Below are 72,089 nucleotides of genomic sequence, written 5' to 3'. Positions count from 1 at the left end.
TGGAACCGCGCGACTGCTACGGTCGCAGGTTCGAATCCTGCCTCGGGTATGCATGTGTGTGATGTCCTTAGGTTAGTTAGGTTTAAGTAGTTCTAAGGGACTGATGACCTCAGAAGTTAAGTCCCATAGTGCTCAGAGCCATTGGAACCATTTTCATGTCGGGATCACGAGATTAAGGTAAGTGAGATTAGTGCATGTACATAGGTTCACAGATTCTCGTTTTCCTACTGCTCAGTACGAGAATGGAATAGGACAGAAACTCGCCTCGCCTAACATTCGTAAGAAAGTACTTTCCACCACTCACTGTACAGTGGATTGTACAAGTTGTGCCTTGAATGTGTAATTCGTGGCATGTCTTGTTTCCTGCCCCTCCCAGACTGCCACATTGACGAGAGATAGATGATCCATGTGTGGTACGGTAAACGGAAGGGGAAAGTGAGACGGCGCACGGCATTCGAGCTAGCACTTGGATAGGGTCGGCGACGTTTGCGGCGCTGCTGACGCCGCTGTGAGTCTCAATGGAACACCAGTGGACGGGACCAGACAGTCTTGGATTGACCAGCGGCCGAGCCGGACGGACCTCGGACTGCGAGCGGCAGCGAGTGGAGGACTGGATTCCCCGTGGCGGTAAGAGCCGGTCGCGGGAACTTGTCTGGCGACAGCAACGGCTGTTCTGCATCTACATCTACATTTATACTCCGCAAGCCACCCAACAGTGTGTGGCGGAGGGCACTTTACGTGCCACTGTCATTACCTCCCTTTTCTGTTCCAGTCGCGTATGGTTCGCGGGAAGAACGACTGTCGGAATACCTCCGTGCGCCCTCGAATCTCTCTAATTTTACATTCGTGATCTCCTCGGGAGGTATAAGTACGGGGAAGCAATATATTCGATACCTCATCCAGAAACGCACCCTCTCGAAACCTGGATAGCACGCTACACCGCGATGCAGAGCGCCTCTCTTGCAGAGTCTGCCCCTTGAGTTTGCTAAACATCTCCGTAACACTATCACGGTGACCAAATAACCCTGTGACAAAACGCGCCGCCCTTCTTTGGATCTTCTCTATCTCCTCCGTCAACCCGATCTGGCACGGATCCCACACTGATGAGCAATACTCAAGTATAGGTCGAAAGAGTGTTTTGTAAGCCACCTACTTTGTTGATGGACAACATTTTCTAAGGACTCTCCCAATGAATCTCAATCTGGTACCCGCCTTACCAACAATTATTTTTATATGATCATTCCACTTCAGATCGTTCCGTATGCATACTCTCAGGTATTTTACAGAAGTAACTGCTACCAGTGTTTGTTCCGCTATCATATAATCATACAATAAGGATCCTTCTTTCTATGTATTCGCAATACATTACATTTGTCTATGTTAAGGGTCAGTTGCCACTCCCTGCACCAACTGCCTATCCGCTGCAGATCTTCCTGCATTTCGCTACAATTTTCTAATGCTCCAACTTCTTTGTATACTACAGCATCATTCGCGAAAAGCCGCATGGAACTTCCGACACTATCTACTAGGTCATTTATATATATATTGTGAAAAGCAATGGTCCCATAACACTCCCCTGTGGCACGCCAGAGGTTACTTAAACGTCTGTAGACGTCTCTCCATTGATAACAACATGCTGTGTTCTGTTTGCTAAAAACTCTTCAATCCAGCCACATAGCTGATCTGATATTCCGTAAGCTCTTACATTGTTTATAAAACGACAGTGCGGAACTGTATCGAACGCATTCCAGAAGCCAAGGAAAATGGCATCTACCTGGGAGCCTGTATCTAATATTTTCTGGGTCTCTGAACAAATAAAGCGAGTTGGGTCTCACACGATCGCTGTTTCCGGAATCCATGTTGATTCCTACAGAGGATTCTGGGTTTCCAGAAATGACATGATACGCCAGCAAAAAACGTGTTCTAAAATTCTACAACAGATCGACGTCAGAGGTATAGGCCTACAGTTTTGCGCATCTGCTCGACGACCCTTCTTGAAGACTGGGACTACCTGTGCTCTTTTCCAATCATTTGGAACCTTCCGTTCCTCTAGAGACTTGGGGTACACGGCTGTTAGAAGGGGTCAAGTTCTTTCACTTACTCTGTGTAGAATCGAATTGGTATCCCGTCAGGTCCAGTGGACTTTCCTCTGCTGAGTGATTCCAGTTGCTTTTCTATTCCTTGGACACTTATTTCGATGTCAGCCATTTTTTTCGTTTGTGCGAGTATTTAGAGAAGGAACTTCAGTGCGGTCTTCCTCTGTGAAACAGCTTTGGAAAAGGTGTTTAGTATTTCAGCTTTACGCGTGTGATCCTCTGTTTCAATGCCATCATCATCCCGGAGTGTCTGGATATGCTGTTTCGAGCCACTTACTGATTTAACTTAAGGCCAGAATGTTGTTTATTACTGTGTGTGGGGTATCTGTTCTTTTGGACTCGGCCTTGATAGAATTTGATGCAGTGTGTGTTGCAAGCAAGGCCGTCCGTGTAGTCTGGTGGTTGCCTGTGCGGCAGTGGACAGTCAAGGACAGGGAGTCTTCTCCAAGCTGGTACGCCAAGAAATTGTCTCCGGGACATGACTAACAGCACGGGGAGTAGCCACTGTGCGGACGGAACAGCCCAGCAGGACAGTCGGTATCTTTATCTGGACGAAGTGACGGTGATTCCAGTGGAGACTAGCTTCCAGATTACAAGAGGAGCATTGACTGGGTATTTCAGTGGCTGACAATAGTATTTTGGTCGGTCGAGCGATGCAATCCAGTGCACAGTAAAGAGTGCAAGCTAACATTGAGTGTATTGGATGATCGGTAATATTACACATGGAATGTCCATGGGCAAAGTGTAGCTTGTTATTGTTGTTGTGTGGTGGTGTTTTTACGCGTATGCGTGTCTCTAAAGACGACAGCCAAGTTCCTTTTACTATTATATGTGTGCTGTCTGGTCTTTCAGACATGTCAGGAAGAACGGGCACCACACTGTCATCATTCCACAGCTGTATATACGCGTGATGAAAAGAAATAATGGCGTCAGTCGCATGAGGGCACTGGAACAACTCAGTGGCGACTGGTGAAAATTTGTGCTGGACCAGGACTCGAATCCGAATTTCCTGCTGCGGTGGCGCGGTTCTTTCCGTCCCTTTACGACGAACCTGCACCTACCTGTGAACATTGTCTGAGCAGAACATCAGTAGGAAAGCCGAGTGAAACCTACTGTACTTCGACGTGAACCAGGCTGTAATTAAAGTCACTAAATCTACGTTTCGGGAGAAATTTTTCACACTAAATGAAAGGTTGGAAATTTTGTCCTAAATTAATGTATTCTGAAACTTAGGTGAACAAGTATCACTGCCAAGCCTGTGCTAGTCTTAACACAGTCACTCATAATCCCTTTCACTGGCGTTAGCAAGTCTATGGTGTTGCATTTCCCGAAAACGTAATAGCTACAAAAATACTGATTGTTTTTGATTGATAATGCTCGCCAAATATTAAGTCTGTCGGTACCAAATGCAGTCACAGTTTTTAGCCACCGACCTGCTCAATACGCCACGCGGAATATATGTCTTCCCTCGTCACAAAATTCACTTAAAAATTCCGAAATTTCTACACGCCCACCGCAATAATTATGCCGTCACTTCACCACACTTTTGATGTATGAAGCACTGCTAGATCCGGCAACTTACCGTTTCCATCGGAGCTACTACTACACACGTCCGAACTGTTTCATGGCTAGGCTCCCACTCTTCCCTTTAATACTCTAAGTCTTCTCTACCAGCAGAGAAAAGCGCGCGAAGAACATTGCTTTACCATTGGTCAGTTTACTCAACAGCCAATAGCAAAACAACATTCTCCCGCGTCAGTCCGCGCTTTTCATCCATAACCAATCGCAAAATAGTAAACCTCACGACTACACTTTTTACTGACTTAATTATCTAATATTCTGAAGTTTTGTTTATGCATAAACTTATTTACTATTGTTATTTATAGCTGAATTAACTTTCCCTTTACCATAAACTTACTTTACAAATCTATTCTCCACTTTGTCCGTATCCATACTTCTACGTAATGTTCCCACACTAAATCCTACTACATAACTCGTTAAACAATTATCTTCATATTAACCTTAAACCACACGCATCATTCATACTGCTAAAACACATTTATAACAATTTATATACACAAAAAGAAATAATAACACTTTATGAAAATACTAGAACAGTTTATGCAAAAATTTCTATTACTTTAGTGCACTCTGGTGGGCACAATCGAAACTAAAATCACAGTCCCCCTAGCCAGAATTGTCCTCTATCGGCTGATACATAAACTACGCGCGCGTCCAGTCTCGCGTCGCCATCTGTCACTATCCAGCTCTGAGACACATCTCCCACTTAATCGCCTCCAAGGCATGATCGTTATACGGCGCTACGCCTAACTGCATTTAGCGAGCAGTACCTTAACAGCTTCTGCTATCCTAACACACTTCCCGCCCCACACAAATTCTCAAACTGTCACACATTACTCTCATAGCACCGCTTGACCATTTCCCTCCTTGCTTGCAACATCTCGCATGATTCCCGCAAGAGGTCAGACCTAGAGTGCATCAACACTGAAGAAATCGTGAAATGCTGTTAAGGCATAGATTTTATTACTGTATGTGGGGTGTCTATTCTTGCGGACTCGGCGTTGATAGCATTTCATGATATGTTCAAAGTAGATACACACTAGCTTTGAGCTTTCTCGGACAATGAGGAAAATCTGTGACAAGTTGGGAATTTGGGTTGGAGAGGAAGTGTGTTCGGATAGTCGAAGTAGTTAAGGCGACAGCTCGCATAGAGTAAGAAATTTTCACTTGTCGCCATTGAATTATATGAGTGATCATGCACCTGACGTCAGTAATTCTCTTTCGTCATGCATATTGATTTTGTTGTTTATATGTAGTGAATTTGACCGATTTTGTTCATGCCATTTTACTGACAATTGTTACCTTATTTTATCCTGTGAGAGTGCTCTTTTTTGTACGTCGTATTGTACAGGAAACTGTACTACAATTTTACGTCATTAGTACCGTAGATGGCTGTTAGTAGCTTGCCTTAGTGGCTGGTTAGTGACGGGAGTGGTCGTAGACCTGTATTTAGTTCAGTGCTACTGTGAGTATCTTAATCAAAAGAGAAAGTTGTCTTTTGTTCGGCGGTCCTGCTGTTAATTGTGGAAGTTAAATTTGTTATTTTCCTGCCTGTGACGAGAAGCCACGTATTCTAAACTATTGTTAGCCGATTCTATCTGCTCGGGCGATGTCAACCCGAATTTTGTTTTCATTGTGCTAAAGGTATTTTATGTTGTCAATCTCTCGTTGAGTCCAAAAACCGTTTGGGGCTGTAAAGTTTGCTGTCATTTGTTGCCAAGAAGAATATTTTACGTTTAATAAATTCTTCGTAAAACCGTGTCCGAAACTGCACAACCCCCAGCTCAAACCTCACTCCACCCAAATCGTACCCTCCAAAGGGTTAAACTGGTATTGAAAAGCGACAGTCACCAAGTTAACGTCGGTTCTGCACCAACACATCGTATCTGAGCGCGTCGCCTCTTGGCGCCCCTGTCGCCGGGGCTTCATATAAATGACGGCCGCGCTTTCGGCGGAACTGCGGCCGTCTCTACGGATAGCTGGAAAAAGTAGTGGCCAGACAAGAGGAGAAAAAGCAGAAAAATACGATATTCGCCGATCCTTTCACTGCTGAGAAAGAGATAAATGTCTTAATTTATGGGTGGAATTAATATTTCTTCTAACGGTTCTCTTCCAGCACGCAGGAAAAGTATAATGGGGAAGGGGGAAGAGGAAGGAAGTTATCAGTTTGATGTATGGGCGAGGCGTTCGATAAGAGGTGTCGTGCGACCGCGGGCGGCGGGGGCCGACCACCTGAGGGGGGGAGCTTGGTTCGGTGGATATTCTGAGGGAGAGTGGGAGACGGGGTGGTGTGTCCATCGTGCTGAAAGGGAGCCGGTGGGCTGATGGTGGTGTTCCCGAAGCTAGGTTGGACTGGTCGTAGCCAGCCAAGCGTAAAACTGTTGTCTGCAACTTATTATGGTCATGGTACTTTGTCGGAAATCAAAAACACGTATCGAGTGTAACTTATATTTAGACCAGTGATTATTAAGTGCTGAGCCTTGACTTATGTTTGTTGTAAATCTACAGTTACATTTACGCCACGTAACCCTCTATATGGTGCGTGGTGGAGGTTACATCTTACCGAAAGGGGTATATAATCAACATAGGGAGGCTATCTAAGCGCTACGACGCTCCGGGTAGAAGCAACAATCGACACTGCCGCCATATTTCGTAACGTCAGGTGCACCGAACATATAAATTGGGTGAATAGAACAGATGCTGGAAAATCATATGTTTCTTGTGATCGAAACATTCTTGTTCATTCTGAATCACGCCCAGCATATGTTCAGCGTACAAGTAAAGGAATTATGAAATTTTAATAAGAAAGAAGAACTTTCTTTGACGATTGCTGCGCGTAGACCGATATTTTTTAATGGGCTAGATCCGTTAATGTTTTTTTTTCTCAGTTTTCACAGGAATCTCATTGCTGTATTCTATTAAAACTGTTGTTGAAACATTACTTCAGTTGGAGCTTTCGTCACTTGTACAAAAATAAATCAGTGGAAGACGGAAGAAAACAAATTGCCCAAACCTACATGAAGTAAATATTCCTTAAGGGACAATAAATAGGCCTATATCGTAATTCGGCCGAAAAGTATTTTCATGACAAATAACTGCAGACAAAACTTGTGTAGTGTAGCAGTTAACAGAACATGTAAATTTCTTTATACTACAAACACAATTTTATTTCATTAATATTTAGTCCTATTAGCTTCACAACAGACGCATTAGACTATCGGCAGGGATTTCTTTTTCGACTCATTCCACAACGCATTATAATATGATATAGATTGATTTTGTCCATAATGAAATAGTTCTTGAAAGTCTGTGACTGTAATAACAATGATTTTTCTTACTATTCAGTAACATTTGCTTTTATACAGGCTGTAGCAGGCCGACGCCAGATTTGTTGTATGTTGCAGGATGTTTACTATTGCTACTATTTACACAAATGTAAGAATATTGCACCAAGAAAATTGAGACCAGGGTTGCTGGCAGGTGCTCTTTTCCGAGAAACAAAAATCCTATTGCGATATGATAAAAAAATTACAGTCATTTTTTCCATTATAGCTGGTGAAAGCCATAAAGAAAGGTAACTCATAAAAAAATTTAGCCTACATATCTCGCATTATCCTCAAAAGTAACGATAAATAAGGTTTCGAATCACGTCTTAAATGTTTATTTATCTCTCCTATCGTTGATTCCTCAATAAAAACCAATTATCTGTGTAAATATACCTCTCTGATAAATACTTACGACTGCAGTTCTAGCGTGAAATACGCGAATCACCATTTGTGTCGGAGGTATAATAAACATATGTGAAAATTACTAACAAATTCACCAGTATCTGCAGGGAAAGATATTTCGGTATTTATAAATATGCGCATGTTTACATTACAGTAAAGTCACAAAAATAATACAGCAGATCGCACATTGCGAACATCGCGGCTGAAATGCCACAGTAAACGAGAAATGCACTTCATAATGATAATTATATCCTGAACCGCTCCGCGCGGACAGTAAAGAAAAATGGTGCCTGTTAATAACAAATGTTATTGTACAACAAACAAAACTATATGGCCCCGTTCTGCAGATGACAAGCATCACCCAAAATGACACTGAAAAATATGGTGGATAAGTTTCTTGTTGGTTTCAAATGCAGCGACGCCTTTGACAGCCTGGATCTCAGGAGGAATGGTCAGTCGTCAGGGTGATGCCAGGAACGATCTATCGAAGCAAAAAGGTTTGGTAAACATGGAAGCTCGAATGAATATCTTAAGAGCTACGAGTACTTGTTCAGTGGAAGAGATGTGTTTCACAATAGCTAAGATGAAATTCCTTCACCATAGAAGAAGAAGTAAATATTCCAGAATTAGAATCGAGAACTACCGCAAACTGGAGTAACTTAGACTTAGAAATCCTCGGTGCAGCGAAGCAGCTTAAACCACTTAATAAAGGCAAGACTTCCGGTCCAGGCAGCATGCCAATTAAGTTTCTTACAGAGTACGCCGATAGTAAGACCACTACTTACCAATCCGCCCTCTCTACGAAAAATCCTTACTAAAAGACTGGAAAGTTGCACAGTTCAGACCAATACTCGAGAAAGGAAATAGGAATCAGCAGAATTGCAGACCCATATCATTAACGTCGATTTCCAGTAGGATTATGGAACGTATACTGTGTTCGAATGTCATGAATTACCTATAAGGTAAAGGTCTATTGACACATGGCATACATTCACAAAATATCGTTCTTGTGAAACACAGTTCTGTCCTAACCCGTATGGAGTAATGAATGCTACTGTCAGGGAGTCACAAATTGATTCCATATTTCTAGATTTCCAGGAGACTTTTGACACCGTAACTCACAAGAGATCTCTAAACAAACTGCGTGCCGATGGAGTATCGCTTCAGTTGTGTGACTGACTTCATCATTTTCTGTCACAGAGGTGACAGTATGTAGTAATCAACGGAAACATCATCGAGTAAAGCAGAAAAGATATCCGGCGTTCCAAAAGGAAGTGTTATACACCCTCTGCTATTTCTAATCTATATAAACGATTTAGGAGGCAATCTGAGCAGCCTTCTTAGATCGTTTTCAGACTATGCTGTTATTTACTTTCGAGTAAAGACATCAGAAAATCGAAACCAATTGTGAAATACTTGGAAACGATACCTGTATGACGCGAAACGTGGGAATTGTCTCTATACAAGGAAAAGTATGAGGTCATCCAAACGAGTAGGAAAAGAAATCCGTCAAATTTCGGTTAGACGATAAAACGCACACTTTTAAGGGTTGTCAATTCGTCTAAAGGCCTAGGAATTACAATGACCAACAACTTAAAATGGAACTATCACGTAGATAATGATGCGGGAAAGGCAAAACAAAGAGTGCGTTTTATTGCTAAACAGAAGATGCAACATGCTTACTAAAGAGAATGCCTACACTGCGTTATTCGTCCTCTGCTAGACTGGACTCGCATTCGGGAGGACGACGGTTCAATCGCGTCTCCGGCCATCCTGATTTAGGTTTTCCGTGATTTCCCTAAATCGCTTCAGGCAAATGCCGGGATGGTTCCTTTGACAGGGCACGGCCGATTTCCTTCCCCATCCTTCGCTCACCCGAGCTTGCGCTCCGTCTCTAATGACCTCGTTGTCGACGGGACGTTAAACACTAATCTCCTCCTCCTCCTCCTCCTCCTCCTCCTCTGCTAGAGTACTGACATCTGGTATGGGATCCTTACCTGATGGAACTGACGGAGGTCATCGAAAATGTCGGAAGAACATCAGCTCGTTTTGTATTTTGGCAAAATGGGGGAGACAGTGTCACGGGTAGTGCAAGCGAGGTGGGGTGGTAATCATTAAACCAATGGGATTTTGCGTTGTGGCGAGATCTTTTCACAAAACTTCAATCGCCAACTTTTTCCTTTTACTGCAAAAATAAAGACAAATGACTGTTGTAAAACAATAAGAGAAATCAGAGCTCGTACAGAACAATTTGAGTGTTCATTTATGCACGCGCTGTTAAGAGAGTGGTACGGTAGAGTAGTGGCTTGAAGATTGTTCGAAAAACACTCTACTAGGCACTTAGATGTGAATTGCAGAGTAGTGTAGATGTAGATTCAGATGAACAAGTGCTCATAGCTGTTAAGATATGCATATTAGAACCCAGTTTTCTCACAGCTTCTTCTTCTGCGAATGCTAGTTCCTCTCATATCCCTGAATATTGACCATTCCTCCGACGACACCCTCTACATTTCGTTAATCGTACCACAATCGTGATATTGTTGCTGCTTTTCGCAGCATCAGCACTTTTTTGCACAATTTTTTCATCGCCAGCATCTTCTGCAGAATTTTCTTTTACTTTCCTCACTTTGAACTCAGACCCTATTTTGTCGTTCAACATACGTATTCATAATACGCCCCTGCATTTTGAAAGTTAAAGAATATTAAGTTATTTTACTGCCCACAATCGGGCTGTTACGGTGAACAGTTGTTTTGAAAATTTGCTACGTTTACGCCTTTTTAGGTAGATTGTTGTAAAGCGTCACTTATCCGAAAATTGCTATCCAAGTGACATCTTTCATCCTGATAACATCCTGAGAATAATTCGCACCGTGCATCGAGGCACTCCTAAGAACTTCCATGCTGTTGAGGTTATGCATATTTTCTAGCTGCTACAGGATATATGCCCTCTTTGGCTGCAGTAATCCTAAAAGCGTATGTGCTAAATCTCCTGGTCGTCTCTTTACATAATTTAAGTTCCCAGAAAGAGAAAAAAGATATTCGGAAACGTTCTTATGCTTCTAGCGATTTATTTCCTTTGGTACACTTGGTGTTTACACATCATGTATTCACTGTCATTCAAAAAACACTGCACTGATTTAAAAGGAAAAATATACTCAAGAAAAAATAGTATACGTAAACGGACTGGTTAACATGGGGTGCGCTAGCTTAAGTTCTTAGACCATCAACAATTAGGACTCTCCTTTTGCAGCTGGAAAATATGCGGTACCAGTATGGGAGGCGTCTAGCCACTCCAAACAAGTAGACATCGCATTAAATGAGACTGTCAGGACTGTCACCGGGTGCCTGAGGTCTACACCCGTCCACAAAATCTATCCATTCGCGGCCATTACAGCACTACCATCAAATATAAGACGCAAATCGGCCAGTGAAACAGACAGGAAACAGCAGCAAACCAAGTCATAGCACTTAATATAGTTCCACCTCATCTCAAGTCAAGGAGGAACTTTATCCAACACACAGGACCGCTAGAAGGCCGACCTGACACCTGCTGCCTGTCTGTGTGTTTGGACATTTTGCAAAACATAAAGGCCGGCTGGAATGGCCGAACGGTTCTAGGCGCTGCAATGGGGAACAGCGCGACCGCTACGGTCGCAGGTTCGAATCCTGCCTCGGGTATGGATGTGTGTGATGTCCTTAGGTTAGTTACGTTTAAGTAGGTCTAAGTTCTAGGGGACTGATGACCTCAGAAGTTAAGTCCCATAGACCTCAGAGCCATTTGAACCAAAACACAAACCTCAACCTCAAAGCGGAAACGATTCAATGGTAGCAAATACAGTGCAGTGAGAGCAGAGCATTGAATAGACTGAGGAGTCGCAAACTGAAAAGTAAACGTGGTCAAGTGGGGCTACTCTGACGAAGACCAGTGTGATGATGATGATGATAATGATGATGTTTGGTGTGCGGGGCGCTCAACTGCGCGGTCATCAGCGCCCGTACAAAGTCCCAATTTTTTCACAGTCCAATTATGCCACTGTCACGAATGATGATGATGATGATGAAATGATGAGGGCAGAGAAAATCCCCAACCTGGCAGGGAACCCGGGACCCCGTGATCCAGAGGCAGCACCGCTAGCCTCTAGACCACGACCTACGGACAAGGCCAGTGTGAATGTCGAGAAACATTGACTATTAAGCATCTGCTCATATGCCCATGGATGGAGTTTTTTTGCACAGCAAAAGATCTATTTCTCTGCAACGACAAAGCCATTGAAGCGGCAAATTTTTGAAAGAACAGAGTTCAGAATTTCTCTTCCGGACACAGCAAGTAAAGTAAGTATCTATGCGTTCACCAGATGTGGAAAAGTGCCTCAGTACTTCCTCAAGAAATATTTTGACACTTGACATATAGCGTGAAAAAAAAACTAGCACTGTTGACACACCATCGTGAATGACAAAACAAAGAAAAAATATGCAAGAGAAACCTGATGGAAACCTAATAAAAGCTTTGAGTAAGTCGATACCAAAAAAAAAAATCAAATGAAACAAAATCTCCATTATTTACGTGAAGAAATACAGAAAAATTTGTGTCAAGAGAGACTAGTTCAGTCTGTCGCTTCTAACAATGACAGCCACGCTCGTAGCAGGTCTCGAGACCACCCCAGCAGCAGAAGCAGTTCGAGGTTCAGTACGTTAAACACGGAGGGGAGGTTAACTTGTGCGTCTTGCATCTTATGAAGCTCTTCTGGGCGATTAATTCCTTTTTTTTTTTATCAAGGTGCCGAAATGTAAAATGAACGCTGAGTGAATTCATTACATTGCTAACCATTTTAATACAGACAGTATTCAGGGCAACGGATCTATTGAAAGATGCAGCATTTATAACGTTTCAGTCACAACTTACGAAAAGCACCAGCGAAATTGTGTTTAGGAGCGTGGTGTGAAGCGCAGAGCACTCCAAGCACTACGAACTGATAACAGAACTGCTTACCCAAATACCCTGGAATTCTGGACGTGGCAGCGATAATGGTAACCATTTAGAAACAAAACACCCACCTCTTGTATCTGTTGATGTAGAACGCTTATTTTCTATTTGAAAATATTTGCTCAGTTATCGAAATAACATGGCATGTTGAATGTTAGTTGTTTCAACAGTTTCACGAACGCGTGACAGTAATAACTCGGCGTGTTCGGCGATGTATTTCATTCGATTTTCCAGTGCTGGAATGAATTCTTTTGAGAGGCTCGTATACAAATTCATCCCCTTCTAAATTCCAGAATTGCGGATTAGTAACTACTTAGCACCTTAATCGTCTAAAATTCGTACCATTCTTGCACCTTTTTGTCATATTTTTGCCCCTAACGATTCTTCGTCTGCTTTAACGTTACACTCGTGGCGTGTAGGTTTCATGTCTGAGAACAAATGTATGTCTGGTTTGGACTCTATTCGCAACAAATAATATGCAACGAGAGGGATTTGACCGAAAACACAGTTACATAAATAGTCAAATAAACTACTACCGGATCACCACTAGTCTGAACGCCTCAATCAAAGTACACCATGCGATAAAACGTATCCGGACACCTGGCTGAAAATGACTTACAAGTTCGTGCCGCCCTCTATCGGTAATGCTGGAGTTCAATACGGTGATGGCCCGCCCTTAGCCTTGATCGCAGCTTCCACTTTCGCAGGCATACGTTCAGTCAGGTGCTGGAAGGTTTCTTGAGGAATGGCAGCCCATTCTTCACGGAGTGGCGCACTGAGGAGAGGTATCGATGCCAGTCGGTGAGGCCTGGCACAAAGTCGGCGTTCCAAAACATTCCCAATGTGTCCTGTAGGATCCAGGACAGGACTCTATGCAGGCCAGTCCTTTAAAGCGATGTTATTGTTGTGTAACCACTCCGCCACAGGCTGTGCTTATTAACAGGTGCTCGATCGTGTTGAAAGATGCAATCGCCATCCCCGACCTGCTCTTCAACAGTGGGAAGCAAAAAGTTGCTTAAAACATCAATGTAGCCCTGTGTTGTGATAGTCTCACGCAAAAAAAGGGGTGCAAGCCCCCTCCATGAAAAACACGACCACATCATAACACTACCGCCTCCGAATTTTACTGATGGTACTACACAGCTGGCAGATGACGTTCACTGGGCATTCGCCATACCCTCACCCAGCCATCGAATCGCCACATTGTGTACCGTGATTCACCACTACGGAAAACATTTTTCCACTGTTCAGTCGTCGAATGTTTACGCTACTTACACCAAGCAAGCATCGTTGACATTTACCGGCGTGATGTGTGGCTTATGAGCAGCCGCTCGACCATGAAATCCAGGTTTTCTCACCTCCCGCCTAACTGTCATAGTACATTCAGAGGATCCTGATGTAGTTTGGAATTCCTGTGTGATCGTCTGGATAGATGTCTGCCTATTACACATTAAGACCCTCTTCTGCTGTCGGCGGTTCAGTCAACAGACAAGGGTCCGCAGCTCGTGGTCGTGCGGTAGCGTTCTCGCTTCCCACGCCCGGGTACCCGGGTTCGATTCCCGGCGGGGTCAGGGATTTTCTCTGCCTCGTGATGACTGGGTGTTGTGTGTTGTCCTTAGGTTAGTTAGGTTTAAGTAGTTCTAAGTTCTAGGGGACTGATGACCATAGATGTTAAGTCCCATAGTGCTCAGAGCCATTCGAACAGACAAGGTCGGCCGGTACGCTTTTGTGCTGTGCGTGTCCCCTCACGTCGCCGCTTCACTATCACATCGGAAACAGGGGAGTGTGGAAATTTCGCGTGCAGACGTATGACACAAGTGACACCCAATCACCTGACCACGTTCGAAGTCCGTGAGTTCCACGGAGCGCCCCACTCTGCTCTCTCACGATGTCTGATGACTACTGAGGTCGCTGATATGGAGTACCTGGCAGTAGGTGGCAGCACAATGCACCTAATATGAAAAACGTACGTTTCGGTGGTATCCGGATACTTTTGATCACATAGCGTAGGTGATAAGTTAATCTGTCTAATTGTAATGTTTTTTCCTCTTATTAATCTGCAAATATTAACCTAGTAGAGCAGTAGTCCTAGCTTTAGGAAGTTTAATAATTTGCTGAGAACACTGTACCTCTCTCTATTACAGAACTTGTACATTGAATAAGCAGTGAAAAAAAAACAAAGAAAATTTTAAAAGGCAACTAAAGCTCAGGGAGAAGGAAAAAAAACTTTAAAGTCTGCCAAAGATATTGTAATTTTGTCAGAGACGACAAAGAACTTGGAGGATCAGTTGAACAGAATAGACAGTATTTAGTGTCAAGTACGACGTGGTCGAATGAATTTCTTGTTGAAACCCAACGGTGCGTCTGCATCTGCAGAGGACATTTTCAGGTGCAGTCCTAGGCAAAATCCCGTTTCCGAGTGCTTCCTCACAGGAGCGTGACGTCACCTATTTTGAAAACTCGAACATAGTTCGACACTCGGCTGCAGTCGTCAGCCAATATTACCTTCCCATGTTGGAAGACTGGTACACACGTTTTTCAACACTAGAGGCCAGATTACATTCGGTTTCACAACCTTCTCCTGCCGATTCAAATTACTGGTGTGAATAGTAATCTCTGTGGGCGCTCTGTATTGCCTTTCATAGCACACGCTTGTCTTAGAAAATCCAATCCGGTGCTCTCCTGGCTACAAATCATCTTCTGAAACAACTAATCTGTCCTATCTGTAATGAAATAAATCCTCAGGTTAACCTCCACAACACAAAGATATCATCCACATAATGGAACAATATATTAGGTTTTTTGTTGGCAGCTCCCAATGCCTGTTCTCCGAATTTTTCCATGAAGAAATTTGCTATCGCCAGGCCTAAGGAACTTCCCATAGCCACACCATTCATCGGTTGGTAAAGCTCATCGATACTTTTGAAGTACATGCTTGTGAGGCGATATTTGAGGCGATTTAGCTTTTCCAGTTCCTCATTAAGCAAGACCATGGTAAACAGCAATGTTTCATCAAAACTAGGATTTCCTGCATCTGAACCACCATGCCATTTAATCTACTGATACTGTGGGCTGAATTCTTGAGTAGCCCACATGTGGTCGTAACAGTGTTGTCAAGAACGTGGCAATCGAATAGGTGGGTGAACCAATGGCGCTTACTACAGGTCTCAGCGGAACATTTTCTTTATGAATTTTCAGCAACCCATGCAATCTCCCTGGTAGATCAAATGACATGAACAGACATTTCTCAGTATTCTGTCGAATGGGTAGTACCTTGAAGAGAGGTTATAAGGTGGATATCAAGAACAATAAAATGAGGGTGATTGAATGTACTTGAATTAAATCATGTAATGCTGAGGGAAATTGGTCAGGAAACAAGACATTACAAACAGTAAAAGACTTTTGTTACTGGAGCAACAAAACAACTGGCAACAGCCAAAGCAGAGAGGGTACTACTGTGTGTCGGCGTCCAACTTCAAGGTACCTGGTCAGAATCCTGAAAGTACAAAAAATTTCGACCACCGGTATATAGCCAGTAAGTTTCTGACCGCTATTTTCCACCAATGTCTTGAATTAAATTCCGTATCTCCCTACAGTGTAGCGCTGTTAATGGTGATCCATCCGTCAGGTGGGGAGTAGGCTATGTGTCGGCGCCATGTTTCACTCTCGCCCTTCTGTCATCGTCATACAACACACATATGAAACACATTACACATACTCGCATAACAGTCATCTGCATTCAGCAATTAGAGACAACTCTGAAACATTGTTTGAAGTGGGACAATGGTGTACGGAGCAAGGATAACCTTTTCTCCACTTTTATTACATTATAATGGACGACAAGTTAACATTTTTCATTTTCAGAATTTCCCGACTGCCAGCTTTGATGTCAAAAATGATGCAAATGTCTCTGAGCACTATGGGACTTATCATCTGAGGGCATCAGTCCCCTAGAACTAAGAACTACTTAAACCTAACTAACCTAAGGGCATCACACACAAACATGCCCGAGGCAGGATTCGAGCCTGCGACCGTAGCGGTCGCGCGGTTCCAGACTGAAGCGCCTAGAACCGCTCGGCCACAGTGGCCGGCTGCTTTCATTTCCTACCAGTGTATGTTCTGCCCATCAAACAGAGAATTATTCTGGCCTTCTAGCAGAGGTGGTGGTAAATACCTCTGGGACCAAACGGCTGAGGCCATCGGTCCCTAGGCTTACACACTACTTAATCTGACTTAAACTAACTTACGCTAAGAACAACACACACACCCATGCCCGAGGGAGGACTCAAACCTCCGACAGGGGCAACCGCATGAACCGTAGCAAGGCGCCCCTGACCGCGGGGCTATCCCGCGCGGCTCTGGCACAGGCCCCCTTCGTCTTCCGAGCTTCTCCCGGCTTAACACCTCGGTAGTATGTCATCCTTTACCTAAATTAAGATGGTAGATGGTAGTTAGATCGTCGTCGGACATCATGAAGATGTAGCCATAGAACGACAACCTTTCCTTTCTAATTTATATTGTTATTGGTTCTATCTTTCTGTACAGCTCCTCATTTGAGCTTAAACATAAATGTCCATTAATCCATCCGTTACATAAAATTTTCCTTTGTATGCTGTGTCCTCTTTTGACTAATATATCGACTAATCCCCGTCCAGTCATAGTGGAAGTCTCCGAACCATATAATTCTTCTGGTATGACAGCGGTACCATAGTGTCATAACTCGTCTGCAATCGTCAGCGACTTCTCATTATAGAAGTATTTCGTCAGGTGAAACACACTATGCAGTTTGCAGATCCTAAGACTGATAGCTACCTGTCCTAGGCCTCTCTTTTGGATTTGTTCACGTAAAAACTAAACTCCACCCGAACAGGCGTTTAAGGCCCAACGGTACTGACCGATCGCCGTGTCATCCTCAACCCACCGGTGTCACCGGATGCGGATATGGAGTGGTCAGTACACCGCTCTCCTCACCGTTGTCAGTTTTCGTGACCTGAGCCGCCACTTCCCCGTCAAGTAGTTCCTCGACTGGCCCCACAAGGGTGGTTCAAATGGCTCTGAGCACTATAGAACAGGTCATCAGTCCCCTAGAACTTAGAACTACTTAAACCTAACGAACCTAAGGACATCACACACATCCATGCCCGAGTCAGAATTCGAACCTGCGACCGTAGCGGTCGAGCGGTTCCAGACTGAAGCGCCTAGAACCGCACGGCCACGCCTCACAAGGGCTGTATGAACCCCGCTTGCCAACAGCGCTCGGCAGATCTGGACGGTCACCCATCCAAGTGCCAGAACATCAGTGGTTTGACGGGATCCAGTCTTACCACTGCGGCAAAGCCGTTGTCTATTCGTCCATCTAGATATCTAAATTTCTTCATACGAAGTACGTGAATAATTGTGTCAAAAATAACGTTTACCTGTTTGTAGCGCAGCAGGTGAAACGGGGGCTTTTACGTAAGTGCTGAGTCAGGCTCAGTAGTCATATAAAACAATGTCATAACACTCTAACTACACTTATTTTGTTCATAATTTGTCAGCTAAGTGCAATGCTGACAACACAGATAATTATCTATCGAGATTTTGAATAATGGACTGTCATTCTGTCTTTAAAATTAGGTCCTTTGCACAGTTTAATCTACTGATAATGAAATATATTGCCAATAATTGATTAACTATGTTTTGAATGATAATAATTTATTAATTGGTGGATTGTCAGGTGGAATAAGCTTTATAGTTTCATGAAATATCCTTGAATTAACTTCAGCTGAATATGCATTGAAATAAATCTTAATGATCAAATTTATTACTTCAGTCTATTATTAAGTTACTACGGTTGGCGTAAGCTTATTAAGTGCAACAATTAACTACGATAACCAGTGTGAAATTTACTCTTCACCATCTATACAAATAATTTGATAACACACTCGGTTGAAGAAGGTAAGGATCGGAAGGAACCTACTTGGTGTTATTGTCGGGTGAAATGTAACTGCAACACTTCGATTATAAAGTTCTTGTTATTAACTATTTAACTTCAGAGAAAAGCACAGTCACTGGCAAGCCTTCTACAATTTTATCCTACGAAAATTACGTAGATCTTACTTCCCTCGTTGTCGGTGGATCGACGGAAGCCCACGGCAGCGACACAACGTGGCATCGGGCTTTAACTGTTGCGACTTGGGCCCACAGTGCGCTTCACATTTAAGTCCTCGTTTCTTCAGCACTATGCCCATTAATCCATAATGACTTGCCCCGCCATGCTTCCAGATATACCGACCATTACTTTCCCGTCGTACTTAGATCCACACACTAGCCGTTAGATGTAACACAGCTAGGACTAGCAGCACTCGACTGTACTTCTTACTCCGTGCACGGTGTTACTGCTACTACTGCCCGCTGGCGCGCTCCCGCGCCCAGAGACGCGACTAAACAATCTCTCTGACTTCAACGTTAACTAGATATGCCCTGACTTGCTAATGTTAAATATTACATAATTTAAACATAGTATTTACAATACATATTTACATTACACAATACATCGTATACAAACAGTTTCGTGTGTTACGTAAGCGAAAAAATTCATAGCAAGGACTGCGTTGTAGCGTCACAGAGGGAGCTGTAGAGGGCAAACACTGTAAAGACAGGCAGATATTTGAATACATGCAGAAAATTGAGGACGTAGGTTGCAAGTGATGAAGAGGTTGACACGGCAGAGGAATTCGTGGCGCTCAGCATCAAACCAGTCAGTAGACTCGTAACTCAACAATAAATAAATAAATATATAAACATAGAAAAAAAATGCATGGCAACGAAGGATGAATGTTAGACGTTCAGAGTTATTTTGTGGACGACGAGCTGCGCTACGAACTATGTAGAGATTGAAGTGACGACGTATTACGCCTCGTGCTTTGCGCTCGGAGCAATACATGATTCAGCACATCCTTTGCCGTGTATTGCAGGTTACATCATTCCGGACGCTTGCGGTGATAAACACGGATGTGTCAGTTGTCTCGCCTTTGTCCCACCACAGGCAGACTCGCCGACTGTGTCCCGCCGCTGCGACCACCGACAGCAGTCGATGTCTGCAACCTCACGCCGACCCAGCCGGCAGCGAGTGTCAGCGAAGGCTGCCATTCGTCTGCGGCGGGGCGCCAGTAGACAGGAAGGAGGAACGCCCGAAACAAGTGAGCTCTGTCGAAATGTGACGGCTGCTGGCGGAAGCGGGAAAGGGCTGGCGGGGTGGGCTGCTGACGGACGAGGAAGCGGGGGTGGAAGGGGTGACTGCCGAGCGCAACCCCGCCGTCGATAACACGTGTCCGCCACTCCGCCCAGCACTTCCGGTCTCGCCAGACACAGTCGTCTCTCTCTGCGTGTGTTTGTCTGTAAGTTCTGTTTCCGAAGGGGCTCACTTGGGGCACGTGTACGTTGTTAGAGACGCGTCATTGTTACTTACACAGGGTATCCCAAAACTTTAATGCTGGAATTATGCAGACGGTACATTATTCTAAGCCGAGTTTTTTTAGGTGAGGAACCAACTGTATCGGTCTCGGGCTGTACTTTTGACGCTACAACGCAGTCCTTGCTATGAATTTTTTCGCTTACTTAACACATGAAACTGTTTGTATACGATGTGTTGTCTAGTGTAAATATGTATTGTAAATACTATGTTTAAATTATGTAATATTTAACATTAGCACGTCAGGGCATATTTAGTTAACGTTGAAGTCAGATTGTTTTGTCGCGCCTCTGGGCGCGGGAGCGCGCCAGCGGGTAGTAGCAGTAACGCCGTGCACGGAGTAAGAAGTACAGTCGAGTGCTGCTACCCCTAGCTGTGTTACATCTAACGGCTAGTGTGTGGATCTCAGTACGACGGGAAAGTAATTATCGGTATATCTGGAAGCATGGCCGGGCAAGTTATTATGGATTAATGGGCATACTGCTGAAGAAACGAGGACTTAAATGTGAAGCGCACCGTGGGCCCAAGTCGCAACAGTAAAAGCCCGATGCCACATTGTGTCGCTGCCGTGGACTTCCGTCGATCCACCGACAACGAGGGAAGTAAGATCTACGTAATTTTCGTAGGACAAAATTGTAGATGACTTGCCAGTGACTGTGCTTTTATTTGAAGTTGAACAATTGATAACAAGCACTTTATAATCGAAGTGTTGCAGTTACATTCCACCCGACAATAACACCAAGTAGGTTCCTTCCAATCCTTACCTTACTGAACCGAGTGTGTCACGCCATTATCAACAGAAAATACGTTAATTATCAAATTATTTGCATAGACGGTGAAGAGTAAATTTCACACTGTTTATCGTAGTTAATTGTTGCACTTAATAAGCTTACGCCAACCGTAGTAACTTAATAATAGACTGAAGTAATAAATTTGATTATTAAGATTTGTTTCAATGCATACTCAGCTGAAGGTAATTCAAGGATATTTCATGATACTATAAAGCTTATTCCATCTGACAATCCCCCAATTAGTGAATTATTATCATTCACAACATAGTTAATCTATTATTGGCAATATATTTCATTATCAGTCCATTATTCAAAATCTCGATAGATAATTATCTGTGTTGTCAGCATTGCACTTAGCTGACAAATTATGAACAAAATAAGTGTAGTTAGATTGTAATGACATTGTTTTATATGACTACTGAGCCTGACACAGCACTTACGTAAAAGTCCCCGTTCCGCCTGTTGCGCTACAAACAGGTAAACTTTATTATTGACACAATTATTCATGTACTTAACAGCACTGTCGCTCATCAGTTGAGCTGGCGACCGATTTTTGAATTGCTTTTACAACTTAATCATTTCTTTGGGCAAACTTTCCACTGGCAAAATTTATTTCCAAATTATTTCCATTATTTCATTTACCGATCGTTATTGAATGAAATTACTCATTCAATAACGATCAAGTTATAACGTCTCCTGTTTCCCGCGGAATAATCATTATTTGCTTTGGATTCGGATGCCTTATCCCGACGCGGGTCAAAATTCATAATTCACGGTCATTGTCAACTTGTAATTTTGCAAATCCCGGGAAGCAGGTGGGTGTTATACCTCTAGTACCATGGATGTCATTCTCTGATGTCTTAACGCATGTCCTACCATCCTGTCCCTTCTTCTGGTCAGTGTGTTCCATATATTCCTTTCCTCTCCGATTCTGAACAGAACTCCCTCATTCGTTATCTCATCAGCCCACCTAATTTTCGACATCCGTCTGTAACAGCACATCACAAATGCTTAGATTCTCTTCTGTTACGGTTTTCCCCAGTTCACGTTAGACTACCATACAATGCTGGGCTCCAAACGTACATTCACAGGAAGTTCTTCCTCAGAATAAGACCTTTGTTTGATACTAGTAGACTTCTCATGGCCAGGACTGCCCTGTATGCCAGTGCAGGTCAGCTTTTGATGTCTTCCTTGCCCCGTTCGCCACTGGTTATTTTGCTGCCTAGGTAGCACAATTCCTTAACTTCATCCACTTCATGACCAGACTGTTAATTCATTCAGCAGATCTTGCAATTCTTCTTCACTTTCACTCAGGATAGCGATGACTTTTATTTCTGTCAATGCCTCTTAGATGTACAGGTTGAAGAGTAGGGGCGAAAGACTACAACCCTGTGTTACATCCTTCTTAATCCGAGCTGTTCGTTCTTGATCGTCCACTCTTATCATTCCCTATCGGCTTTTGTACATATTGTATATTACACGTCTTTCCCTACAGCTTAGCCCAAAATTTTGCTCAAAATTTCGAACACCTTGCAGCATTTTACGTTGTCGAGCGCTTTTTGCAGTTCGACAAACACACAACGTGTCATTCTTTCTCTTCAGTCTTGCGTCCATTACCAATTGCAACGTCAGAATTGTCTCTCTGGTGCCTTTACCTTTCCTAAAGCCAAACTGACCGTCATCTAACACACCCTCAGTGTTTTTTTTTTTTTTTTCGTTCTTCTCTATACTATTCTTGTCAGCGACTTGCATGGATGAGCTGTTAAGTTGATTGTGCGATAATTCTCACGCTTATCAGCTCTTGCAGTCTTCCGAATTGTGTGGATGATATGTTCCCGAAAGTCAAATGGTACGTCGCCAGACTGAGACATTCTCGCACCAACGTGAACAGTCATTTTGTTGTCATTACTGCCAATGATTCTAGAAATTCTGATGGCATGTTATCTATTCCTCCTGCCTTATTTGATCTCAAGTCCTCCAAAACACTCGTAAATTCTGATTCTAATTCTGGATACCCTCTCTCTTCTAAATCGACTCCTGTTTCTTTTTCTATCACATCAGACAAATCTTTCCCCTTACAGAGGCCTTCAGTGTACTCTTTCCAACTATCCACTCTCTCCTCTGTATTTAACAGTGGAATTCCCATAGAAGTCTTAATGCTACAAACCTTCCTCTTAATTTCATCGAAGTTTGTTTTGACTTTGTTATATGGCGAGTGAGTCCTTCCGACAATCATTTCTTTATCGATTTCTTCACATGTTTCATTTAATCAATTGCTCTTAGCTTCCCTGTACTTCCTGTTTATTTCATTCCTCAGCGACTTGAATTTCTGTAAGAAAATGAAACACATACAGCCGTCCTTATGATTCCATTTATTGTATGGCTACCAGTTTCGGTTTTTAAATGCACCATTTCAGGCCTTAGATGATGCCGAGAGAGTTATCACCACCAATATTTCTGTATTCATGAATTCTCCTGAACATTTTTGTACTATCTTCTTTTACCGATCAACAGAACTGTTTTTTTCTGTTATCCGTGGTTTCTTCGCAGTTACCTTCTTTGTACCCGTTTTTTTCTTTTTCCAACTTCTGTGATTGCCTTCTGCTGAGATATCCATTCCTCTACAACTGTACTGTACTGTCTACTGGGCTTTTCCTTATTGCTGTACCTACAACCTTAGAGAACTTCAAGCGTATCTCGTCATTCCTCAGTACTTCCGTATCTGATGCAAATACCAGTCGATAACAGCGCGTCCAAAGGAAGGCAAGAGTATAGGATGTTTGTTGCTACTCTCACTAGTCGGAAGACTGATTTAGTGTTCTGCACGCTAGTGTATTCTCTGCAACCATCTTTATGTTGTAACACGCCTCTTTATATAATGCGCATGCAATGACCTTCTTACAGTAACTCAGACATTACTGCTTCCTGCCATACTTCCCGCGAAGTGCAGGCGAGAAGGACAGAGATAATATACATGAAGTCCAAAGATTTCAGCCGTTTGCACAGATATTCATCAGAATGTTAAAACAGCCATACATAAATTCACAAGCAAATATTACAAAAGTTCGTGTAAACATTTATGCAGATTACTTAATAAAATTGGTGTATTTGTGTCTTTGTTAATTCAACTGCACAGATGTTAAATTTGTGTTGCATAAAATTGACACAGCGAGTAAATATCGTTTCCTTATAAAATATACATATTATTGACAAATGAAGTGAACGAAAGCCTCCGGTATCGGATATTTGATATCGTGTATTAGGCTTCATCAAACCGCAATCTCTGAATAACAGCTGCAGCCTACATCCATTTGAATCTGCTTACTGTGTTCATGCCTAGGTCCCACTTCCCTCTTCCCCAACACACACACACACACACACACACGCACACACACACACACGCACACACACACACACACACATCTCCATTACCAAATTGTCTGTTCCTTGACGTCTCACGATATGTCCCATGAACCGATGAAATCTTTTACTCAATTTACCGAAAATTTATTTTCTCCCCACTTATACTCGGTACATCTTCATAACTTATCCGATATATCGATATAATTTTCAATATTGCCCTACAGCACCATATTTCAAAAGCTTGTATTTTCTTTCTTTCCGAACAGTTTGTTGTCCACATTTCACTTCCGTTCGCATTTACACAGCAGACAAATATCCTTAGACACTACTGCCTAAAATTTACATTTATATTCAAGATAACAATATGTTCTCTTTCAGAATCCTTTTTCGTCCTACTGCCACTCATCATTTTATATCCTCTCACCGTCAGTCATATTTATTATTTTGCTCCCCTTATTTAAGAAGAATGATCCACTTGTTTGTGGTAACTACAGAGGAATTGCCTTACTAGACGTCACCTACAAAATCTTACCGAGCTGCCTATTAAACAGGCTGATTCCAATAACATAAGAACTGATTGGGGACTACCAATGCGGTTTCCGTAGAAACAGATCCACATTAGATCACCTATTCACCGTAAGACAAGTAGCTGAGAAAGAGTGTGAATTCAATGTAAATGTCCACATATTATTCGTAGATTGTAAAAAGGCTTATGATAGCATACACCGACAGACACTCCTAAATAAAATGAAGGAATTTAAAATACCATCAAAATTAATAAGATTAATTAAAATGTGTATAGACGAAACTTTATGTCGCATAAAGGCACCGGTAGCAGACACTGAAGATTTTAAGGTGTACACTGGACTGAGACAAGGGGATGCCATTTCACCTGTTTTATTTAGCCTTGTCCTAGTGAAGATCGATAGAGAATTTTCTAAAACCAGTCCACAAGGGCTCCAGCTACAGGATGTGAAAATTACAAGACATGCCTATGCAGATGATGTAGCACTAATAAGTAATTCCAAAACAGAATTAATCACAATGATGCAAAATTACTAAAAAATTGCTGAGAAAACAGGATTACATGTTAATGAAGAAAAGACAGAATACCCGCCCATAAGTAAGAAAACAAGAAAAGATGCACCTTTGACTGTAGGTGGATTCAATTTCAAGACTGTTGACCACTTCAAGTACCTCGGAAGTCTTTTTAGTAATAACAACAAAACGGATGTAGAAACAGATGCCCGTTTAGCAACAGCAAACAAGAGACTTTATAGTTTCATCAAAGTTCTAAGAAGAAGATCACTTAGCAGTAACTTCAAACTCCGCTTATATCAATCGACCATTATATCTGTGATGTTATATGGGTGTGAAACATTAATATTTAGAAAGAAAGATGAAGAAAAACTGTTAATATGCGACGAAAATAACATTGAATGGAGAATAAGAAGAAATGAAGAATTAAGAGGGCTACGAACATCGTCGAAGTGCTTAAGAGGAGAAGGTTGAATTGGGTGCCCCATATAGCAAGAATGACAGAGAGTAGACTACCTAGAATGGCATTCAGCAGAACAATAGATGGAACGAGAGGAAGAGGAAGACCCAGAATAGGATGGCGGGATAACACTCAGGAAGACACAACTAGGATGAACAGGAACAGCAACTGGACAAACTGCGCATTGGGCAGGCAGAAGTGGAAGGGGCTCATAGAGCAGGCGTATGGTCGACAAGGCTCTTGCCACATATTAAGTAAAAAAGCTCCCCAAATAGCAACACTCATCTACTACAGTTAGCGTTTCATTTCCTAATCTAAGACCCTCATTTTACTTTAGTTGATATTCATCATACCGCTCAGATTGTCTTCCGCGTCTTTTGCAACCTCTGAAAGAATCACACTCTCACTGACAAACTTCAAAATTTTTATTTCCTCTCCTTGAAAGTTAATTCACTTTACATATGATGTCACTAAATCTGCCCAGATGTAAATAACCATGCATGAGAAGCGCGTATTAGACGGAGGGGGTCCGACAGCTGATCCGTTCCAGTCATTCCTCCAGGAAGGAGGTACACGGCTGCTGTTGTCTGTAGTTCAACCATGCCTAGACGGTCAATACCGCAGTCAGATCGCGTCCGCATTGTTACTCTGTGCCAGGAAGGGCTCTCAACAAGGAAAGTGCCAAGGTGTCTCAGAGGGAACCAAAGCGATGTTGTTCGGACATGGGCGACATACGGAGAGGCAGGAAGTGTCGATGACATGCCTCGTTCAGGCCGCCCAAGAACTGCAGTGGATGACCGCTACCTACGGATTACGGCTCGGAGGAACCTTGATAGCCGGCCGGTGTGGCCGTGCGGTTAAAGGCGCTTCAGTCTGGAACCGCGTGACCGCTACGGTCGCAGGTTCGAATCCTGCCTCGGGCATGGATGTGTGTGATGTCCTTAGGTTACTTCTAGGGGACTTATGACCACAGATGTTGAGTCCCATAGTGCTCAGAGCCATTTGAACCATTTGAACCATTTGAACCTTGATAGCAACGCCACCATGTTGAATAATGATTTTCGTGCGGTCACAGGACATCGTGGTACGACGCAATAGGCTGCATGATGCGCGACTTGACTCCCGACGACCTTGGCAAGGTCCATCTTTGCAACCACGACACCATGCAGCCCGGTACAGATGGGCCCAACAACATGTCGAATGGACTGCTTGGGATTGGTATCACGTTCTCTTTACCGATGAGGGTCGCATATGCTTTCAACCAGACAATCGACGGAGATGTGTTTGAAGGAAACCCGATTAGGCTGAACGCATTAGACACACTGTCCAGCGAGTGCAGCAAGGTGGAGGTTCCCTGCCGTTTTGGGGTGGCATTATGTGGGACCGACGTACGCCGCTGGTGGTCATGGAAGGCGCCGTAACGGCTGTACGATACGTGAATGCCATCCTCCGACCGATAGCGCAACCATATCGGCAGCATACTGACGAGGCATTCGTCTTCATGGACGACAATTCGCGCCCCATCGTGCACATCTTGTGAATGACTTCCTTCACGAAAACGACGTCGCTCGACTAGAGTGGCCAGCATTTTCTCCAGACACGAACCCTATCGAACATGCCTGAGATGGACTGAAAAGGGCTGTTTATGGACGACGTGACCCACCAACCACTCTGAGGGATCTACGCCGAATCGCCGTTGAGGAGTGGGACAATCTGGACCAACAGAGCATCAATGCAAGAGGACGTGCTACAGGGTATTACAGGTATCGGTGTATACAGAAATCTGGACAACCACTTCTAAAGGTCAAGTTGTATGGTAGTACAACATGCAATATGTAGTTTTCGTGAGCAATAAAAAGGGCTGGAATGATGTTTATGTTGATCTCTATCCCAATCTTCCGCACAGGTTCCGAAACTCTCGGAACCCAGGTGATGCAAAATTTTTTTTGACGTCTGTATTTATTTGCTGTTTTTACAGAATTGATTGGTAGTTAGAGGCTCGTATTGTTAGCAGATCAACAGGCTGTAATAACACTTACGAAGTGCGTTTTTTGTACAGACATACGCCTTTTAAACGGAAGATTAGGAAACTTAAAGTAGGGAAAATCAGAATGTCAATGGTGTCAATTAAAGGATTCTAGAGCGAATCGTTTGAGAGGTATCGTATTTTGATAAGTTCCCACACCGACACTCGCGCAATACCTGTGGTAGCACACGCTAAAGAAACAAAAGTGCATACACTAGTTACGTGGATTCTGACCAGTAACGAGACAACTGATCATCGCAGGTTGTATTGAAAATGACCACCGGCAGTCTGGTATGGAACGACTGCTTAACATATGCTAGCATTTTAGCTGAGATGTCTGAGTAGCAGGCAGCAGTAATATGTGGTTGCATATCATTGGGTGTAGTTGATATGGCCTTGGACAACATCTTTCAGCTTTCCCCACAGGAAGATGTCTACGGGCTGCCCAAGGTACGGGTCCTCTGCATCCAATCTAACGACTTGAAAACAATTCGTGAAGGCATTTTGTGGTGCTTCGTTCACTATGGACTGTACAATCATCATCTTGGTATCACAGGTTTCTACTAGTCGTAGAGAAACTTCTAGTATCCGTGGAAGAGGGTCTGTTAGAAGGCTGCGATATTCGTGTTCGTGTGTGTTCACGATACTTGATATATCTTTAGTATCCTGTCTTAACGTCCATGCACAGAAGTTAACACTATTATCATAGTCGTTTCCACGCAGCTCTTGATGGAGGGAGATGTGATAGGGAGGAAAGTATGTCGATGGAGAGTGAGTCACGCCTCTTACCCGTGCACTTACATGGGAGCTAACCTGCGGATCAACTGCAATAATAGCAAGACCATTAATTTCCCCCTTCTCTGTTACGTTGTCTAGGTATAACACTACCACTTTCACGTGACTGTTTGAAGAGGTTGATGAATAATAGCCGAGACGGTTGGGGTCACATACACCGTGCAAGAATGAACTGCGTTCTTCCTGTAGTCTCCATACACCATGAGCACGTCGGCTTTTTCTGCGTTGGTAAATCCCATCGTCCACTCGAGACCCACTACTTGGACTGTCACACACTAACTGGCCAACAGGTCGCAATGCATTCAAGTTACACATAAGCACACTGTAAGTAAACATAACATCTTACCTAACAATTACGCAGGTTGAATGACAAGTGTCGCTGTGGAAGGTTTTCAAAACACAATACTTCGTAAATCAATCGCACTGGAATCCAGCAGCAGACACCAATGACATTCTAATTTATCCTGCTCTTAGTTTGTTAATATCAATAGGCATTGTTACATTTAAAAAGGTGTATTTTTGCACGAAAAATATCCTTTGTAATTGTTATTACTCTTTGTTTATTGGCTAATGAACCGCTGAATACCAATCCATTCTGAGAAAGCTGTACATCAGTAGCACTTTCCGTTTCCGCAATGCATACGCTGCAAGTTTAGATAATTCACCTTGTATATGGGGTCCTTTTCTGTCGTTTTTAAGAATACGTGGTATTGTAATCCCACGTGGCCCGATAGAGGACATAGATGTCCCTTGTTTCTGAACTTCCATGGTTACTTCTTGAATAATAACTTGCATTAATTTCAAAGTAGGTCACTTTTTTCCCTTCCGTAAATATTTCTAAATTTTTCAACATAGATATTCAGTTTACATGTGCATATTTATCCTTTGTTCACATTCGTAGTTGACGTGAGCACACCTCATTGACAACAATCCATCTTCCGAAAAATTAATACAACGAGTAATTGCTTGATTCATGCGTCTTACTATCAGGTGACAGGCAGTGCAAGGTGCGGTCTACATCTGCATGCCATGCGTTTTCTCTATATGCGAATGCAGACCAACGGTTACAGGTTTTGTTTTGTCATAATTTTGAGTTACTTTAATACATATCAGAGGCCCACTTGGCTTATTCTTCTGAGATAGGAAAGCTTACTTACTACCACATATTTCATTACAAAAGTCAGATACCGTTGCTTTCTGTTCGCGGGTCAAAAATTTGTAAAATAACTGGAATATTTTCGGGGGATTTGTAACGGAGTCGTACTAGTTAAACACTCATATTAAAATGTAAGAGGTAGTAGGCGAGCTTTCAAAATCGATATGTATCTTCGGATGATTCTACATCCTTATGAGAGCACTCATTTGCAAAACAAGACATTAATGCGTTCCGTTCGTAATAAATCAGAATTGCTGCCGTTTTAGTCTCTCAGTTAGGAAAGAGCGGTCATAAGGACGTAGCCGTCGTTAGGTAATGCGCTGCTCATCGACAAGTGGCAGGCGGACGATCGGAGTTTCCTGTTACGCAAGAGGCGATCCCACGCCGCGGGATCAGACCTTGGCCGCTCCGGAGAGACATCCGCCACGCACGGGCGGTCGACTGTTGTGCGTGCCCTTGTCTACATATATACGTACACACACACACGCTCGCAGACACACATACGTAAGCACACACACATAGACTCAGTCACGACTGCGCCATTACCATGAATAGAGTCCAGTGTCAAAGACGAAAGCAATCGGCTCTGTGGGATACGGCTCCGCGATATATGTTCCATAACGCGACTTCTTTAATACAAAAAGCTATGACAGGTTGTCTTCGAACGCGGCTGGAAGCTCATTTGAAGACGGAGCCGGGGGCAGGAAAAAGTGGAAGAGAAACGCACTGGTTCGGCCAGGGGGGCCAAGGGAATGGGGAAGAAACAGTACGAAAAAGAATATCGTAAAGAATTGTAGACGATCCCCGCTTCAGGAATCAATTCCGGCGAAGGACGAACGGAATTCCAGAGCTGCCGGTAAAAGGTGAAAAGGTGGGGAGAGAACAGATGTCTGGAAAGGCTCGTGGTGGGGGGGGGGGGGGGGGGGGGAGAATAGCGCTCCCGCCTGCTAGCGCGTCTGATTCATAGACGCGCGAGCTGCGCGGTCTACACCCAAGCAATTAAATGTGGAAACAAATGTGAGTTTATTGTTCCGTTTCTCTTTCAGCCGTCCCATTCCCGAAGCGTCTCTCCGGCGTCTGGGCCCAAAGAACGCTCCCAGTGTTTTCGAATACTGGGCGATCTTAACGAAGCCGTTCAAATATATCGGCGACCGGTCCACAGGAAAGGCAGTGGCAGCGGAGGCGGCTTCCCGGGCGCTGCGGACCGAGGTGGAGTGGGAGAGGGGGGGGGGGGGGGGGGGGGAGAAAAATTACGCCGAAGCTCAGCCAATAACTGCGCGCAGTAATAGCGGTGTCGCCTGTCCGAACTGTAAACCATCCCGATATACACGTTACGATAGTAATTACTTCCAGAAAAGCCCGCCGTAGCTCAGCTCAAAGATCTTTGCACCTCGACCTTTTCTCTCCCGAAGCTTTTATTTCGAAAGAGCGGAGCGGGCTGCAGACTACCGGCAAAGGCTTTGGAATGGTGTTGGGGGGGGAGGGGGGGGGGGGGAAGCCGCTCTGGGACAAGAGGCGGCGGCTACGGGTGCCCACACAGCCACAAGCGCCGAGCGCTCGGCTTAAATCAAAGACGCTACCGAGACAAACAGGATGCGCCGAGTGGATCGGCTGGATGCTCGTTCGGATGCTCCCGTGGGATCGCGGCAGCACGCGGAATGCTGGCCGAACCAGATGAATATAAAATAAAATATTCGGTCCGGCAAAAATAGAGAGAGAGAGAGAGAGAGAGAGAGAGAGAGAGAGACGCTCATTAACACAGTGGTCGAGTGCAGTAAAGAAGGCGTATGCTGCTGTCTGCCGGCGTCTTCCACTTCATTGGCTCCGTAAGCGAAATGAATTCCGCGCGCAGAAGACAGGAAAAAAAGAAGGAAGAGCAGAGGAGGGGAAGACAGAAACGCGCTTGGGACCGTACGACGAACCACCAAAGAGCTGATTAACATTTATTTAGTCTGCTGTAAAGAACTCGCAGAAATAAAGATTTCGCGCAGGTGGTCTAGCAGGTCCGTGCTTCGACGTAATGCGAGAGATTGCAGACGCTGCGGGAAGAGAACACACCCGTCCCGGATTCCCATTAGCGTTTCTTTTTTTCACCTTCTCTTCCGCTCGCTTTTCTCAGGGGTCTTGTCAGCTGCTAATTACTTTTAATTATTCAATCAATTTCCACGTAGGTCGCCGGCAAGACGGGTTGGGGGTGGGTTGGGGGGAGGATGGAGGGAGGAGACGGTGCCCACTCGACGCTAATGAAGAGACGACCCTCGGACGGAAGATGGCTGCGTAATAATTACCATTTGTGTAACAAATGCTCCCGAAGTGAAAACTCGAACTGAAATACGACGGAATAAAAGTGACTGCTACAGCAGGCCGTGCTCACTTGCGGTAGCGCGGAGGAGCATTTCCCTGAGCGGAAAAATAAATGAACAAACTGCATTTCGCTAATGCCGGCCCGCTAGCTGCGATGGGAATGGGCGGAACCCACCCGCGGCCATTAAAAGCCGTCTACGGCGGCGCCGGCGGTGCAACGCGAACGAACGGAGGCCGATGTTCCTCTTCTTCTTCTCCCACCACCCTCCTTCGGCGACGCCGTTATAATCGAAAATCTCCCGGGACAATGCCTCGGCTGGCCCAGTTCCGTCCCGACATTACGGCGTCTTTAATGACTCGGCCGGGTTACGACTGAAATGAGACATCGACGGGAAGAAGACGTTAGCGGCGGCGAAACGGGCTCGCGGAACGGAAATCCAATGAACGGAGCGGCGCACACCTTGACAGAACGGTCCTCCCAGGACAGATGGCAACCAGAAACCTCCTCCTCCATCTCCTCCCCCTCCTCCTCCTCCTCCTCCTGCTCGTCTTTTAGCTCCACACTCTTCCCACCACGTCGGGCACACACACCCGGACGAATACTCCACGCATTTTTACTACGAGTATCGTTCCGATGGTAATTTCTTCCGTTTACTTTGTAACTTTTGTTTTGTTTTATTTTTTGAACTGAATCTGGACTAAATTGTACTGCTATTCTTTATAATCGTGTACCTGTGTATTGTAATTCTTTACAATGCAAGTGGTGTAGTTACAGAAACGCTATCTGACAAATGAGTCGGCAAAACTGAAATCGTATAATTGTGTTTTACTTAGCTTCAACCAAATTAATGAGGAAGCCAAAACTGTTAAGTACACTGAAGCGGCAAAGAAACTGGTACAGGCATGCGTATTTAAATACAGAGGTATGTAAACATGCGGAATACCGCGCTGCGATTTGCAACACCTATTTAAGACAACAAGTGTCTGGCGCTGTTGTTAGATCGGTTACTGCTGATACTCTTGGCAGCTTATCAAGATTTAACTGGGTCTGAACGTGGTGATACAGTCGACGCACTAGCGATGGAACACAGCATCTCCGAGGTAGCGATGAACTGAAGAGGATCCATTTACGTGACGGAAGTGCAACCCTTCCGCCGATTGCTGCAGATTTCGATGCTGGGCTATCAACAACTGGCAGCGTGCGAATCATTCAACGGAACGTGATCGATATGGGCTTTTGAAGCCGAAGGCCCACACGTGTACCCTTGCTGGCTGCACGACACAAACCTTTCGGCCTCGCCTGGGTCCGTCAACAACGAAATCGGTCTGTTGATGACTGGAAACATATTGCCTGGTCGGACGAGTCTCGTTTCAAATTGTATCGAGCGGATGGATGTATACGGGTATGGAGACAACCTCATGACTTCATAGATCCTGCGTGTCAGTAGGGGACTGTTCAAGCTGCTGTAAGCTTTGTAATGGTGTGAGTGATGATGATGATGATGATGATGATGATTTTATTTATTTATTTATGATATCCAAGACATCACCATTTTACAAAAAAAAAAATTATATTACAATGCAAGAGAAGCAGTTATAATACAATAATACATGGTTATAAGGTAAATTAACTACAATAATATACACTCCTGGAAATTGAAATAAGAACACCGTGAATTCATTGTCCCAGGAAGGGGAAACTTTATTGACACATTCCTGGGGTCAGATACATCACATGATCACACTGACAGAACCACAGGCACATAGACACAGGCAACAGAGCATGCACAATGTCGGCACTAGTACAGTGTATATCCACCTTTCGCAGCAATGCAGGCTGCTATTCTCCCATGGAGACGATCGTAGAGATGCTGGATGTAGTCCTGTGGAACGGCTTGCCATGCCATTTCCACCTGGCGCCTCAGTTGGACCAGCGTTCGTGCTGGACGTGCAGACCGCGTGAGACGACGCTTCATCCAGTCCCAAACATGCTCAATGGGGGACAGATCCGGAGATCTTGCTGGCCAGGGTAGTTGACTTACACCTACTAGAGCACGTTGGGTGGCACGGGATACATGCGGACGTGCATTGTCCTGTTGGAACAGCAACTTCCCTTGCCGGTCTAGGAATGGTAGAACGATGGGTTCGATGACGGTTTGGATGTACCGTGGCAGAAGCGACTCTCATCGCTGAAGACGACACGTCTCCATTTGTCCCTCCATTCACGCCTGTCGCGACACCACTGGAGGCGGGCTGCACGATGTTGGGGCGTGAGCGGAAGATGGCCTAACGGTGTGCGGGACCGTAGCCCAGCTTCATGGAGACGGTTGCGAATGGTCCTCGCCGATACCCCAGGAGCAACAGTGTCCCTAATTTGCTGGGAAGTGGCGGTGCGGTCCCCTACGGCACTGCGTAAGATCCTATGGTCTTGGCGTGCATCCGTGCGTCGCTGCGGTCCGGTCCCAGGTCGACGGGCACGTGCACCTTCCGCCGACCACTGGCGACAACATCGATGTACTGTGGAGACCTCACGCCCCACGTGTTGAGCAATTCGGCGGTACGTCCACCCGGCCTCCCGCATGCCCACTATACGCCCTCGCTCAAAGTCCGTCAACTGCACATACGGTTCACGTCCACGCTGTCGCGGCATGCTACCAGTGTTAAAGACTGCGAGGGAGCTCCGTATGCCACGGCAAACTGGCTGACACTGACGGCGGCGGTGCACAAATGCTGCGCAGCTAGTGCCATTCGACGGCCAACACTGCGGTTCCTGGTGTGTCCGCTGTGCCGTGCGTGTGATCATTGCTTGTACAGCCCTCTCGCAGTGTCCGGAGCAAGTATGGTGGGTCTGACACACTGGTGTCAATGTGTTCTTTTTTCCATTTCCAGGAGTGTAGAAAAGTATGTAACATATAATGATAAACGCTAAGGATGCGAAACAGAGCGATTTTCATATCCCACGTGAAGCCCAATACACTGCAGCTTGAATAGACTTGTCATTTGCTTGAAATAGGTCTTGAGTCGAACACGGGTTGTTTAGTTTCCTGCAGACCAGTAGGTGTTGTGGGTCTTGCTGTTCTCCACACTCGCAGGGCTCGTCTGCACTGATGTAGCCCCATTTTTCCAAGTTTGCTCTGCATCTTGATACGCCTGTTCGTAGTCTATTCAGGGCTTTCCAGGTCGTATATGGGAGTTCAGAGCCAGCTGTGGGTTCTTCCCTGGGGCTATTCCCTGGTCTTCCTGGGTCCACTTTGTACCACAGCTCTTCTCGTCGTGCTCTAGGCGATAAAAGAGTTGCCTCAGTTGTTCGTAGGAAACTCTTCCTTGATTTAAGTCGGCGAGGTTGAAGATTGTATCCGAACATTGGATGCCTGGGATCTGTCTCCTGTTTATGTTTCTCGATTTCTGCGGCAGTCCTTCTTCTGATGTCTGGCGGGGCTATGCCCATGAGGTGGTACAGCTGCTTTGTGGGAGTTGGGCGGAGGCATCCTGTCACGATGCGTCCAGTCTCATTCAGTGCTATATTTACTTGTTCAGCGTGGGTGGAATTTTGGCAAACGGGTGCCGACTACTCCGCAGTGGAGAGACATAAAGCTAAAGCTGACGTGCGGAGAACTGTAGGTTGCGCTCCCCATCTGCTATTTGTTAGCTTGCGGATGATGTTGTTCCTGGCACTCACTTTCATCTTTGTGGCCAAACAGTGTTCCTTGTAGGTGAGAGCACGGTCAAGTTTAATCCCAAGATATTTTGGTGTGTCGCAGTGAGATAGATGTTGTCCCTTCCAGCTTATGTTGAGTTTCCTCCTTGTTTCCTTATTACGTAGGCGAGAAGCACAGACCTGGGTTTTTGCTGGGTTTGGCTTGAGGTGGTTATTATCATAATAGTCACCCAGCTTTTCGATCGCTAAAGTTAATTTACTTTCTACCTCTTCAAAGGTTTTTCCCTGGGTGGCAACGACTGTATCGTCTGCATAGATGAAGGAGCGAGCGTCCATGCTGATCGGTTGGTCATTGGTATAAATATTATACAGCAATGGGGCGAGGACGCTACCTTGAGGTAGGCCGTTTTTCTGGGTCCGCCATCGGCTCTTCTTCGACTGCAGCGTGACAAAATACCGTCTATTCTGCAACAGGCACTGGATGAATTGCGCTAGTCGGTAGTGTTTTGTGGTGTTATATATTTTTGATATTAACTTACTGTGGTTTATGGTGTCGTAAGCTGCTGTAAGGTCGATAAAGGCTGCACCTGTAATTTGTTTCCGCTCGTATCCATCTTCTATGTACTGTGTAAGGTTGAGGATTTGTCCACAGCATGACCTTCCTGGGCGGAATCCTGCTTGCTCTTTAATTATATTCTTGTCTACATGTTCTGAGATGCGGTTAAGGATCATTCTTTCTAAGACTTTATAGAGCTGGCAAAGCAGGGAGATAGGCCGAAAATTTTTAGGGTTTGTGGGGTTTTTTCCAGGTTTTGGTATAGCTACTATATTTGCCTTCCGCCAAGTCTTGGGGATTTTCATTTCAAGAACACATTTGTTCATCATATCTAGTAACCACCGTCTGGTAACAGGTCCGAACATTTCTATTTGTTCTGGGCGTAGATCATCTAGGCCAGCGGCTTTATTAATTTTCATTATGGAGATGGAATCTTCTAATTCTGATGATGATGATGATGATGATGGTGTTTAGTTTGCGGGGCGCTCAACAGCGCGGTCACTAGCGACCGTACAAAGTCCCAATTTTTACACAATCCAATTTTTTTCACAGTCCAATCTACCCACTGTCACGAATGATGATGATGATGAAATGATGAGGACAACACAAGCACCCAGTCCCCGGGCAAAGAAAATAACCAACCCGGCTGGGAATCGAACCCGGAACCCCGTGATAAAGAGGCAGCAACGCTAGTCACGTAATGGTGTGGGGCGCGTGCAGTTGGAGTGATATGGGACTCCTCAAACGTCTAGATAAGACTCTGACTGGTGACACGTACGTAAGCATCATGTCTGATCACCTGTATCCATTCCTGTCCTTAGTGCATTACGACGGACTTGGGAAATTCCAGCAGGACAATGCGACATCCCACAAGTCCAGAGTTGCTACAGAGTGGCTGCAGGAACACTCTTCTGAGTTTAAAAACTTCCGCTGGCCAGCACACTCCCCAGACATGAACATTATTGAGCATATTTGGGATGCTTTGCAACGTGCTGTTCAGAAGAGATCTTTTTCCTCGTACTCTTACGAATTTGTGGGAAGCCGTGCAGGATTCAAAGTGTCAATTCCCTCCAGCACTACTTCAGGCAGTAGTCGGGTCCATGCCATAGTCGAGTCCATGCCACGTCGTGTTGCGGCACATCTGTGTGCTCGCGAGGGGCCGTACACGATATGACGGCCGCGGTGGTCTAGCGGTTCTAGGCGCTCAGTCCGGAACCGCGCGACTGCTACGGTCGCAGGTTCGAATCCTGCCTCGGGCATGGCTATGTGTGATGTCCTTAGGTTAGTTAGGTTTAAGTAGTTCTAAGTTCCAGGGGACTGATGACCACAGATGTTAAGTCCCATAGTGCTCAGAGCCGTACACGATATTAGGCAGAAGTGCTAGTTTCTTTGGCCCTTCAGGATGAATAAGCTGTCCCGTGAAACTGTTTTGTGCGGTACTGTGAGCAGTCTTACAAAACGTGACTTCCAATTCCAACAAACAATCTAACAGAATAAATGCTCTATAAAAGTACTAATCAATTTTTGGAAGAATAAATCTCGAAAATATTTCGATATAAATGTCCTGGGAATGTACGTACCTGATAGACGAAATTCTAGACACCGAATAAAACACAAGCGAATATAACAACGCACATTAAGTATAAAACGGTCTCCGTAAGAGAGACCTTACCTAAACTGAATCTGACAACAATTTTGAAAAGCGGATCTAACTGTGAACAGTTTAACAATCTTGACTGTAATACAAAACTGGCCTTAACAAATTTAATATGGCTTACCTATGGCAACGGGAACTTGGTTCTGCTCGAAGTGATGTACATAAAACATGCAGCGCAGTGGCGATCAAGCTGAAAGGAACGGAAAAGCCTTGCACACTTCAATGCAAGGACGCGCATCTATTCTGGACAACTCATGCTTCAGTTACTGTGTTCCGAAGATAAAATGCGGCGACATAAACATTCAGGAAATATGAAATTCTTTCGTGAGAGGACGGTGACGGAATTTGAACTTGCTAAGTGACTGAAAATAATTTATTGTTTAGAAAACCGCGTTACGGAAGCTGATACTCGTTCCTTAACCATCACAACGACCTTTACAAAAATTATCCGTTATAACAAATATTCCTCGGCCATGAAGTTAATAACTGAAAATGGTAAGGAGTGGTAAAACTGTAACCTCTGAGTGCAAACTGTGTGTACTGTTAACTTTAGTTGTTCTCGTCTGAAAAATAAACTAACTAACCCAGACAAATAAATAAAAATTCTGTTAAAACATTCTGTTAGTCAAATACCTCATAACTACGCGCAAGCAAGCAGTGCAGCAACAACTGTATCTGAACATCTTCACTTCCTAAATTACTCTTTACGATATTATATTTCCGAATTCATCCTTCTCTGTTTCTTCACCTCTGTGCTCAGGACGCTATTTCCAACCGCTCAGTAGCATGGCCAACCCTCGATTCTCTCGCTAGCTTATCATAGAATGCCTATTGCAACGAAAATGGTACTAGTAACCAACGGTCACACTGACTGTACTCAGAACTTCTGTGGCGTAACGTATCGACTACAGAAAACTACTGTTTGAAAAATGTTTACCGTACAAATATGAAATATGACAAATCTAATAAAAATATAAAGCTCACGTCATTTCCCTTGAATACCCTGGAAACCTTACAACTTTCACGGGAGCTACGACATATACGGAAAACACATTAACACAGATAAATAGCGAAAGCTTTTAGCTACATACTGCCGTCTTTCCACATAGTCACCACGATTCGTTATGCACTTTTGCCAACGATGGACATGAGCCTGGCTACGGTCGCAGGTTCGAATCCTGCCTCGGGCATGGATGTGTGTGATGTCCTTAGGTTAGTTAGGTTTAAGTAGTTCTAAGTTATAGGGGACTGATGACCACAGATGTTAAGTCCCATAGTGCTCAGAGCCATTTTTTGACATGAGCCTGTATACAACACTTCTGAAAACCTGAAGCAGTTATTCCAGAAGCGTAGAGAAGGAGTTTGCGAATGTTTTTCCTCTATGACTGGACACAGCTGTGGTACTAGATAAATGAGAGATTGTGTTTCCATTGTGATGAGACGACAGGTAGATGACCCCTGACGTGCGGTATTAGGGTGCATGCAAACTATGGGACCGATTAAGTTCACAAGCATGTGGTAGTCACGTACCAACTTGTCTGGCCTCAACCACCCTAACTGGACGTATGACGTGGTGACTTCGTCAAATAGACGGATGTTCCAGATGTGACGCACACGACCGTTAATGGTTAGCTCTAGTCGTCTAAACTTTTTACTGCTCCTGCCGTGTTGGATTACACCCCAATAGTGGAGGCTGTCAGTACGAGTGACGGCACAAGTAATGTGTTTCGCATTCTGTGGAAATATATTGGAAATATAGTCCGGCGTTTCTGCAGGGCTCAGAAAAGAACGAAGGTCTTTTCACACTTGGCGATAGTGTTTTCTTCCTAGCTGAACTGGTACATATAATGAAAATTGCAAAATTTAACGTGCTATCCAAGAGCATAAGCGATATATCGATTACAACGATGTACGTGTGAAAGAACGCTGAGAGGCAGCTATCGCTGAGACAGAGTATGTGTTCAAAACGTTCAAATGTGTGTGCTAAAGTCATCAGTCCCTAAGCTTACACACTACCTAACCTAAATTATCCGAAGGACGCACACACACACACCCATGCTCGAGGGAGGACTCGATCCTCCGCCGGGAACAGCCGCACAGTCCATGACTGCAGCGCCGTGGACCGCTAGGCAGAGTATGTGTAACAAAGAACTTCTGTTAGGTCGCGCAGGGTGGTCAGTGATTGCTCGGGAGTAGCAACAGTGGCGCCCCAGACACTGTCAGCCTCTGGCGCGCTGCTCTTCATATTGCCTAGCAACCACTGCCCGCCGCTGCGCTACAGTGTAACGTTTGCGTCTAAAGTGCGGTGTGAAGTTTATGTCTAACAAAGAAAAGTTATTTCAAGTGGTGTGCCGGCTGTGTATCTCATTACGTGTACCCGTATATTTACTTGACCCTGTTTTAAACAGCCGGCCGGTGTGGCCGTGAGGTTCTAGGCGCTTCAGTCTGGAACCGCGTGATCGCTACGGTCGCAGGTTCGAATCCTGCCTCGGGCATGGATGTGTGTGATGTCCTTAAGTTAGTTAGGTTTAAGTAGTTCTAAGATCTAGGGGACTGATGACCTCAGATGTTCAGTCCCATAGTGCTCAGAGCCATTTGAACCATACAGCAAAAGCGCATAAATACATGAATATTGATTACCTTATTGTAGATCGATGTAAGAAAATGTAGAAAGATTTTTCACCAAAATTTCTTTATCACATTTGTATCATTTTCTTAATAAAGTTTACTTCAGATCTTATTTTTTCCGTAAATCATTAATATACAACACTGAAATGATTACAATGAATGTTTAATACTAAGCGACTGCCCACACTGGAGCATCACAACAGACTCTGTCAGCCTCTATCGCGCTACTCCTACTCCTGCTGAACAACAACTCGCCACTACTGCGCGACCTAACATGAGTTCTTTGTCACTCACACTGTGTCTCAGCGATAGCTGCCTCGCAGCGTTCTTTAACACGTACACCTCTGTTATCGATATATCGCTTATGCTCTTGGCTAATACGTTGAAATTTACAATTTTCATTATATCTAACTATTTCACAGTTGATGGGCTCATCCAAAGTTATAACCAAGTTTTTGCTGATATAATGTCGGGATCATTTATCTGGACGACGGCATTATTGGTATATTCGGGTCTGACATTTAAGTGAAACTGGAAGTCGTCGGTGCAGAAATTATGTTTATAGGAGGACCGAATCGATGAGATGTCATTGACGCGCAAAGACGTCGATAGCTGGTTCACGCGTGACCCAAATGGTTCAAATGGCTCTGAGCACTATGGGACTTAACATCTGAGGTCATCAGTCACCTAGAACTTAAAACTACTTAAACCTAAATAACCTAAGGACACCACACACATCAATGCCCGAGGCAGGATTCGAACCTGCGACCGTAGCGGTCGCGCGGTTCCAGACTGAAGCGCCCACAACCGCTCGTCCACAACGGCCGGCTCACGCGTGACCTCTGAGGCACTCCTAGGAGAACGTGTGTCCAGGGCTACTTTTCATTCCCACAGAAAATTCACTGCCTCCATTTCCTCAAATAGCTTTCAGACCACTACAATATCTAAAAATTTTTAACGTTCGAGTTTTTCCAGGTAGTGTGTCAAAGCTCAGGGCATTAAATGTTTACTGTAGGCTAGTAGTATCAGTATTGGAAGATACTTGTCAAAAAAATCTCGGTCACGTGTGAGACACGAAAAGTCGCAGCCGCAGAGGAGGCAGATGGCGCCCGCATTAGCGTTCTCAGTATTAACGGAACGCGACTCCTGGAATCGTCTCGCCGGAGGACGGCTGTCAGAGGGCGTAGGGCCGCTTCCGCAGCAGTTAACCGTTCCTTCCCCGGCCGGAGGTTTCCGCCAGCGGCGAGACGGGGCGACAGTTACCGCTGTTTACGGGGGGAGGCCTCGCGGTGGCAATAACATCAGTCCCCATCAGCTACAGACAGGAATCTTTCGGGCCGTATTTATTTTGGGACCCGGCAAACGGCTGCGGCGGCGGAAAGAGACGGAGTCCGCCCCGCCTCGGATATTACCGTACGTCATGTTTTAGGCGGGAAGCGTCTTTACTTCAGCAGAAAGAGGCGTCCGGGCCGTATCGGTCGCTGAAAGGGGGGAGGAGGAGTGGGGGGGGGGGGTGGAGGTAGACGGGAGACCCAGAACCGTTTCGGCTTTTCTTCGCTATCCTCACCTTCTCCTTTCTCGTCCGTCAGCCCTTTTTCCCGAACCCGGAACTCCCGCTGCGATGTAATTCTGTGGGATCCTCCGCTCCTTTTCTCAGTCTGTCGGCTGCAAGCATTCCATCTAAATCTAATCGACTGTTTCAGACACAAGGCTCTTTGTGCATCGTAACCTAAATTTTCGCGCAGTAAAAGTTAATGCTGATGTAACACAAATGACACTTCCGTCTACGGCGTAAAATTGCCTGAGATTATCCGTCTGTTTCCATATCAGTCGTTTTACTTACATGTATTTCATCAGCTCTAATCGTGCGATTTGTTTTCCCTCATTAGATTTTTCCCTTTAAGGAATTATCCCCAATATTATTAACATCATGTATTGGAGGTCAGCACTGTTCGTTATTCGCAGTGACATAATGAGTTTTGTGGGAATTAGCGTACGTGAATTAATTCCCCCTAACGCGATACGAGAGCACTGCTTAACATATTGTTTGGCATTTCCTCTACAAAGCATTCTGAAAAACTGAGGTAGCTCAGTGGAAGTATGTGGTCAAACTCGGCGATGTAGGTATCTTCTTTCACTAAAAGACGGGGATTAATCAAATTTCGGATCACTCTACCAAATGGGTACGTGAAATTCCGCGTTGGCGCAGTGGTAACATACTGGACTCGCATGCGGAAGGACGACAGTTCAATCCCGCGTCCGGCCGTCCTCATTTAGGTTTTCCGTGATTTCTCTAAATCGCTTTAGGCAAATGACGCGATGCTTCCTTTGAACGTGCGCGGCAGCCATGCTTCCCTAATCCGATAAGATCGATGACGTCGTTATTTGGTCTCTTCCATCAAATCAACCCAACCCATTCCTTGTGGGACATGCTGCATTTATTTACGTGCGTATTAGAGAAAGCGTACGGTTGGTCAGATTTGCTGAGAACTTCAGAACACTGATACAGAAAATGTTGAGAATGGCTATTGTGATTCATGTCTTTTTTCTTTCTTTTTCCTTTTTAAAATACGGTGTTGGGCTATACGAAGTGGACTTAAATCACCATAGCACGTGTTTTCTCTACAAGAGAGTAAGTACTACAGTTTCCAGTCGTTTTAGCAAGTTTGAACGTCTTGGTCTTAGTTTCGCATTACTTAAACACGTGTTCAAGAGCCGGCCGGAGTGGCCGTGCGGTTCTAGGCGCTACATTCTGGAACCGAGCGACCGCTATGGTCGCAGGTTCGAATCCTGCCTCGGGCATGGATGTGAGTGACATCCGTAGGTTAGTTAGGTTTAAGCAGTTCTAATTTCTAGGGGACTGATGACCTCAGAAGTTAAGTCCCATAGTGCTCAGAGCCATTTGAACCATTTTTTTTATGTTCAAGTCATACTCGAAACTTAAACGAGAGGTAGGTGGCGTTCAGTAAGTACGGACGCAAGATTTGCATACAAACAGAACCAGCAGTGTGCGAGGGTCCCAGAATTCTAGTTTGTTCCACTGCATGTTGCTAAAAATTGGCTTTCAGTGTCATTTGAAACTGTATAAATGCCAGTTTGATCCAAAAGACACTCAGCACCATATGAATGACGCCACAAGAGACCATAATAAAAGATGCTGCCTCAGCTGAAGGACAGAGTGACGTCAGCACCAGGTGGCGGTCTAGTCTGACAGCTTCAGGTAGCACGGTGAATATTCGTCTCTGAGTAGGCAACAGTAGTGGTAGCCATATTTATGTGTAGAACATGCATGGTTTTATTTGTGCTGGAGGCTAATAGTAACAAAAAAATAGGTGAAGTATCAAAACTGAAACACAAAGTATTAATGTGCCACAATAATATCTATTTATATTCGATCAGAAAACTGAGACTAAACAGACATTACATACATCAGTGACAGCTTCTAGTTGTACAAATACTGTTATTTACATATACATGTGACAGTTAGAAATTACACATCTATACAAAAAACACAAAAATTTCAGTTCTTCAAATTGACATAGGTATAGAGCAAAAAATATTTTGTAATGTTGTTCGAAAGTATTAGTTTGAATCCGTAAATTCAGTGTATGAATGATGTAAATGTACTGAAGTACATAAGCTATACCGATATTAACTGAAATCTGTAAAACATACACAAATAAATATTGAAATGTACGCAGAAGGTATATAGCAAGAAACTATTTGTTACACTGTACACAAAGATTAAAAGTAAATAAATGTAAAAGGCTAAACAGTACACCGAGTACTGTCACAGATTATTGTGGTACACACACAAAAATCCAGAGGTTGATACATATGAGAAACTGGGAAGAAGGAGGAAGTGGGGGAGGGGGGCAGAGATCATAACAAAAGGTTAAGTTAATGTTATATTGGAAAATCGGTAGTGAGTATTTCAATTATTAATGTGCCTATGTTCCTCCGAGTACTACCGGAATATTAAATAAATGAGGTAAAGTTTTTATTTGTTTTTCAGTCCTCAATATCGTCTTGTCGTCTTGTAACGATCTTGTAACCTTACACATAAACTTTTTTGCTAGTATTATTTATTTTAGCCCGGCTTGCAATCGAGGATAGGTATGTGACAGCAGGTCAAATAAGGTACACGTGCTTAAAGAATGAGAAAAGTCCTGTACATCGCCGATCGCCAACAATGGTCTATGAAGAAGCAGTGTTTGAGCTGCCCACGCTCACAATATTTCGCAGTGAGTGGTATAGTTGTAAAAAGAAAAGTCATTCTGATAATTGGATTAATAACTGACCAGGACTGATTGTTATGGTCTGCCGGCCGGTGTAGCCGAGCTGTTATAGGCGCTTCATTCTGGAACCGCTCGACCGCTACGGACGCAGGTTCGAATCCTGCCTCGGGCATGGATGTGTGTGATGTCCTTAGGTTAGTTAGGTTTAAGTAGTTCTAACTTCTAGGGGACTGATGACCTCAGATGTAAAGTCCCATAGTGCTCAAAGCCATTTGAACCATTTGTTATGGTCCGATGACAGGGAGCGAGGATCTAACAAAGGAAACTCCCCAACGCACCCCTTCAGATTTAGTGGTAAGATTGCCCACTACATAGGCCATCAAAAACTAAAGACAGATCAGGCAGGACAACAGGAAGAAGGTAAATAGAAACAGTGAACGGGCCAACATTAACGTGAGCAACATGGAGCGACTTCGTATGAACGTGGCGTCGTGGTCATGTGGTTACGGATTTGGACTGAATGGGGGGTTCCGGGCTCAAACCCTTCACATGCCTTCTTACGAAATTACGAACTGTCCGTCCGGTCATTGGCGTGTCTGTTCCCTGTATTCAAATTTGTGTCTGTATCGTAGTGTATCGTCCGTTTAAAACAGCGACGTGTAACCAAGGGACCTCCAGACGTACGTACCTCCTATTTGTTCTACACAAGTATCGATTGTTGTGCCTCTTGCATTCCGCTTTGGAAGTTTTGACTCTTGAATTCCTTCGTTGTAACATAGTTCATATCCGTTCATTTGTTGCTTTCATTTCTGTGAGCGGTCTGTGAAGCATCTCGCCTGCTCTTGCTATTCATCACGTTTACTTGCGACGATAATATATTCTTACCAAATGGCTCATATTCGACGTACAGTATGACAATTGCCAAGACTGCATAAGGAGAACAGACACATCAATGAATGGACGCACAGCTCATAAATTTGTGAAAAAAAAGTGGAGAACAACGGAGGTTTGAATACAGATATCCTATTTAACAGTCCAACACAGCGACCACACAACACCGCGTCGTGATCCTTGCCAATCGCTCGATGTTGTACATCTCGAACTCGGACCGTCCATTGCTTCTATTTTACTTCTTTCTTCACATTTTATTATCCCTTCTTCCTGTTTTTATGCTTGATCTGTGTTCAGTTTTTGACAGGTTGTCCACTGGGCCATTTTACCACCAAATCTGAGGTGCATACGACGGACAGTTTCTCTTGTAAGAAACGTCGATGCAGGTGTTCTGTAAGCATGCTGCTCTTGTGACCATCAATGTAAAGTTTTTAAAGGACTCTGAAATCACGACTACGCTGCTAAGTGTTAAGAAGTGTACGCCTCGTCACAGAACGTGGAGATCGAAATCTTTCCAGCTCTGTAAAGCAGAGTAGGCGAAAATCTCTGGCAGATATGACGTACTGTGCTGGGGCAGGCACAAGTGTTTCGGAGCACGCCGTTCTGCAGACACTGTTGAACACGGGGCAGACGACCGGTACGTGTTCCCATGCTGAGCCAACGATCTTGTCAATCACGATTTCAGCGGGCACAGGATCATTGAAAGAGGACAGTGGATCACTGGAAACATGTCGTCCGTCTGGATGAATCACGTTTATCGTTACACCAAGCTGATGGTCTTGTCCAGATACGCGGTCATTCAGGGGAATTGCTGCTCCAAATATTAACCGCAATGCTGACGTAGACCAATATGAACAATGCTATTCGTAACATCCGCCCGGGTTTCTGAGCGTCCTGTGGTAGTAACGAAATTCACCATTACAGTTATGGATTACAATGGATTATATGATCATTATTGCGACAACCTGCTTCCCTTCATGCTCGATTTCTCCCCCGACACCAATGGCGTGTTCCATATGGTCAACAGTCTGTGTCGCAAGATCAGAAGCGTGTTGCAGTGATTTGAGTAGTATAACAGTGAACTCACATTGTTGTCTTGGCCAACAAATTCGTATGATCTGAACCTGAGGAAATACACCTGGGATGCTATCGGGCACTAGATTCTAGCCACAAACCGCCGGTCGGTAATTTAAGGTCACTCTCTGCCTTGTGCGTAGACATATGGTGCCAAATATTTCATATTCATGACACGGAGATTAGCTGTTGTATTGGATGGTTGTAGGAATGACTACCTAGGCATATAGAAAAGTCAAGAAAACCGTCGGAGAAATTAAAACCAAGAGCGGTAACATTAACAATACACTGTTAAATGCAGAGGAGAGAGTGGTCAGATGGAAGTAGTGCATTGAGAAACTCTATGAGGGAGAAGAATTATATGATGACCTGATAGAAGAAGAAACAGGTGTCAGTAGAGAAGAGATAGGGGATCCAATATTAGAATTTAGAAGAGCTTTGGAAGACTTAAAATCAAATAAGACAGTAGCGATAGATAACATTCCATCGGAATTTCTAAAATCATTGCGGGAAGTGCCAATAAAAAGATGATTTGCTTTGCTGTGTAGGATGTATGAGACAGCCGATATACCATTAAGCTTTCGGTAAAATATCCGCACGATTACGAAGATTGCAACAGCCGACAAGTGTGAGAATTATCGTAAAGTAACCTTAGTAGCTCATGTACCCAAGTTGCTGACGAGAATAATGTACAGAAGAATGGAAAAGAAAAATGATTACGCGTCCGATGACGATCAGCTTGGCTTAAGAAAAGGTTAAGGCATCTGAGAGGCAGTTCTGACATTGCGATCGATAATGGAGACAAGACTGAAGAAAAATCGATCTGGAGAAAGCGTTCGAAAGTGTAAAACAGTGGAAGATGTCCGAAATCTATGACAAATAGGGATAAGCTATACAGAAAAACGGGTAAAACTCCATGAATACAAGAAACAAGAGGAAACAATAAGTGTATAAGACCAAGAACGAAGCGCTTCGATTAAAAAGAGTGTGAGACGGAGATGTAGCCTTTCTCTCCTGCTGTTCAATTTATGCGTTGAAGAGGCAATGACGGAAGTAAATGTAAGGTACAAGTGTGGGATTAAAATTCAGGGTGAAAGGATATCAATGATAAGATTGCTGATGACATTGCTATCCCAGGTGGGAACGAAAAATAACTACAAGATCTGCTGAATGGAATGAACAGTCTAATAAATGCAGAACATGGATTGAGAGTAAATCGAAGAAAGACTAAAGTAATTAGAAGTAGCAAAAACGAGAACAGCGAAAAGTTAACATCGGGATTGGTCGTCACGAAGTAGATGAGGTTAAGGAAAATAGCCAATTATGGACGGAGCAGTGAGAACATCAAAGGAAGACTAGCACTGGCAAAAAGGGCATTCCTGGCCAAGAGTAGTCTACTAATATCACACATAGGCCTTAATTTTGAGGAAGAAATTTCAGAAAATGTACCTTTGGAGCACAGCATTGTGTGGTAGTGAAACATGAACTGTGGGAAGCCGGAACTAGAGAGAATCGAAGTATTTGCGATGTGGTGCTAGATACGAATGTTGAAAGTTAGGTGGACAGGTAAGGTAATGAATGAGGAGGTTGTGCGCAGAATCGGAGAGGGAAGGAATAATGGAAAACAATGACAAGTAGACGGGACAGGATGACAGGACACCGGTTACGACATCACGGAATAACTGCTGTGGAACTAGAGGAAGCTGTAGAGGGTAAAAACTGTAGAAGAAGACAGAGATCGGGACACATCCAGCAAGTAATTGAGGAAGTAGGTTGCAAGTGTTACTCTGAAATGGACGAACATGCAGTCAATCGGGTGTTTAATGCCTGCGTTCATCAGAATATGTGCATGGGAGTTGTGGATTTAAGAAGCTTATAATGTGGGCTCGAATTATATGTGAAATACTAAAGACAGGTTTACCTAACTGCCTCGATCGGAAGTAATGGGAGGGAATGCCGTGGCCCCCATTTTGCGTAGCATTCTTCCATTCCTGGCGAACATCTGCCAGCCCCCTTCTCCCCCCCCCCCACCATCCCTTTCCTCTGTCATCTCCTCGCTTCAACACACTAACATCCACACACGCTGCCTACGTGCTTGCCATTTCTTCCGAGCTATCACGCTCGTTTCTTATAACGCTCTCGAATATGTGGAGTAGTGGAGGAGCACCTGCAAAAGTTTTGCGACCAGTTTTGGGGAGAAAAATTCCATCGTGGCTTCCGAGACGCGTTTCGCAGGCACCGGTGTCGAATGCTGGTGGAATGCGGATTATGCAGCAGGTGGGCGTCGGATGAGTTATTTAGACAGCGAAGTTTTGATGTGCTGATCCATTAACGGAAAAATATGTCTCTGGAAATTCGCTAATTGGAATGGCACCTGAAGTCAATTAAAGACAGCGACGAGCGTTATTACTACGCTTTCGCTTAACAATAATTAAAAGCTTTCTCTGATGAGGGAATGGTAATAGCGGGCTCCGTTTCCCTGGCATTAGAGCATTTGGCCTACCGGAATCGCCGCATCAGCTTGCCCTGAAATTGTAGGTGATGCAACAGTAAGTCAGGTAAAAGGGGCTAAATAAGATTGGTTACCAAACAATAAGCGTTTCAGATACCATTAAAAGAGTACACGATTTTTTTCTGAACTGTTCGAATAACTATAGCTGCAGACTCAACTACGCCTTCTTGCTCACTACCCTATAACACAGGCTTAATGACACATCGCCTCGTCTTTGTTTTCCAATATCTAAATATTTTCTAATAGAGTTAGACACCAAGCTGTTTTTTTATTTTTTTATTTTTTTATTTTTTTCCTCCAGCACGCTCCTCATCTTGAAGATAGAACATGCGAACTGTTTCAGCTGATCCAATAGCTTACATATTATTTTTAATGCGTACTACTTCGCACTCTAGCTATTTTCAAAAATATGTGTAGCTGTATACATTGCCGTTTTACCATTTTGTTTAAAAAGATAATTCTTAGGATTTTATTAGTACTCAGCTGCTGTTAAGTCCGCATCCGCAAGAACTTTCCTGTACTACCACTACGTCCAGACTACTAAATTACTTGCGGCTGCCGGCCGAAGTGGCCGTGCGGTTAAAGGCGCTGCAGTCTGGAACCGCAAGACCGCTACGGTCGCAGGTTCGAATCCTGCTTCGGGCATGGATGTTTGTGATGTCCTTAGGTTAGTTAGGTTTAACTAGTTCTAAGTTCTGGGGGACTAATGACCTCAGCAGTTGAGTCCCATAGTGCTCAGAGCAATTTGAACCATTTTTGAACTTGCGGCTGGTGCGTAGGTTTCACAGTTTTATCTGCATATAAGTTTTACTTAAGCATTATTCCGAAATATTTGGGCAACGTTATTAACACTTATACTGTTCGTTTCAGCAGCCATCTTGTTTCAAAATGCTTTGTATTCAATATAACTCAATGATCAATGAAAACGGTCTAAGGCTTGAAACTAGTTGCGACAATAAACGCGTCTCTGTGAATTTCGAGCTACTATCTAACAAGGCCAGCAACGGGTAAATAGTGCTCCATTGTTTCAGAAGTCCTTACACGAAAAATAAAGCTGAAGATTATACTTCTACGTTACTTGACTTGTTTGAAAGGTGTAGTATACCATCCCGTACCGTCCCAGAACCAAAATATTTGATTCTTGTAACAATAAAATCTCATATTATATGAGGAACACCGCAGCGGAGCGTATTTTCAGCAAGGACAAGAGAAAACTGCTACATAACAGTTAAAAAAATATAATGTCTCTTTTGACTGTGATGAGTCGCATATTGGACTATGTGGCACAACCATGGCCAGTGCGTGGTCTGAATATGAGCGGACACGGACAACTTAGTGGTTTGGCTCTTCTGGTGACGTTCCCACCGGAAACAAACGGCGAGTACTGAAAATGCTTGAGGCCTTTGACATCAACAAAGATTTGGGGTACAGCACCCACGGAATTTTGAACAATCGCACTTTCCTTCTCCCAAACTTGACCAATCTTTCCATTTACTTATTTATTTTGTTTTCCATTTTTTATTAAGAATTTTAGTGTATTCTAATATTGTATTGTTGATCCTTTCATTTCCACTATACAGTAATGTACAGTTCTTCATATCTAATTACGTAACTCAGACATCAGTGTACTTATTATAACAACAAAGAATTCCTTAAGTATAAATTTTGATTTATTTCTGTCGTAGTTCGGTTTCGACTTCCACAGCTGTCTAAACATTAGCATGAAAATGTTTAGCTACAGCACGAACTTTCGTTTTTCTCCATTTTCTGTACCACATGTTTCTATGGCGTATTCCGATGACTACACCTCACAACCGCTCTAGCTTTCAATGAGCGTATTCCAGAAATCCTGGTCACCAAAAACAGAATTTCGTGAATTTTCGAAGGTTAATTGCTCCCGCCGACCTGCCATCTTTCTCTTGTCCTCAATCTTGTGTGTGCAACTGCTACAAGAAGCTTACATCTATAAGAGGATGCACTCGTACGAAAGAAAAGTTCTGACATGATTTACACATTTTCCCCCAAAAAAATGGCTCTGAGCACTATGGGACTTAACTTCAAAAGGTCATCAGTCCCCTAGAACTTAGAACTACTTAAACCTAACTAACCTAAGGACATCACACACATCCATCCCCGAGGCAGGATTCGAACCTGCGACCGTTGCGGTCGCGCGGTTCCAGACCGTAGCGCCTAGAACCACTAGGCCACCCCGACCGGCCACATTTTCCCCGCAAACGGTTACCTTCTCTCCCTCACTTAATAGAAGAGCGCCGAAACCAAACCAGTGTCTTAGAACTGAAGGCCACAACAACAGCAATAATATTTGCTCCAACTTTTCTACAGTAGATTTTGTGGATGACCAAGTAAAGCTGTCGTAAGCTATAGGAGGACCCACAGTTTAACGGACGCTTCGAGTCAGAGTTCAGCTTATCAAATATGCATATATGGCAACTGTTAGGAGTGGTGAAGGAACAGAAAAATGCCGGAGAACATCCTTGGTGCGTACCTCCCAAAATTGAATTCTTTGTCTGATTATTAACCTCTTAGCGACAGAGGCATCATCTTAACATAAGCGTAAGATCTTTTGTCTCAGCTACAACCTCCAAAATGCAGTTTTACGTTTTGGAACTCCAACGTTTCTTCAATACAATTTAATAGCAAATTTAACACAGAGCTCAGAAGTCACAAATATAGCAGTTCCCATAGCTTTTGGAAGTCGTTTTACTCTTGTATGAGAAAATAAGTGGCTGCTAAGTTGGCACCGGCTCTGAGGAGATGACTGAATTAATAAACGACGAATTTACTGCGCCGTATACAGCTAGCAATATGCCACGCGCGCACTGCATTGCATTTACATTAAAAAAGCGTCATATTGCGCGGGAGCGCAGTTCATGAGATATATTTGGCTGCGAGGAAGTCGTGTAAGACGAACTGAGGGTCATTCACGGGCTTACAAGTGCATTAATTTTACTTATGCATGGAATATAAAAGGATAGTCTTTACGGAGTTCGAGAATAGCATTCCCTGTCCCTGTAGGGCCCTGCGTATCGCTCCGCTTTCGGCGAAGTTAGGCAGCTGAAGCGCGATAGCGGAATCTCCTGCTTTTGAGGTTTCATACAACCGCCTTCACAACATCGCCGCCGCTGTGAGCTGAAACTGTCGCCCTTTGCACCCCAAAAGTAAAAGCGTTTATGCGCGTACTTTTCGTAAGTGGAGAACAGTGTTCGCTGAAAAACTTTATACCCCTTTGGAACTCAAATACAGGTGAAAATACAGACACAAAAATTACATTTTTCCCTCCTTTGTCAAAAGACTGTTACATGCTGGAGAAGTTAGGTAACATTCAGGCATTTGAAGCCGACCGTGAATATTACGGACGCCTCTCCCTTTCGCAACGGAAAAAAAGACAGCAAGTGTCAGATAGAGTGGGACGCAGCTTTCTGAGTTACTGATACAAGACGGATTCTTCACCTGACTCCGGTTTCTGGTAAGATCATTAATATTTGCGTGTCGCGGGTGAGGAATGAATGCGGCGCCTTGCGCCAGGGTTCGTGCCGTGGCATAGCTAAAAGCTCACCTCTTAATACCGCGACGCCACACAAGTCGGTTTCTGACAAAGCAAGAGGTGTGAAAGCTGCCTTTCATAAGCTGCAAAAAACAGTGCGCAGCGCTTAACCTGAAGAAAGTATAAAATTTTGCTAAGAAAATTCGGAGGTGTCCTTTGACAAACGAGCGAAAGCAACGGCTCTCTGCGGGCGATGAAGATGCCACGCTTCTGAATCCAGCTGAAATATTTCGCTCGAGATGGGCTTCATGAAATTTTACACATGTCGGATGTGTTGCTCGACATACGTCTCGAGTAAAGTACTCAGAGTTGATGCTAGTTGCAGCGAAATGAAAGTAGATGGTTGCTTCAAGGAGCTACTGCTTCAATCGAAAACTGTTTTAATCTGTTCTTAGTTGGCACTCCAAGACGACCCGCCAAGCTGTTGTGAAGTGAGAGGTAGACAAGGAACAGTCGACGTAGTACTGAAATACCGCTTAGGAATCAGCTGTGATGGTTTATGTTGTAGATAACAGAGACGAAATTCCAGTTAAAGTATCGCGAATTCTATGTTACAAAGGCGATCAGCATTCTATGAGAATAAAATTGTCGATTGAAGAAATCAGTGCATGAGCACTTCTGAGATATTACGAAACAGTCTTAAAAAAACTTATTCGATTTGGCAATGGTAAATTTTCTACGTGAATTAGGATGGACCTTGACTTAACGTTTGACTTACGGATAGGACTACAAACTCTTATTTTGTGGGGTGCTACCTACCGGTAGATGAGCGGTGACTGAAATTATAATTGTTTTTCTCCTACACCCCCGATCGTGAGAGTTTCTGAAACTATTAATAGTTCTTGGCTCAGGTGAGAACTTCCGCAGTAGAGGACTAACTTTAAAATCCTCTTAAAAGCGCAATGGTCTATTGGACTGGCGGCCGTTTTTAATTATCTGACAGATTAGCAACTAAAATTCGTCCCTACTTGCGCTCTAAAAGTTCCAATTTTCCAAAAGTTTCTATCGTTTCCAAGGAACAGGTGTTCCGCAGGGTTCGTAATTATTTTTCTCAGGTTCAGATAAAACTGTTCATTACTGACTTCAGTAACTCTGAACTACAAACTTAACTTCTTATGGTTGAAGTTCACAGTCATGTAGAATTTTTTAAACAATGTCATATTCTTAGTTGACTGTAGAGATTATTTATTTCACAAGTGCAATTTCGTCCTTAAGGATTTTCTCAGGTGGTACTAAAATACAAAAAATATAAGTACAGAGTGTGTACAAAGAATTGTACGAACATGCCATATTGGCCTATATACTCATACATTGGAGATAAAGATAAGACATGTCAAATTTTGAAATCTTACAACATGAGCCTTTTCACAGTAAGAATATGGCGGCATTGTAAATTACATCAATTTTTTCCAGTGTTAACAGCTTTAACATAAATCGCAGCCGGCCGCAGTGGCAGAGTGGTTCTAGGCGCTTCAGTCTGAAACTGCGCGACCGCTACGGTCGCAGGTTCGAATCCTGCCTCTGGCATGGATTTGTGTGTTGGTTAGGTTTAAGTAGTTCTACGTTCTGGGGGACTGATGATCTCCGATGTTAAGTCGCATAGTGTTAAGAGCCATTTGAACCATAAATCGCAATAAAACGAAGTTCTTACATAGTGTTTACATGAACTGCGGAAGATCGCACGAAAATATTTTCACAAGTCGTATTTACTTTGGCGTTGTAAGAGACAGTACATTCCAACGAGAACAATTATAAGACTAGTATCATAACATCATTTTATATTTGTTGACAAAATATAGCTTTATGTGTAACAATAGAATCATATGGTGCAAAGAAAAATGGTAGGAAAATTTATTTATGATGGCATAAAACTATGTATATTATCTCTCCTGAAGGACAGTATCATGTGCATCCAACACATTTTATAATTTTAATATTATTTTAGCTTTTATATTTTATTTTATTTTTAGAGTGTATATTACCTTATCTAATACATTCTAGTAGTTCGTATAACACTGTATAAATACTTTTGAGACCATTCTCGATAACATTCTAAACACCGTAGAATAGTATGACTTGGGTGCTCAAACAAAAAAAGGCAACAGCAAACATATATATCATTTCTCGTGAGTATACCTTGCAACTGATGAAACGACACAGAAGGCTCAAGGTGTTCGCCCATTAAACACTTCAGTAAAAACAAACAGCACAGCAGATCCCACAAACTGAGAAAAATTTCTGATTAGATACTACTCAATAAACACAAACATATATGTTTCTAAAAAAATTTTGCAAAATAACGCATGTAAATTCATTCATACAATTCTATGGTGCTTCGAATGTTATCGAGAATGGTCTCAAAAGTAATAATGCAATATTACGATGAACTGTTAAGGTGTAATAATCGCTGATTATCGTGACTCACTTCGAAACCGGACTCATCACTGAACACACTTATGCTCCAGTCAATGACATTCCAAGCCGAAGATGTGACTGGAGACATCCCGAACTGCGGTGAGATATCAACCAGACTGTCACCCTCTATAGGCCCCAACAGCCAGGAGTGATGGTCTGGTGTGGCATTTTGTTTCAAGGCGTTGCCTGTTTGATTATCCGCGGCGCCTTTACAGCACACCGGGACGTAGACGATGTTCTACGCCCCGGATTGTTGCCCTTCGTGTCAAGCCAACCCCGCCTTACATTTTAGCAAGGTACTGTTGACCTGCACTTGGCGACAGGTTCTACTGCTTGCCTTCGTGGTCGCCAAACCCTACCTTGGCAAGCGACGTAGTTGTACCTCCCCTAATGAGAACGATTGAAGCCTTATGCGTAGGACCCTCCAACCACGTCTGGATTTTGACAATCTACCGTGCCAATTGGACAGGCCTTGACACGATATCCCTCAGGCCATCCAACAGTCCTGACAGTCAACTCCAAGCCGATTATCAGCTTGCTTAAGGGCCAGAGGTGGACCACCCCGTTATTCACTTGCTCAATTTGTGAGGCTCTTTCTCTTGAATCAAGTTTCCAATTTTTGTGAAATTGCAATCGTTTGTTTGACTGTACATGTACATCATACTTACCGATTTACGTCCCATTCGGATAATTCCTTCGTGTTGTGTCGTCTTATTTTTTTCTTACACATGTATATAAATGACCTAGTAGAAAGCGTCGGACGCTCTTTAAGACTGCTCGGGGATGATGCTGTTGTCTATAACAAAGCAGGGACGCCAGAAGACAATATCGATTTCCAGAATGACCTGCAAAGGATTAATGAATTGTGCAGGCTCTGGCATTTGACCCTGAACTTAAAAAAATGTAATCTATTCCTCATAAAGTGGGTATAAAATCCACTACTGTACAACTAAAACGAAATAATAAGCGACCAGTTGCATAAAAGAAACTTAATTTCCTCACTTGTCTCGGGCACTTAGTGCCCTTCTTCAGAAGGTTACACCTATCGCTTTATTTGCTAGTGTTAGTAACAAATACGATAAGTATAATCTTCTAAAGAAGGGCACTAGATGCCCGAAACCGGCAGAGAAATTAAATTTCTTTTATGCAACCGGTTGCTTATTATTTAGTTATAAACGACTACAGTTGTTGAGGATGGATAAAATACTGAACTGTACAATTACATCATTGATGACAAATTACTGGAAATAGTATCTATCGTATAATATCTAGGAGCGACCTTAAATCAAACGATAATATAAAACAAATAGCAGGAATAGCAGGTGCCAGACTTAGATACGTAGGAAGATTCTTAAGGAAAAGTAATTCATCCAGGAAGGAAAAGCCTTACAAGGTGTTTGTTCTAACGATTCCATCTCTGATCCTTACCGTGAGGACTGACAGAAGAGAGAGAAAAGATCCAACGGTACGTTACCTCACGGGTTCCTTTACTTGGCGCGAGAGCGTTACAGGGACACAGCTTACAACAGAGGCGTTGTATGTCGTGGAGAGGTTTACTGTTGATATTTCGCGAGTGTATTTTCCGGGAAGAGTCGGACAACATATTACTTCCTCCCACATACACCCCGCGAAATGACCACGACGACAAAATTCGAGACACTAAAGCTAATTCAGAAGCTTACCACAAATATGTTTCCCACGTGGCAGTATGTAAGTGGACCAGGGAGGGAGGGGAGGAAATCACTTAGTGGTAACAGAAGTACCCTCCACCACACACCGTAAGATGACTTTCGGAGCGTGATGCAGATGCAGCTATACATCTGCTTGCACGAGAGGAAGAGGCATTGTATATACTTCTCGAATGCTATGTTTCAATAGCTTATAATATTCAAATATGTAACAGCTGTGTTCTTATTGTTGTTGTGGTGTGCAGTCCGCAAACTGCTTTGATGCAACGGCCTCTACATCTCCCCCCCTCCCGCCCCCCCCCCCCCATATTTCACTCCATTACGAACCTGACACTTTATCCATGTGTGAGGATGTTTACTATCAACCGATTGCTCCCTTTAGGCAAGTTTTACGATAAATTTTCTACCGTTCCAATCTTCAGCATTCTTCCGTAGCACCACATTTCAAAAGTTTCTATTCTCTTCTTGTCTGAATTGTTTATCGTACACTTTCCACTTCCGTACAAGCCTACAACCCACAAATATGGGCACAAATTTTCACTGTCGTCATTCCATTCTACGGCTGATGATAGTCCTTATTCGCAATTTCGAATTCATTTGATATGTTTCGTAACGGCTGTGGTCGCAGCAGTGCCTTAAAGGAACTTTGCATCGTAAACAGAATAACACAGGCACTGCAATATCGCACAAAAATACCGTCAGAAAAGAAATTTAAATTTATACTAAGTTTTAGCAAATGCTTTTCTTGCAGTATCCACTCTTCATGTTATATCCTCTGTGCTTCGAGCCATCTTGCTGCCAAAATAGCGAAACTCATGTACTTCTTTTTGTATTTCATTTCCTTATGTAATTCCGTCAGCATCACTTGACTTATTTCAACCACATTTTATTACCCTTGTTTTACTTTTGTTGATATTCATCTGATAACCTATGATGGATTACGCACCTTCTATTACCCGATGATAATTCTGTGAATAAATATTGCTTTATTCCCACGTAGCTAATGAAGTTGATCTGTGAAGTGGGACAAATGCTGGTTCGTTTTTATGGAAGAGAATAATGGTTGCAAATTATTCTGAAAGTTAATCTCACCAGATAGCATGAAATGTGGAGCACGTTATAAAATCTGCCATCAGGCTTCTCAAACGCATTTTTTATTAATTAGTGAGAAGAAGTTTCACAGTACCTGGTTGTACAATATTACCGTAGCAACTGCTACCTATAAATAACAAATCATAAATGACTGTAAGCGAGATATGCATATAGAACAGTAGTTAACTCGAAAACAAAGAAAGTATGCTTTTTCTCTGTCCTTTTTTCGTACCAAGGTTCTCTCTGAAGAAGTTACCAAGCAGCAGGGAACACTGCACGGAACACTAAATTACTGCACGTACATAGTAGCTTTGGGTAGCAGGTAAGTGACCATCAAATGCAAAATTTGCGAAAAATAAGCACTTTACACTGAAACACTCGAATCTTTTCCAAAACACTATATATTCCATTCAGCTGCTCTTCCAAGTCGTTTGCTGTATCTGGTAGAATTACAGTGTCACCAGTATACTTACAACTTTTTATTTATTTTTCCTGAATTTTAACTTCGTTTCCAAATTTCACCTTTGTTTCCTTCATTACCGTAAAAATTGAATAAAATGAGGGACAGGCCACAAACCAGTATAGTTCCTTTCTCAACAATTACCTCCCTTTCATATCTTTCGATTCTTACAACTGCAATCTGGTTTCATTACAAGTTGGAAATAACTTTTTGCTTCCTGTATTTTACCATTTACCTTTATCTTTACCTTTAGAATAAGTTGCAGTGTCCCACAAAGGGGCTTACGCTGTCTTAGCTTAGACAAATTAGGATATATTACTGATAACCTGATCCTATTGTGCTCGTATGTTGCTCTGACGAATACAGTGTCTAGCCATTCGTTTGTTTTTATTTTTATTTTTATTTTAGTTGCCAGTAACTACACATAAGTAACAAGATGGCTGGAAACTTGTTCTTAGAGCAAAGAAAGTGGATTTTGAAGTGTACTTAGAAATGTGACAACAGGAAAGAAGTGCATAGACGATGGTGGGCAGTGTGATAAATGTGCCACCGTCATGTGTAACAATAAAGGAATTGCGTAACGAATGTGAGAGGGAAGGAAGTGTGCGTGATCTGCAGAAGTAACACAGAGATAGGTAAAAATCAGCAGCTGGTGAAGGAGCGGTGGACACGATGGTACAACCTTTCACAAGAACCCCAAAGACGTTCAGAGGGCATACTATGTGTGAATGATGTGTAAGCAAATTCCTGTGTTGCTTCAAGGGATGAACCGATGACCATCCGGATAGGCCCCTCGAATTTTGTGAGTGGATAACGAACAATTAGTGATGACAGTGTTTGATCTGATTAGGTGACATTAAAACTGAACGGAAACATCAGCCATCATAGCTGTGTGAACTGTGAGAAGACAGTCCCCATGTTTCGGAAGAGCGAGAGGTCAACCTCCCTGGGTTACCAGAGTGGTGTGAAATGTCTGTCAGAGGACCTGTAGGGCGTTTTGTTTTCAAAAGGAAGAGTGAGAGGTATAGAGTATCTAAACGAGTTGCAGGAACGAATTGTACCAGCTCTTGACCAAATGTTCCGCAATGAAACAAGACAGTGAACCGTTACGTTACAATCGTGACATGCGAAAATTCCTGGATGAAAAGTTGTTGAGAGGAGGACAGGCCGACGAGGAAGTTTTGAGTTTCCACCCAGATCTCCGAGTAACATCGTTAGACCTCTTTCTGCAGGGAACGCTAAAGGACACCGTCTACACCGGATGACATGAAAGAGGTGAAAGTGGCTGTGTGAATCTACTGCAATGACAACCATAACACATCTGTGTCGATCTGTTCCGAAGCACTACAGACGCTGTACCGCTGCCGAAGGCGGACTTTGTGAACCTCTTCGACGGTAAAACATCATCTGTAATGTCTTGACCAACTATGACTTAAGAATTCATAGCCTTTTTTTAAAATTTTTTGTTCGAGGCCCCAGTGTTCAAACAGTGTAAACACCTTAGTGAGGTGCCCTGTTCACTGAAGTGACAACATTCATGGTATACCCCCTAATATCGTGTCGGACCTTCTCTTTCCTGGCGTAGTGCTACAAATCGACGTGACATGGACTCAAAAAGTCTGTGGACGTCCCCTGCCGAAATGTCGCAAAAGTGTTGTCGGTGCAGAATTTTGTGCACAGACTGACCTGTCGACTATGTCCTATAAATGTTCGACTGGAGTCATGTCGGGCGATCTGTGTGACCAAATCATTCTATTGACTTTCCCAGAATGCTCTTAAACAAATCGGGAACAATTGTAGCCCGGTGACATTGTGCATTGTCATCCATAAAAGTTCCAATGTTTATTGGGAACTCCATGAATGGCTACAGACCGTCTCGAAGTAGCCGAACGTAACCATTTCGAGTGAATGACCAGTCCATTCCATGTGAACAAAGACCACACCATTACGGAGCCACCGCCAGCTTGTACAGTGCATTATTGACAACCTGGGCCATGGTTTCGTCGGATCTACACCACACTCGAACCGCTCCATCAGCTCTTACCAACTGAATTCCCCGGCCGCGGTGGCCGAGCGGTTCTAGGCGCTTCAGTCTAGAACCGCGCTGCTGCTACGGTCGCACGTTCGAATCCTGCCTCGGACATGGATGTGTGTGATGTCCTTACGTTAGTTAGGTTTAAGTAGTTCTAAGTCTAGGGGACGCTGATGACCTCATATGTTAAGTCCCATAGTGCTCAGAGCCATTTGAACCATTTGAACCAACTGAAATCGGAACTCATCTGAACAGACCGCAGTTGTCCAGCCGTCTGAGCTACGACCGATATGGTCACCAACCCAGGAGAGGCTCTGCAAGCGATGTCGTGCTGTTAGCAAAGCAGCTCGCGTCGGTAGTCGGTAGTCTGGAACGTAGTCGAATTAAGTTGGGTGATGCTGAGGGAATTAGATTAGGAAATGACACACTTAAAGTAGTAAAGGAGTTTTGCTATTTGGGGAGCAAAATAACTGATGATGGTCGAAGCAGAGAGGATATAAAATGTAGACTGGCAATGACAAGGAAAGCGTTTCTAAAGAAGAGAAATTTGTTAACATCGAGTATAGATTTAAACGTCAGGAAGTCGTTTCTGAAAGTATTTGTATGGAGTGTAGCCACATGTGGAAGTGAAACATGGACGATAAATAGTTTGGACAAGAAGAGAAAAGAAGCTTTCGAAATGTGATGCTACAGAAGAATGCTGAAGATTAGATGGGTAGATCATATAACTAATGAGGAGGTATTGAATAGAATTGGAGAGGAGTTTGTGGCACAACTTGACAAGAAGAAGGGATCGGTTGGTAGGACATGTTCTGAGGCATCAAGGGATCACAAATTTAGCATTGGAGGGCAGCGTGGAGGGTAAAAATCGTAGAGGGAGGCCAAGAGATGAATACACTAAGCAGATTCAGAAGGATGTAGGTTGCAGTAAGTACTGGGAGGTGAAGAAGCTTGCACAAGATAGGGTAGCATGTAGAGCTGCATCAAACCAGTCTCAGAACTGAAGACCACAACAACAACAACAACATTAACACCAGATTTCGCAGCACAGTCCTAGCGGATACGCTCGTCGCAGCCGGCCGAAGTGGCCGTGCGGTTAAAGGCGCGGCAGTCTGGAACCGCAAGACCGCTACGGTCGCAGGTTCGAATCCTGCCTCGGGCATGGATGTGTGTGGTCCTTAGGTTAGTTAGGTTTAAGTAGTTCTAAGTTCTAGGGGACTAATGACCTCAGCAGTTGAGTCCCATAGTGCTCAGAGCCATTTGAACCATTTGAACGTTCGTCGCACGTCCCACATTGATTTCTGAGGCTATTTCACCCAGTGTTGCTTGTCTGTTAGGACTGAAAACTCTACGCAAGCGCCGCTCTTCTCGGTCGTTAAGTGAAGGCCGTCGGTCACTACGTTGTCCATGGTGAGAGGTAATGACCGAAATTTAGTATTCTCGGCACACTCTTGACACTGTGAATCTCAGGATATTCAATTCCTTAACGATTTCTGAAATGTAATGTCCCATGCGTCGAGCTACAAGTAGCATGCCTCGTTCAAAGTCTGTTAATTCTCGTTATTACGGCCACAATGACGCAGAGCACTTTTTGAAGGTGAATCACCTGAATACAATCGACAGCTCTGCCAGTGCCCTGCACGGATTTCACTTTGTGTACGCGGTACTGCCCTCACCTGTATATGTGCATATATAGTAGTTGTCGAACGTCTTCTACATCTACATCTACATTTATACTCCGCAAGCCACCCAACGGTGGGTGGCGGAGGGCACTTTACGTGCCACTGTCATTACCTCCCTTTTCTGTTCCAGTCGCGTATGGTTCACGGGAAGAAGGACTGTCGGAAAGCCTCCGTGCACGCTCGAATCTCTCTAATTTTACATTCGTGATCTCCTCGGGAGGTTTAAGTGGGGGGAAGCAATATATTCGATACCTCATCCAGAAACGCACCCTCTCGAAACCTGGATAGCATGCTACACCGCGATGCAGAGCGCCTCTCTTGCAGAGTCTGCCACTTGAGTTTGCTAAACATCTCCGTAACGCTATCACGGTTACCAAATAACCCTGAGACGAAACGCGCCGCTCTTCTTTGGATCTTCTCTATCTGCTCCGTCAACCCGATCTGGTACGGATCCCACACTGATGAGCAATACTCAAGTATAGGTAGAACGAGTGTTATGTGACCCACCTCCTTTGTTGATGGACTACATTTTCTAAGGACTCTCCCAATGAATCTCAACCTGGTACCTGCCTTACCAACAATTAATTTTATATGATCATTCCACTTCAAATCCTTCCGTACGCATACTCCCAGATATTTTACAGAAGTAACTGCTACCAGTGTTTGTTCCGTTATCATATAATCATACAATAAAGGATCCTTCTTTCTATGTATTCGCAATACGTTACATTTGTTTATGTTAAGGGTCAGTTGCCACTCCCTACACTAAGTGCCTATCTGCTGCAGATCTTCCTGCATTTCGCTACAATTTTCTAATGCTGCAACTTCTCTGTATACTACAGCATCATCCGCGAAAAGCCGCATGGAACTTCCGACACTGTCTACTAGGTCATTTATATGTATTGTGAAAAGCAATGGTCCCATAACACTCCCCTGTGGCACGCCAGAAGTTACTTTAACATCTGTAGACGTCTCTCCATTGACAACAACATGCTGTGTTCTGTTTGCTAAAAACTCTTCAATCCAGCCACACAGCTGATCTGATATTCCGTAAGCTCTTACTTTGTTTATCAGGCGACAGTGCGGAACTGTATCGAATGCCTTCCGGAAGTCAAGGAAAATAGCATCTACCTGGGAGCCTGTATCTAATATTTTCTAGATCTCATGAACAAATAAGGCGGGTTGGGTCTCACACGATCGCTGTTTCCGGAATCCATGTTGATTCCTACAGAGTAGATTCTGGGTTTCCAAAAACGACATGATACGCGAGCTAAAAACATGTTCTAAAATTCTACACCTCAGTGTGCGCACATTGGGTGAGGATCCCAGCCTGGTGCTGTGACACCGGAAGCATAGCCGTGTGTTTCACACGGTACGCCAGGTTAAAGCGGTGGCGTTTCCCCGGAGACGCGGCTGCCCTGTCGCCGTGACGTGCGCTGACGTCGCGGATCTCGCCGCCCGCGAGGTGAACGACTGGCGCGCCGTTAAGCAGAGCGTGCCTGATGCGAGACGTTAATTAGGCGCCCGCCCCTGCTGCTCTTCCCGACTTTTTGTCGCCGCGCCGGCACGAGCTGTCCCCGTTTGCCACGCCGCGGATCGGCGCCGCGCGCGGACCCCATTGTCTCCAGTCCCGTAATCACCGGCGATTGAGAGCGGCCGGGCCGACGACTCTCGTGTTGCTCTCGCTGTCACGCGAGTCGTACGGTACCGGTTAGAGAGTAATCGCAGCCGGAAGAAGAATACGTGTCGATACACAGGGTGAACCAGGGAAGACGAATGGAATATTCCAGAATTTGAAACACGAACAGCTGCTAGCATGAGTTTCTTAGAAGTAGATACCTTAGGAGTTGCGAAGCAACTCAAATCGCTTGATACGGGCAAGTCTTCAGGTCCAGATTGTATACCGATTAGGTTCCTTTCAGATCACGCTGATACAATATCTCCCTACTTACAAGGGAACATCCCCATCGCACCCCCCTCAGATTTAGTTATAAGTTGCCACAGTGAATAGGCCTTGAAAAACTGAACACAGATCAATCGAGAAAACAGGAAGAAGTTGTGTGGAACTATGAAAAAATAAGCAAAATATACAAACTGGGTCGTCCATGCGTAAGATAGGCAACATTAAGGGAAATGTAAGACGAGGAGCGCTGTGGTTCGGTGGTTAGCGTGAACAGCTGCAGAACGAGAAGTCCTTGATTCAAATCTGCCCTCGACTGAAAATTTTAACTTTTTATTTTCAGTTTATGTGAAAAACTCTTATGTTTCATCACTTTTTTTGGAGTGATTATTACATCCACAAGAAAACCTAACTCGGGCAAGGTAGAAGAATCTTTTCACCCATTCGCCAAGTGTACTAGTTAGGTGGGTCGACAACATATTCCTGTCATGTGACGCACATGCTGTCACCAGTGTCGTATACAAAATATCAGACGTGTTTTCCTGTGGAGGAATCGGTTGACCTATGACCTTGCGATCAAATAAATGTTTTCGGTTCCCATTGGAGAGGCACGTCCTTTCGTCAACTAATCACACAGTTTTGCGGTGCGGTCGCAAAACACAGACACTAAACTTATTATAGTGAACAGAGACGTCAATTAACGAACGGACAGATCATAACTTTGCGAAAATAAAGAAAGGAAAATTTTCAGTCGAGGGCAGAGTTGAACCAAGGACCTCTCGTTCCGCATCCGTTCACGCTAACCACGGGACCACGGCGCTCCTCGCCTTACATTGCCCTTAATGTTGCCTATCTTGCGCATGGACGACCCAGTTTGTATATTTTGCTTATTTTTTCTTAGTTCCACACAACTTCTTCCTCTTTTCTCGATTGATCTGTGTTCAGTTTTTCAAGACCTATCCACTGTGCCAACTTATAACTAAATCTGAGGGGGGTGCGATGGGGATGTTCCCTTGTTAGCAATCATATACAACCGCTGTCGCACCGATAGATCTGTACCTACAGATTGGAAAATTGCGCAGGTCGCACCAGTGTTTGAGAAGGGCAGTAGGAGTAATCCATCGGACTACAGACCTATATCATTGACGTCGGTTTGCAGTAAGGTTTTGGAGCATATACTGTATTCAAACATTATGAATCACCCCGAAGGGAACGATCTATTGATACGCAATCAGCATGGTTTCAGAAAACATCGTTCTTGTGCAACGCAGCTAGCTCTTTATTCGCACGAAGTAATGTGTTGATCCTTGCCATCGGAGGTCGTGTACTGCCTGTTCCAGCATAATTACAGGTTATGTTAGTGGAAGATTTAATCACAAAGTAATAAGTTTGCGTAACCTGTGTCTCTTCTGCCTTGTGGCCTCCGGCGATCGGGTTTCCTGTCCCCGGCACCGGTGTAATTGAAGACGGTGATCTTTCCTCCTCCTCTCGTTACTGCCCGATGAGAGGTGTAGTTTTGGCAGTTTAATTGTTTCGCTATTCTGTCGTGTGTTGTGAGTAAATTCATGCTTCTTGTTGGTTGATCATGTGGTCGCTCATTCAAGACTGTGTGGTGTAATGTTTCCTTGCACGAGGTTAGCTCTAATTCTGTCAGCAAGTTAAGCCATCTTATTACAAGTTTTCGCTGGCTAAAAGTCGGTGCAGTGACCAGCCCGAGAGTGGCAATTGTGTTTACGGGCGTACTTAAGTTGGTCAGTATTCTGGCTAGCCTGAGCATCCCTGAGTGGGTGATTTGTGGCCGCCTTACACGGGTCCGTCAGATCTGTTATGTTCTAATGATATTCCAGGACACTTTTGTTTAAAAACTTTTTTAAATTCCTCCAGTAATCATGTGTTTGCTTAGACCTTTGATTTTTTTTAATGGTGGTGTTGGTAGCTCCACTACCTCACCGTACTTTATTAATAAAGATCTGCATTTACCTTAGTAGCCTGTTCACTAATGTTCTTTAACTTTTTTTAACTGTTGTATTGCTATAAATTACAAGATTGCCGTTAGCGGCGTGTTTTGAAAGGCTGTTATTGCCGTACTGCTAGCTTGTGTGTTTTTTTAAAAAAAAATTTTTTTAATTCTGGTATTGCTATAAATTACTTGATTGCATTTAATGGCGTGTTTTGAAAGACTGTTATTGCCGTACTGTTAGCTTCTGTGTGTGTTTTTTTTTTTTAATTTAAGCTGTTGTATTGCTTTAAATGACTTGACTGCCGTTTTTAAAAGAAATTATTGAACTGTTCCTTTGCTGTAAATTACTTGATTGCCGTTAGCGGCGTGTTTAAAAGGCTGTTTATTGCCGCACTACTAGCTTCTGTAAGATATGAATAAAACATTTGTGTGTGAAAATGTCAACTCGACAGTAAATTAGTAGAAATTTGGCCCCGTTTCCCAAATTGTGGTGTGGCTTGTAGTAACCGTAACCACTGTGTGTGTCACATGGAGTGTGTGGAAACCGGAACAGAACAGAATCGAAGCATTTGAGATGTGGTGCTAAAGAGGAATGTTGAAAACAGGTGGATTGTTATGGTAAGGAACGAGGAGGTTCTCCGCAGAATCTGGGAGCAAAGGAATACGTGGAAAACACTGACAACAAGAAGGATCAGGATGGCAGGACTTCTGTTAAGACATCAGGGAATGACTTCGTTGGCCGTCCCAGGAGGCCGAGCGGTTCTAGGCGCTACAGTCTGACGCCCGATAGCGCCCCAGGCGACTTTCATTGCGATTACATCAGCATGAGTTCACGGGCATGCTCCTGAAGCCCCTGTATCAAGATTCTGGCCTTTGGGCATCGCCGTCATCCTGCTGGAAATGCCATCGCCGTTGAGGAAGACATCAAGTATGGAGAGACGCAATAATGTACTATACAGGTGTCATAGTGCTTTCTATTAATACCGTAGCTCCCCCAGAAGGGCAGGTGACTATCATTTATAGCTTTATACTGTTCCGACATCTATGCGTCTGTGGCGCAGCGCATGTTTCGAGCAACCTTTCGCCTGGGTATCCCGAAGCGACCAACGACATAGTGTAACCACTCCGTCTACAGGCCACAAGTGGCCCATCGGGACTATCCGACAGCCGTGTCATCCTCAGAGGAGGATGCGGATGGGAGGGGCGCGGGGTCAGCACACCGCTCTCCCGGTCGTTATGATGGTATTCTTGACCGAAGCCGCTACTATTAGGTCGAGTAGCTCCTCAATTGGCATCACGAGGCTGAGTGCACCCCGAAAAATGGCAACAGCGCATGTCGGCCTGGATGGTCACCCATCCATTTGCCGACCACGCCCGACAACGCTTAACTTCGGTGATCTCACGGAACCAGAGTATCCACTGCGGCAAGGCCAACATAGTGTAATAAGAAAGAAAATTCATCCGACGAAACAGAACCTTCCCATTAATCTGTAGTCCAACCTCGTTGATTCCGTGCCCACTCCAATCGTAATAAACCATTTCGTTGGATTAACGTGTTCTGAACTGCGTTACCCGAAACACTGTGCTTGCGTCAGGATTGTGTCTGTCTTCAGATCTGCCACAGACCGGCTCCTTTCCTGCTTTTCAGAGTGGGTGGTCTGTGATGAGCCACTTACGTCCAACATCTCGTCGCCTATTCGTGGTTTCCCCCCACCGCGATTCAAGCAATTTCTATCGATGCATTCAGCCTGGGCAGTGGTCCTAATAGTCATTTTTTATGTAAGAAAATGAAACACCTACAGTTGTCCTTATGATATTTAATGTATGGCCACTATTTTCGGTGCTTCACTTCACCATCTTCAGGCCATGGCTGATGCCGAGAGGGTCAACACCATTCGTAAATGCGACGTATCAGCGGCCAACATCTATATCTGGTTTTCGCAGATTACATGTAACCACAATGTTGTCCCTCCAACCATCAACTACATTTTTTTTATGTTTTCCGTCGTTCCGTAGTTGCTTCTATACTCTCGGAAAAGTGGTCCGTCTAGTTGCACATCTCCAAATGCGGTCTCATGGTGGAACTGTCTCGTGGTCTCCGGGGCTTTGTTACAGAGTAGTAGTGTAATCAAGATTTATTCGAGTTGTTAAAATTAGCTACACTTCCTTCTGTGAAAATACATTCACAACAGTGTAAAAGCCGGTAATATGCAATCACCATATCATACGGAGGATAGACACAAAGCTTTAATTATCAGCTCGAAAAATACAGTCACAGAATTGATGTTTTGTTTGTTCAAAAATGTTTCAAATGGCTCTGAGCACTATGGGACTTAAAATCTGTGGTCATCAGTCCCCTAGAACTTAGAACTACTTAAACCTAATTAACCTAAGGACATCACACACATCCATGCCCCAGGCAGGATTCGAACCTGCGACCGTAGCAGTCGCGCGGTTCCGGACTGAGCGCCTTAACCGCGAGACCACCGCGGCCGGCTGTTCTGTTTGTTTCCAAGTAAATACGCCATTTTGCCTTGCACGACAGTACTGCTGTAGTGCTGCACAGCAATATGCATCTGACCTCGCATCATCTACTGGACGTGTTATATCGAGGCAAACGGTAAACAGAAGGCTTCGGCAGAGTGACCCTTATTTTCGGGGACCTGCTGTATGTGTACCTCTGACGCGTCTTCACAGAAGGCAACGTCTAAAGTGGAGTCGTCAACATGCCACCTGGACCGTCGAACAGTTCTTTTCACAGATGAACCCCGATGTGGTCTGGAGACTGTTTCTCGACGGATTCGCATCTGGACGGAGCGTGGAACACGATCAAGGGACCCAAACATTGTGGAAAGAGATTGGCATCAGAAGAATCCATAATGGTGTGGCAATGGATTGCGTTGGCCACTGAAACATATCTTCATGAAACTTGAAATTGTAGGGGTGAATCGGCTAGTTTAGCTGTTGTCAGGTATCGTGACGAGATCTTGGGACCTCATTTCCAGGTATTGGGAGGTGCTGTGGGCCCAGACTTCGTACTGATGGACGGTAATTGCCGACCTTATAGAGCACGGATGATTGATGTTTTCTTGGAAACAGAAGTGTTACAAGCATAGCGTGGCCTGCTCGCTCTCCTGATTCGAATCCCATAGAGTACGTCTGGGATTCACTAGGAAGATGGTTTCGATCACTGAGCGTCTTCCAACCGCTCTCCAAGACTGCAGGCAGCTCTCCAGAAAGAAACCATAGGTGATGTCCCACACTGAGCACATTATTGTCGGAATGTGTGTGCAAAGCCGTTAAGTTGCAAAAAAAAGAAGAACGTTTCTGACTACCTTTATGCATATTGCACTTGTTTGTGTTCTGTAATCTGTAAAATTTTTCTACTTTGCTATCACCTATTCAAAAATGGTTCAAATGGCTCTAAGCGCTATGGGACCTAACATCGGAGGTCATCTGTCCCCTAGAACTTAGAACTACTTAAACCTAACTAACCTAAGGACATCACACACATCCATGCCCGAGGCAGGATTCGAGCCTGCGACCGTAGCAGCAGCGTGGTTCCGCACTGAAGCGCCTATCACCTGTTTATATTGTTTTATGGCAAAATAAACGGAACCTAGCAAAATTTCAGTTCGTTGCGTTAGTTTCGGCCACCAGCGTACATACTGAAAGACGGATAGTTAAATGACAAACACCTTTTGATTTCTCCTGAACCTGAAATAGGAATTGTGTTTGTCAGTAGCTTTGTCGAGGTGTCGATCAGCGTGTCGACTGCGAATCGCGGGTGCTATGCAGTCTCTGATAGTGCCAGTATGCGATGGTATCTTTTGAGAAATTCAAGTATCTGAATCGCTGCTCAGCTAATCGGGATGCGAGAAGGTTGGCTTGGCCCGGGTTCGAGTCACACCGCCGGTAGGATACAAAGCTCTCTGGTCTCTTCTTCTGCTGGTGCTTGCTGGATCGTTCTTTCTTTGGTGCATGCCATACTTGAGCAGCTATTCGAACCTTTGGTCTAGTACAGAAAATGAAAGCTTTTCAGTACCACGTTCTGATATGATATGAGGAGAATGCATATTTCTGTGAAAGTTGCTTTTACTTTTGTTTCAAATTATCTCTTGTTTACCAGACTATCGGATTGTACTTAATGGGGTAAATGTGAATGTTTCTTGACTTTGCAATTATTCTCTAGCGCTTGTGGCCCGAAATTTCAGTCATAGGTTCCTCGACCACAAGTAACTTACAGGCTGCCTATTTTCTTTGATGTGGCTTTAAAATACTACTTGTTTTAATGTATGAGCACAGCCACTACAGCTTAACTGTATATCTGATTCTGTTTTTCAATTGTAGTTTCAGGCAGTTTAACTTCTTTCAAGTATTCTTAAGTTTTACCTCCCAGCTTACCTGAATCACAGACTTAGTTGTGTTACGGCAGCCGTATTAAAATTTTGAACACTGTGTGTGTGTGTGGGGGGGAAGTGGGGGGGGGGGGGGGGGGCGTTCAACGAGCTAACACGATCCCTAGAATCTATTACTTCGGGGTACATTTTACTAGTGTGCTCCCTTGGAAGTTATCTTTAGTAAGTGATTTTCAGATAATAAGGTAAGTCTGACGTGGATGCAGTTGTATCCAAGACAATTTGGGGTCATCGATATTGATAAAGGGACAGAAATTTGTGGTTATTAAACAGTAATGAACAACTTCTTTGATGGGCATTTTACAGGTTTTAGAGTATCAGTTTAGGTGCTTTTACCTTTCGCTTTGAAACAGTGGAACTAGGGGATCACGATTCGAAGTTCAAGTTTATTGTCGAGCTTTCGTGTAAGTTAGCTATCCCTATCAGTATTCTAATCAGGTCGCGTTTTTCTTTAAAATTGTTTCTTGTATATTGTTTCTTATATATTACCTCTTGCCTAATGCTACTCCGTTGCAATAGCAACTTTAAGAGCCTATGTATCATTGTGTGGAGTCACTATGCATCTTGGTCCGCATGCCGTTTTCCCTCCTGTTCCTGTGCCCTTCGATTTGCTTCTGACCTGGCATTCCTTAATTCCACGTGCCTATGCAGGTTTTCGTAGTTAATTCGTACCTTTCTCATAACGAATGTATAGATGGTGAGAGACTTTAAAGCAAGTTAATACGTTCCTTTTTAGCGCTTACAAAACATAAGACCATAGTGCCTAGACAGGTAAAGCCTAGCATATAGGTTTTAATCGCTCCTCACATTGTACCTAAATCGTGTTATGAACAGCTTTCTGTGTGCATATTTCTGACGTCCTTATATGAATAAAGGTAAATTATAATATATAGTTTTCTAAGGCGCTAATGGATAATGTCTGTGCCTCAGATGCTTTTACTTTGTAATTGACGTGCTTTATAATGATGATAGTATGTACAGGAAATGTATGAGCAAATGTGGGCCTTCCATGGGTATGTGACAAGCAGTTATGGTAAAGTTGTGTTTTAGTAGTAATGAGTGGTTATACCGTGGGACTGTGTGTGCGCTGCTTGGACGGCGCTATCTGGTGGCCGGTTGTGAACCGCTAGAATCACAGCAGGTAAGCCTGCGCGGAATAGGGCAGTGATAATGCCGACCGGTGTAAGGCGAGCAGTGGTAGTTTCATCTGGTGACTTCAGTTTTATATTTTATGGAAAGAACGACCATGAGAGCAGTTTTTTATTATTTTTTATTGGTTGTGACAATGGTTTTTATCAGATAGTCTACCTCATGTGTCATAATGTCCATATGGTTTTATAAATGTTAATCCACGTTTCAGGTATGTGGTTCTGTAATAATTGCAATGTAAATAGTTAGCTCATGTAAGCCCTCCCTCAAACCTGTTATGTTATACCTTCACAGATCTGATGATGGCACCTTCAGAATGCTGAAACCGGTCATCTAGTAAACGGTATTGAAGCGATCGTGGCTTATCCAGTATTTTAAAAACAGAGTGATCGCCCCACGACACACAATGTGTTCACTGCATCATATATTTCTACTGGAACAATAGCGACGAAGACATGGGTATTATTATATAACTCGACTGATTTTATCGCCCGATATGATGTTTTAAAGGTTTCTATGAACCAGATGATAGGCTATGAAGCCAAACTGGTTGTTCAAAAAAGAAATTTTATCGGCAGCTCTCGGTGGTAAATGATGGGATTCTTCAAGTATTTACGACCTGTAGAGCACCACTTATCTGATTAATAGTTGGTCCGCAGATTCAGTGCAGTCACTTGATGATGAACAAATCGTGCGAAACCGGTCGGCAAAAAAGTATCCTCACTTTCGGGAGTTTTAA

This window comes from Schistocerca americana, chromosome 8 (assembly GCF_021461395.2).
Source record: "Schistocerca americana isolate TAMUIC-IGC-003095 chromosome 8, iqSchAmer2.1, whole genome shotgun sequence".
NCBI lineage: Eukaryota > Metazoa > Arthropoda > Insecta > Orthoptera > Acrididae > Schistocerca > Schistocerca americana.
The sequence above is the reverse complement of the archived record's forward strand: the minus strand, read 5'-3'. Positions refer to the sequence as shown.